The sequence below is a fragment of the Mastigoproctus giganteus genome, chromosome 14 (genome assembly GCF_048544385.1).
Source record: "Mastigoproctus giganteus isolate SK-2022 chromosome 14, ASM4854438v1, whole genome shotgun sequence".
Classification (NCBI taxonomy): domain Eukaryota; kingdom Metazoa; phylum Arthropoda; class Arachnida; order Uropygi; family Thelyphonidae; genus Mastigoproctus; species Mastigoproctus giganteus.
In genome coordinates, this window is record NC_143588.1 from 99,463,910 (window position 1) to 99,518,010 (window position 54,101).

At 37.1% G+C, this 54,101-nt stretch overlaps 1 protein-coding gene and 1 pseudogene across 1 annotated transcript; both read right to left on the bottom strand.

The window, feature by feature from the left end:
* Positions 1 to 21,988: 21,988 nt before the first annotated feature.
* LOC150075432 (splicing factor 3A subunit 2 pseudogene) lies at positions 21,989 to 22,618 on the bottom strand (annotated as a pseudogene).
* Positions 22,619 to 23,358: 740 nt separating this feature from the next.
* LOC150075433 (splicing factor 3A subunit 2-like) lies at positions 23,359 to 30,706 on the bottom strand. The gene is given in 3 exon segments (XM_090388486.1): positions 23,359 to 23,557; positions 23,559 to 24,075; positions 30,553 to 30,706. Coding segments are annotated over 3 exon segments (870 nt in total).
* Positions 30,707 to 54,101: the final 23,395 nt, after the last annotated feature.

Here is a 54,101-nt window from a genome sequence, read left to right on the forward strand (position 1 = left end):
TATCAAGAAGTTGTGCTGCCTCAGCTCCTGCTGTGCCTCCACGATGATTGTGCTCCTTCCGTGTTTTAACGATGGTGTTATCTAACCGTAGTAACTCAAGCGGCACATTTGGTTTTCCGGTAATTTTGACACTTCCAACGAATTTATGTCTTTATAAAACAAATGTCCACTAAAGCACAATTTCGGTTTTCCTTTTTATGATTTCAAAAATTCCACCGACATGATGCGTTCACAAACTGAAAAGGATGACAAATAACTCAAAATAAAGAAATGTTGTGTTTGTAAGAGAATATAAACATATAAGTAACTCCCTAACCGGCACGCCCAACCCGCACTACCCTAAAACATGCTACTTAAGTTAAAAATAAATTTATATAAATTATATGTATTGCCTGGCGATATTTGTAGGCTGTAAATTGTTTATTTGATAAACTGCTAGCGATTAATTGCTGGCGGTGAATTGCGGGCGATAAACTTTCCTACACTCGGGTTGACTGCAACCATTTCACTTTGGGGCTGTATGTTATGGTACACCCCTAATACGTAATGTGTCATTATGTATAAGGGATGTTCATTGGCACTGACTTTCATCCACATTTGTTCTCAAATGGACATCTTGTATGCTGGATGCAGTGTGTCCGTTGAGAAGTCCGAAGAGGTATACAGAGGAGAGGAGTGGTGAGGGACCTCTTATTTCGCCCTTAAATAAAATATACTGGATACATAAAAAATGAATGTGCTCAGTGTATTATTAATAGAATTTAGATAATTTTAACAGTGGCTCAATAGAGGTAAAATGCCCATTTGTAAGAACCATTCTTACACTCATCCTAGGGAAATAAAATTTATAACGCAACAAGAAAAAAATATATATATTAAATAATATTATTTAGATAGGACGATTTTCAGCTTAGACTTCGCTCGCTCTGTACCGTACAGTTAAGTAGAGGGAAGATTATCGTAACAACGGGGGTAGCTGGACAGAGCACTAAAGTACAATCGGAGCTCTGTAAGGGGTAGCTCAAGTCACCATAAACAGAATGTGGGCAACCCTTTGGAAGAAAAGAACAAGGGAACCGAGCCCCCTTGCGAAGAGGAAGAATTTTAAAGTCTAAGAGGGAATAGGAGACCCTTGATGTAGCATACACCACGTGGAAATGGCTAGCCACTGGATGAAACACAGCGACTCCTTGAGCACTAATAATTTGAAGGAGTGGTAAAAAAAACAGAGTGGACTAAAAGGGGTAAGTGCATCGGAATGATCATATAAAAATATCTAGAAATTTCTAGGCGTCGGGAAGTTCTTCGCTGTTACTAGAAATTTCGAGAAGCCGGAAGTTCCCTTAGGAAAGGAAGGGCCACGAAAATGGAGGAAGTGGGTGAGAGCGAATGAGGATGAATCGGATGATGAAGAACGAACTATGATTGAACCAGAATAGAAGGGGTGGCAAAGAACAAAAAGGAGATGCAACAGGAAAGAGAGGGAGTTTTTTTTTGAGGAGTTGTGGGAAAGTTTTGGCAGGAGATGGGAGTTCTTGAATGAGAGAGAGTTGGGCGAATCGCTGGAATGTGGTAGTGGGGGGTTTTTTCTTGGAGAGTTCTGGGAAAGTTTTCGTAGGAGATGGGATTTCTTGAATATGAGAGAGTTGGGTATTGGAAATGGAAGCAGTTGTCACAAGGACAATTCATTTAGGCAAGTCATGATAGAGGTCAGCCGCAACAAGAAAGAGGGAAGGAGATACCCAAATAAAAAGATGGAAATATATATGCTGGAGCTGAGCGAAAAGGATCGAAAAGTTTTCGCTTAGAGAAATAATGAAGAGTTATCCCTGGAGAAATAGATGTAGGGAGAGAAAGAGACGGAGGAGCACCCTGTGTAGTCTGGTGTCTTGATAAATGCTGTAAGGAGAGACTTGATAGTTCTGTTATGCACCCCAGTATCGCCGAGCTGATCAGATGCCTAAAGCGGGCCGGAGCAACTCATTAATACGCCGACTAGGAATCGCAGTGCCGTGTGGAGAGATGAGTGAGTTCCTGAAGGAAGGCGAATTCCTGTAGATGAGCAGCAGTTTCCTAGCTGATGACTAATTCCAGTAGGTGCCTGACGATGCCCTATGCTGATGATGATGGCCGCCCCCGAGCTGAGAAAAGGTTCGTGTAGAGAATGATCCCCTTAATCTGTTATGTAAGTACTAGAAAATTGCTTTAAGCTAGATTAGAAGGAAAGGACTCTAGAGAATGTTTTAATTAGTTGATAGATGGTTTGATATTGTTTTAGCATTAAGGAGAGGAGAAAGCCCGTAAGATAAATTGAACTCATTATAAAGATAAGTTTAATAAGCAAGGTAGACATAGATATATGTACAGTACTCGTGAATGGTATGTTCTATTTTGAGATTAAAGAGAGTTCTGTGCACATGTAATTTTTGGAAGGGGTAATTAAAGAAAGAATTTAGCCGGAACTTATAAACCTAGGAAATATACCTATATGTGTTATTCTCACTATTGTAATCCCACTTGGGAAGTTTAATTGTTAGAAGGCAAGAGAATGTTGTGAGATGTAAACCTGAACCAGAAGGAGTAAAGGCCAAAAGACACGAGTTTTGATTGTCTTTACATCTTAACACACATATAATGCTAGTAGTTAACATTAATCCCAATTAATAATGTTTACTGTGAATAAACAATATTGTATATGTTTAACAAGTGCAATATGAGTCATTCTGAATACCCAGCTAGTCCAGAGGAGACATACACAAGCCACTAACCCCCCCCCCCCCCAGAATCTGTAATCTTCTGTGCGGTACACCACTCAGGTGCTGATGTGGAAGGGGTGAATTGGGGAGAGATAAATTGAATAAAACAAAGTCAAGAGAAAGGGGTCAGAAAGTGAAAGAGATTTATTAATTAATCAATCACCAAAGAATATAATAAAAGTAAAATAACAGAATAAACACAGTTAACCCCCCCCCACACACACACACACATTTACTATCAAATCTACACGAACGTCCAAGCATTCGACGTAGTTCTTTCCCCCACTCTTTTCCTCTTGTATATTAATGACCTTCTTCCATTGACTGGAAATCCCATCCATAGTTTTGTCGATGATAGCACATTGCATTCCACTTTCCATTTTGAGAAACCTTGCCCTGTTCAATCAGCCTCAACTTCTCAAAAATCTGCTACCAATTTCTTAAATGCGGACCTTCAGGTAGGTAATTCTCCAGTGGGGCAAAGACAATTTAGTTGATTTCAACCTTTCTAAAACTCAGTCTTGTCTTATATCTCGCAAAAAGGATTCTTCTGCTCCTGTGCTTATCTTTGGTGACACTCCGATTTCTAGGCAAAATGATATATCTCTTTTGGGGGTTACCCTGACTTCTAATCTCTCTTGGCACAAGCACATTACAAATATTGCTTCCTCTGCATCTAAAAAACTTGGTTTTCTCTTTTACTCTCGGCGTTACTTTTCTTCCAAACCCTGTGTAAATCGCAAATCCGCCCTGCCATGGAATATTGTTCCCTCATCTGGGGGTGGTGCCCCAAAATCCTCTCTCAGGCTTCTTGATTCCATTCAGAACAGAGCAGTTAGGTTAATTAATGATTCATCTCTAACAGACTCTCTCTCCACTTGCTGTCTCATAGACGTACTGTTTCTGCTGCATGGCTCTTCTACAGATACTTCCATGGGCACTGTTCTTCTGAATTGGCTTCTATAATTCCCGCTCTCTCTTTCAAAACAGTCCGAACACGTGCCGCCACCAGCCAACATCCATTTACTGTCCAACTCCAAACTCACAGATCCAACTTTTCATCTTCCTGGTTTATTCATTCAAATGCCGTTTTCTGGAACAACCTTCCTTCATAAGTATTTCCTGAAAATTACAGTCTACAGAAGTTCGAGTCCAATGTCAACAAACATCTTCTTTCGTCTTCTCAACCTCCAACCCCAAGCACGGTACTAAGTACTATAGGTTCTAATACTTCTCGTGTTTGGGGTTTACATAAAAAAAAATATATCTTGATTACCTCAGCTTAGATTATTGATAAAACAAATGCTGCTAGGGAAAAATATAATCTAGTCGGTGTGGAAAGCTCTAGGCTCAATTTCCATCGATTCATTTTGAAAGGTTTAGCCTGACAATAAGCAGGCTCAGGTGGCCAATAGGTCAGAAACCCCAACCCTTAACACACACACGTAGTTTACTGGAATTGTTTATTGATATATCAATGAGTATATCCTTACCCCGACTCCTTGTTAGAATACATATCCGCCTAGATTGGTGGCGGAGATGACAACAGTGTGATTATCGTGCTCCGTATTTTTAATATTTTCAGTTTAATTATGAGTCATGTACTAGCTATATTTAGTATTAATCGAAAGTTCAGAAGTGCCTCAATCTAAATATACCAACTAAGGAAGAAATGCACAGTCAGGTAAATTGTGATTATTGTTTTTGGTCTCATGCATGAACTTTGCAATATGTGATACAGCCATAGATAACCTTTCTTGTCCGCAGAAAGTTCAACTACTCAGCTTTCCCCACAACTAATCCTCCCTCAAGGTCGCTCCCTACATTAAAAGCTCCAATTTAACCGTAACTTGGTGTGGAGTGTATAGCCCTCCCCACTACCGCACCTTTCATCGAGACATAAGTGAAATATCTGGCCAACGCTCCAGATTTAAGTGAAACATATACGTAACCCTTCTACGGTCCCAATCGTTACAAATATGGAAAAGAAACCATCTGATATGACGGAACAAGTATACAGGATTTGTAACGTTGTAAATAAATACGCCATTAAATGCTCGCGATGTGGCAGCGTCATTGGGAGCTGCTGTTCCCAAGTTGACATCGTGCGCTTAAATGAAAGCAGACGAAAGAAGTTCCTTTGCTCAAAATGCAGATCCCACAACGAGAACAAGAGCGCAGAAAACGGGAAGAAATAAATGCAGCAGAATGTCACGTCATAGACAGCGGCGACTCAGAAACTGAGGGACCTTCGCCACATGTTTCCGACAACTTCACAGTAACGGAGCTGAACGGGAAGCTTAGTGGCTCATTAATTGATATCTGTCGTGACGCATGCCCAGACGATTGTGAACACAAGAAAATATATGAAGATGGAAATGATACTTTTGACTACATGAGAGAAATAGGCTGTAGTGGGGCTCGGAATGATCAAGAAAGAAAATCAGATCAGGATTACTTTAAGCATGCATGAGTCACAAATTTTAAAAGAGTTACTCAAGGAACTCCTTCTTCCGATCCACAAAACTCTGCAAGGAATCCAAGAACTGCATGAACAGAATAGAACTTTGATAGCTAAACAGAAACTAATTGATGATAAATTAGACACAGTCCTAACTCAACTACGTGCAATTAACGGAGCAATCGGAAGAAATATCCCGATACTCGAAAACCCACAGGCTTGCCCAGCTGGCATTTCAAAAGTTGCAAGAGGGAAACCGATGGAGAACCCGCACATTAAATCACAACGGACGACTACCCTCAAAGAGCAGTCATCGCCTCAAATTTTTGATAATTCAAAAAACCAATCCTCCAATAAAAGGTATGCACAAATGCACAAGTCGGAAAACGATGAAGCGACCGCTATCCCCAGCTCTACTTCTGCAAACCAAGATCGCAATAAAAAGAAATCAACCCTCCATCAGAGGCAAACATGAATCAGAGAGCTCCTTTTGCTCAGGTTGTTTCTCTCCCGACAAAAACGGCCCCTCAAAATTCCGCCAAAAAGGACCACCCTCACCTAAATGCCCATCAGCAACAACATGCCATACGGACAAATGGCGATTCTACTGATCATCTGCCAACATCGCAGCCACATTATTATCAGCCTTGTCTTGCAGAAAGGTACAGCATCACCTCAGTTAAACAAGAGGAAAGCTATTTGTCTCGCGGATTGAACCGAGTATCACTCCGAGCGTCATTAAAGAAATGTGCGTAGAGGGGATGGGTATCGACGTAGAAGTACAAGTACGAACAAGACATCCAGCATATTCCTCCCTCACTATCTCATGCCCTATCAATTGCGAAGCACGATTACTTGACAAAATCATTTGGCCCAGTGGCGCCCTGGTTAAACGCTTCAGGGAACGTACTTCGAGGCCCTCAACTAGGGCAGCGCAGTAGCAATTAAGGAATTCATCATCAGACTCGAAAAAAAATATCAAGTCTCTTTTTACATTCAAAATGTGCGCAGCATAGCTAATAAACTTCACACTTTGCAGAACCCTCTATTAAGCTCGGAATATGAATTGATCTGGCTGACAGGAACCTGGCTTCAAAATAATAGACAGCTAGATGCTCTGGCTGACAATTTTGGTTTTAAATGCGTTACAAGAGGAAGAGAAAACAAAAGTGGGGGAGGTGTAATGATACTCTATAATAATAATTTCTCTGTAATTAAAAACCAAGAGTCACACTCGGATAATTTTGAAACCGCCTCAGCAACCTTCAAAGAATGTACAAATTTTGTATTCAATACCTTCCACCCAACCATGACTGCGAAGCCAGAAATGAACTCCTTACTTGGCTTGTCGCAAACTTCAACCCAAATGTAGAATCTATCGTGATGGGAGATTTGAACATGCCGCTTCCTAAGCACAAAGAGCGAATTGGATGATACTATGAAACCCTCTCGATGGTTTCAACTTGAAACGCCCCTCACAAGAGGCACACAGCGCCTTGACCTGGTATACTGTAATGCTCTAGACATCACATTAACAGACGGTATCACTCGTTTTGCTTCTGATCACATCCCTCTCTCAATCCAAGCAAACCTGAGAAGTTAAGCTTGTAGACAAAAAGAGAACTCGAGGTGGCAAAACAACGCTGTTATCTTCTCAACCAAGTATATAAAACCAGAGGTAATTTTGAAACAGCTCGTGAATTTTAACTGGCAAAATCTCTTCCAACTCTCCGTAGACGATGCCTTAGAAACACTTTCGGATACACTTGACTTTATTGCTCTTCAGGGTGCATCAAAACGCATTAAAATTTCCGATCGAGCAAATTCCTGGTTTAGTCCACAAGTAAAAGATGCTTTTAAGAGCGAGCAAAAACTCCTCAGAAAATGGAAAAAAGCTGAACGCCCAACTAATTATATTTAATATAAAGAAGCTATATTGAATGTTTTGAGTTCTGGTGTGCAGTTTTGTTTCTGTAAAAGAAAGAAAAGGAATTCATTAGGTGATGTCATGGCGTCGAAGCAGAATAGAGAAGGAAAATGCTGTCTCACATCGGGTGAAAATTGCTTGGGTTCTGTTTGTTTTGCAAATTGAAAGATAGAAGGGGAGTTTCCTTATAGAAGGGGAGAAGGTATTATGTTATTTTTACTAGTGAGAGTTAGTCGGTCTCTGCTAAGATGTAGCATGGTTTTTCTTCAAGCACAACAGGCAAACCAACCATGACACGCACATCCACATGGACGAATACAAGAAAACACGGCATTGCCATGATTTAGGGTAATGGGTGTATAAATATAGTCTGTTTTCTCAATATTCCCTGCCTGACGAAACTCTGACTATGGGAACAGGTTGCTGGTCCCGAATATTGTGCGATGTAGAAACTAACCTTTTGGAAATTTTGAGGAAGCAAATTCCTTACAGGCTGAAGATAGATAATATGCAGTGATGATATGCAGCTCGAATCACCTGTTCCAGATGATTCGAGGAAGATACATTTTACCCTTCTAAAATTTATTCATTTTACACCGGTGTGGAAAATTTAAGGAACAGTCAGATTTTCACCTGTAACTTCTCATAGGAGTGTCAATGATGAGTGAATAGCATACCAAAGGAACCTCTTGAGGTAAACAAATGACGAAGGAAACAACACCGACACAACAAAGAAAACAAAACGGTACAAAGGGACTTTATTCAAAAATGGCAACATAACCCTGGCTGCCATGATACAGATGCATCACTGCCAAAGATGGAACAAAGGGAAGAGGTGGTCCTCAGTAGAAGATATGGCCACCACTAATGTCGACGCAGGTTTTGTACCGCCTGTCCATACTTAGAACAATGTTGTTGATAAGTTCTTGCGGTAACATCGTCCATTCCTCTGTTAGCATCATCTTCAGCTGGTGAACATTTTCTGGTGGGTGTGAACATGCCGCTAGGTGTCTCCCCAGAGCGTCCCATATGTGTTCAATGGGATTTAGATCGGTCGAAGAAATGGGCAGGCCAATCCATATTAACAATGTCCTCACTTTCCAAAAGCATATCAACAGCTGCAGTGCGAAGGAGTGTGGCTTTATCATCCATAAACACGAACTCGGGGCCAATGGCACCTCGAAACAGAGGCACATGGGAAAGGACTATCTCAGTACAGTAGCATGCACCGGTTACAGTACAGCCTTGCAGTATCTAGAGTTGTGTACGTCCATCCAAGATAACGCCACCCCAGGCAAGAACACGTCGACCGCCATATCGATCCATTTCAGTGATTTTTGCGGGGTTATACCGTGTGCCAACCTCTCGCCAGATTAGTTGACGTCCAGAATCGCTGCTGAGACCGAATCTACTCTCATCAGTAAAGAGTACCTTAAATAAAGATTTTGTGGTTGTAACCTTAAGAAATCGTGGTGGTCCTTAGGTTTTGCACACCTGTGTATTAATGATTAATGGCCCTCGTGTGTAGCACAGTTGGTAGAATTGCTGTCCTCCCTACACCGGGTGGAAAAGACCCTCCCGTCATCGACAGGATTCGCGTCGATGACGGGAAGAATTCTCATGGGCCATTATCACACTGTGGCTGAGTTAGTCGGTGTCAGGCAGTGTTTTTACTCCCAGAAACTTGGGTTTTTCTTCCTACAAATAGAAAATAGACCTCAGAACACACGCCATTTACAGATAGTATAAACGGACTAACGTAGCCTTAGTCACCGATGCTCCTAAAACGCAATTAATAAAGCTCTAGGGATTTTCTCATTAAACATAGATTAATAATTTTTTTTCATAGAGTATTTAACATGTTATGTATCGGAAATTTGAAAAACAGTAGACAGAATTTTAATCTATCTTCATTCCAGTGTTTTGTGCCAGGAAACCAAAATCAAATGAATTATATGAGGATATGAAAATACACTAAATTTTCTTCATTATTGACCGGGAATTCTTTTGGGAAATTAATAATCAAAATTAAGCTTGATATTGGTTAACGGAGTGTTTGTATTAGTTTATTGCGACAAACTTACCAAGATATGGATAATCCGAATTAAACGGGTAACATTTTTGATAACTGGAATTTATTAGAATGATGTAAGAGTTTTTGTTGATTGTTTGTGCAATATTGCGAAGGAACATTTTCTTCTATTTATTATGCGTATAAATTGTTTTAAAAGGTAAAGAATATATAACATTTTGTATACTATTATTTACTTTCAAATTTCTCGATGATATTTAAATTAGGCACGTTGTGTATTTCGTGAAATTTCAATGTCAGGAACTACTGGGAACAAAATATTCCGAATGAATATTGCTTTGGTAATGATTATTCTTAATAAAAATTAAAGAAATGTATATTTTAATGAATATTTCAAAACATCTCTTGAAAGATTATTGATGTGTACACAACACATGGGACAGTTCTCTGATAGTCAATCAATTCTACTATTCTTCATCTTCACAGCAAAAAAAAGGGTTTGCCTACATTGCCAGTTGCACTGGTATTGATCTACTTTCAAACGAATCTCCATCAAATTTATGACTATTCCGGGTGGAGGATGCTTTCAAAAAAGATTTTTATTCAGCCAGAAGCAGTTGTGATAGAAATTTGAAACAGATCATCTGTATTAGACTTTTTCGAAATCAACTCGTTATCGGTAGCAAATTGTTTTCCATGAAGCGAGGACTTCAGTGCAAAAAGAGAAAGAATTCCGAAGGTTCAAGGTCAGCAGAATATCGCCAATATTTTAGTCTTTCTGGCAGATCGACATTTCAGGTGCACGTTGTGCATTTGACATGTGATGAAAAGTCTTGGTACCATCAAGCAGACACTTTCCTCATATGCAACTGTTGATGGGTGATGTTCTCCAAACCCTGCACTAAGTTAGAGCTCTGCAGCAAGTTTATTAACACCAATACGGCGATCTTCCAGAATTAATGCCTCAATTTTTGTTACACCGTCTTCTCTTGCAGCAGTTGCTGGGAATCCCGGGATTTCATCATCATTCACAAGGTATTTTTCATTCGAAAGGTTAATATCCGTGGTCCTCAAATGGGGATACATGTACTTCGGGCGTTGCATCCAGAATGAAAGATTTTCTTGTGCTTATCTAATTTTTCCTGTATTGCGTTATTAATCATTGCTTCTAAGATTTTTCTGTGATGCTGTCAGAAATCCCCATGTAGCTTTGGTTATGGTTAATTAAATTCATCGCTCTGTAACTGCATCCCATACTATCTTTTTCTGCTCTAATTGGTCCGCGCGCTCTGCATTCATCTATTCCTACATCCTCCTCCTGCTATAACTTCTTAATTGCACGTATGCGTTGATTACTTCTGTGATTTTTGCCTTTGATGGTATTCTATAATTACAGTGTATTCGCCCACATTTAATAAAAGGACATTATTATACAGAGGGCAGATAAAGGAGATACAGTGGTAATACTAGATAAACATGATTATATTAATAAGTTAGATTCAGTTGTGTCTGATACCTCCACTTATCGTGATGTGGACCCGGCACTGTTTACCAATTTGGTAAATCAATACAATAAAACGTTAACCACATATCGTAAAAACGACTACATTACTATGGTTCAGTTGAAGGAATTGAAGTCCAGAACATACAATATTCCTGCACTTTTTGGTCAGGTAAAATTACACAAGCCTGGATTTCCGATTCGACCTATTGTTTCCTACAGGAACTCGGCATTTTCAGCCTTAGCCACACATGTATATAACATTATAAAACCTTTTAGACAGGTTATACAATTTGGGATTAAGAATTACGATACATTATTTAATAATCTTAAAGACTGTAGACTCGGCGACAATGACAATTTATTCTCATTAGATGTTACCTCATTATATACGAATGTAAACGTTGAATACACATTAGATATTATTTGGGATATGTTAAATAAAAACTCGACACCGATTAATTATACGAAGCTGCCTATTAAGGAAATTTTTCACTTAATTAAACTACTAGTTGAGGCTAACTACATCACCTTTCGAGACAAGGTGTACAAACAAATTTTTGGATTACCAATGGGTTTGAGCCTGAGTGGCTTAATGTCAGAGATCTATCTCTCAACGATTGAGCAGATACATTTGACACCTTTTCGTCCCCGTATCACATACTATGGGAGGTATTTAGACGATGTTCTAGTTATTACCGATAGTAGTACTATCCAAGACATTTTACATTCGTTTAATAATATTCATTCTAGGCTCAAATTTACATTGGAAAGGGAAGATACGGATACTAAGTCATTAAACTTTCTAAATTTCACTCTTACCCGGGACTCGAACAAAATACAATTTAGCATCTATCGAAAACCCACAAACATCGGTATGCTTCTACATTATAATAGCTACCACCCGTTCACCTACAAAAGATCGATTATCTTTAATCAATTTCTAAATGCCTATAAATATTCAACGACGGATTCTGCTTTGGACTCAGCAGATTAACTAGCAGATTCTTGAACAGGGGTTATCCCATTAACACAATAAATCGAATTAGGGTACAAGCTAAGGATAGGATACAAAATACTACACCAATCAACAATAGTAATATCAAAAAATACTTTATTTCTGTCCCATATGTTGAACAGTGGCACAAACAGCTTAACAGATTCTTTAAAGATACCGAATTTAAAATTATAGCTAGGCCTATACGGAAGTTACACACTATACTGAACAATCGCTCGGTTCTTTCCGCGTTCGCAACACAAATTAATGACCTGGTATACAACATTTCTTGGGGTGATTGCGACTCGTCTTACCAAGGTTCGACGCGGTTTTCTCTTAATATTCGTGTAAATCAACACGAAGCCTCAGTTCGTGCTTCTCGTTCAGCAGCGTCAGAATTAGCCTTTCATGCCATTAACGAAAAACATACTTTTTTATTTAACGAGGCCAAAATACTTAACGTTCAACGTAATTATACGCGACTATTAATTGCAGAAACCGTTGAAATTAAATTACACGAGAATTCTGTTAATGTTCGGCGGCCATATTTGATCTCCGATGCGTGGACCTTTACGCGCATGCGCGAAGACATATAATCACTATTTAAGTTGCAGGTTTAGCCTGATTCGGTAATTTTCATTCCTGTGATCACGACAGTCGGTCGAAAAGCATTGTCAGCTTCAGAAAGGAAAATCGTTTTGAATATTTTCGTTAGATTCTTTTAATTGCGTTAATTTGAATTTTAATTGTTTTAAATTGATTTTGAATAGTGTTAAATTGATTATTTAATTATTTATATTTTACTTTAATTATTTAATTATTTATATTATACTTTAATGTACCGGTAAGTTGTCGATTTTTTTGTTTTTTCCGTTTTAATTTCTGGAGGGTATCATATGGAAGTGTTCCACGTACTATATTGAGGTAAACTCCTCTTATTAATTTACTAATTTTATTATTTATTGTAACATTAAAACTACAGTCTAACTTGGTTCTAACAAAATCTAAGGGACCCAAGAACATTGCTTGTTATTACTGTTGCTTGCATCAGTTATTGTAGCTGTATGTTACTTTTGCTGTTATTCACTACATTTATTACATGTTGTATTTATTAAAGAAGGATAAAAATGTGTAAAATGCCCACATTTTTCTTATTAATTTACAGGTATTTCCCATACATTTCTTTTTTCTTCCCCCCCTTTCCTGTACCCCTTTTTGCTAAAGAGTTATTTTGGCTATTTCAGCAGAAAATATAAATACAAATCTAACTGGACTAACCGCTATCAGTTTCTTGACAAATATAGGATGGTTAAATTCGCTAGTGATGGATTCTTATCTCATACGACAGCGTCAGTAAAGTGCCCCATCCTCGACCAAGCACCAGGGAGGCGAAAGTTTGCACGATAAGGAGGATATACTAGGACATGAGAGAGCAGAGGGTTGTTTTGGTAGAGGGCAGTCGGTTAGTCAGTCAGTGTGAGAGAAATACGGTAAGTTTTAGAAACAGGAATAACGTTACAGAATGACTGTACAGACAGAAGTTTCAAGAACAGCAAAAGAAGGTACAGAATGTGCGAACGAAAATAGCAGAATCCGAAGAAAGACTGAGAAAACACGGAATCCCCTCTGAGTTCCACCCCTGTAGAATGAGTCATCCTCATTTCGGTAAGTTATTACCTACAGCTATACATAAACCTTACTCCTCGGTAATATGATTAATTATGTTAGTATAGATAAATTGTAGAATGTCCTAATCCACACGAAGGACACATACATGAAGAGCCCCCTAATTACCAAACTATTAATACTGTTAAACTCTTAACTACTTCTATATAGTCAGTTTAAATTGTTGTAATTAAATGATTTGCCTATCAGTGTCATTAGAGCAGTTTTCACCATATATGTACCACTTATATAGTATATTGCATTAAACCATGTTTTGTTTAAACACCTATGCCTCAGATCTGTTCTCTTACTACATGATGCTCAAGAGTGAATTAGTGGGATTAAAATAAAAGAACTTATATTGCGGTACTCAAACACCTGACTATAACTGGAAAGGTTTTGTAGTATTAACACAACGCCTGGTCAAAGCTGCGATTCCTTTCCGTTGGGTAGGATTATTGAGGGCAGAGACCATTGTCCTAATATAAAAAACCACTAGACAGTCTCATGAATATACTTTGATTACAATTGGGAACGAGTGCCCAAGGAAGGAAAAGCATCCCGCAACACAGACGTGTCATCCAGAGAAGACTGAACGACAATAGTCAGTAAATCCCCGTATAACAAATGAATAACCGTAGCTCGCGATTACACAATTAACAATTTATTCAATATTTATGCACTATACAAATAATTCAAGAGAAAACAATTTCATTATTAAAAAGTCTTGAGGTAATACATTTGTTTTTATTTTTAAAGAAGTCTTCCATTTGTAGTTTCTTTCAACCTTCTTTTTAAGGTGACAACAAGGCACAAGTTTGTGCCTTGTTGTCATCTTCAAAAGCTTCTTCTCTAACAGCTTTGAGAATGTCCTAATCTTTTGGCAGTCACGAGGTTGCTGTCCACGGTCTTGTAATCATCCACACATGCCAACCTGGTATCCATGTTATGATTCTTGAACTACATTGTTAATGGAATATTGTCGTTTTCTTCATAAACCTCTGTGGTCTTTAGTGTTGCTTTACTAAAACATTTCTGATGGTCTGTGATGTGATCTTAACCCATGTGTTGCTTATGAATTGGATGGCATCAAGAACTGAAATTTGAATTTTTTTTTTTTTTTTTTCCTTCAAATTCTGTTATTGCAACAAAATCTGCATGACCAAGTTGATGAGCCAATTTTTCACATTGTAGTTTCAGTAGAGGACCACTAATTTTTATTAGTGGCCCTCTACCGAATTTCTTTTCAATGTAATCTACTCAAGAGTCTTATCCAGATCACGTTTACCACACTTACGCAACTTTTTTGCAATGCTTTTTCTAAAGCACTAGAAATGCTTTCCAAATGGTTGACCATTTGAGTTCAGTCTTAACTTTTTGCAAATGAATGCATTGCTTGTTCCATTCTCTAAGTAGGCGCCTCCGTAGCCAGGTGGGAAGGAGCAGCAATGCGTAGCACACGCTTCTTGATTAGACCGGGGTTCGAGCCCGTCACCACCAAATACGGAGGATGCAGAAAGGTCAGGGAATGACCACCGCATATTCCCGGAGCAATATGGCCTTAGTTGCTAATGCTCCTGAAAACCAAATAACAAATAACCATTCTCTAAGTCACAAATAATTTCACATTCTCACTGATTATCAGAATTTGCCATCTCAAGGTAAAAAAAAGAACTGAATTTAATGCACCGCAACAAAATCTAAACTACAGCAAAATTGTTTTTAAAAATTCAGAGTGATTCTCCCAAGTTTTGAAAAGACATGTTCACACACAAAGATTTGAATTCTTCATTTCAACTGAATTTGAAAGTTTCATATGAATACAGAAATATTTCATTGGTAAGTTTGCTGGATAATTTCTCTTCTTTGGTCTTCTGAGAATCCATAACAATAGGGAAGAGATACAAAAGAGGATTAAGGGATTGGGAAAGAAAGAAAACGAAGTGCAATGCGGAAATGCACCTGCAGTTTGGAACATGCTCTATTCACGATTATTCCACTGTATATAGTGGATTTATCCTCCTCCCTGTGCTGTAGGAAACTCTAGAGCCCCCTTAGGCCTTCAATAATCCCATTACACTGCATCTTTAGGATTTATGCCATGAACAAGGACTATTCTCTTTGTAGTAATGTACTGCACGAAAGGAGATTCTGAGAATCGTTAAAAGGGTTATGAATTCCTATCAGCAGGGATGTGAAAGAGATGAGGGTAATTTCAATAAGTGATCTTAGTTTGCATACAGCAGTTTGGCCTCTACTCATAATGTGGGATATGCTTTCATAAATTTCAGTTAAGTTTAGTCAGATTAAAGCTGATATATACATGTAGTGGCCACTTTATTGGAAACACCTACATAAGACAGCATGCAGGCCTCTCTTTAATCCTCATAATGGCTTGAAGATTTGCTCATTATACCTTTGAAGCTCTTAACTACAGTGACTGCTTTTACTGTGAAATTTTACTCATAAAATACATCATTTCCAGTCAGCTCTTCTCTATTTGCTCGCAATAGCTGAAATCTTGTTCTAGCCATGCTCATTATAAAAGAGTTCAACTGTACTTTTATTTATACACTGTTCTAATACATTTGTAATTAATCCTATGTTTCTTATATGTAGTCAAACCATAGTATTACTGAAAAAGAGTTGATTAATATAGGAAAATAATTTTGTGAAGTTATTTAGATTTATTTTTTCAAATTAATTACAATTATTTGATACTATCCCATTGTAATGGTAATTTTTTTTCAAATTACAATTATTTGGTGGTGCTAAAATCACTTATGACCTCTCGGACATTATCGACTGGTCATAATCGATTTAAAGCAAATTATTCAAAAAATTATATATTTCATTTGAATTACATCATTTTACTATATAATTTCAATGACTGGTGATTATTCCCATCATCGATGGAGAATAGGAAAAAGAAAAAGTTATCAAACAGTTTTCTTTTCAATATAATAAAAACCTGCACACAATGTAAGACAGTATGATATGAGCTTTTATAAGAAGTTATTATAACATGAAATTAATATAAGAAAAGCTTTTTTTTTTTTTTTTCATAAAGCTAATGTCTACTGTAAAACTGATTACTATTTATTCTTGCTCTCTGTCATACCCAATTGATCCATTATGCTTGCAAACATTTTAACAATTAAGCTCTGTTTTTTTTTTTTTTTTTTCTTTACAGTGGTTGTAATTTATGACTACGCTGCTGATAAAGAAGTCGAATTGTCATTTTCAGAAAACTCCGTTATATATGTAGTCAAGAAAAATGATGAGGGTGTAATGGACGGTGTGACAGGACTTTTTCCTGGAAATTATGTGGAGACTTATTTATAAATATATTGTATTGCCAAATGTAGTACTGTAGGAGACTCTTCTTTATTAGAAAGGGAAAAAAATAATTTGTAAAATAGCTGGCAATTTAAAGTATAGCTCACTTAGAACTGTGGCTAGTTCATTTAGTATATATATATTTTTTGTTTCCCTCTTGGCTACAACTTTGTATTTGAAATTATTGTATTATACTTGATAAAATAAAAATCTTTGTTACATGATAAAAATTCTAGTTACATAATTTTACATATTCACATTTTAATTTCTTTAAACTTTTTTATTTCTTTAACAGAAACAAATTCTAGCATTATAGTTATCACTTGCAAGCAATTATTTTCAGTTTTATTTTAAGCATGGTGGGATATGCTTTCATAAATTTCAGTTAAGTTTAGTCAGATTAAAGCTGATATATACATGTAGTGGCCACTTTATTGGAAACACCTACATAAGACAGCATGCAAGGCCTCTCTTTAATCCTCAAAGCAACCTAATTTTTCATGGCATGGCATGTTCTCAACAAGGTGTTAAAAGTATGCCACAGGGATGCTAGTCCATGTTGCCTCAGTTGTTTCTCATCTGTGCAAATTGTATGATTGCAGGTCTATATTCCAAAGAGTATGTATTCCACATCATCAGTCAGGTGCTCAATTGGATTGATATGAATGGAAAGCACACTACAATAGGCTGAATTCATTCTGATATTCCTTAAAATTCTGGTCTTGTGACATAGTTCATTATCCTGTTCGAAGATCCCATTTTAGGAAAACTTTGCATATGGCAAAAAATGAAGATCTTCACCGTGCGCTGAAAGAGTGATTTCACAACAAAAAAGTGAACACATGCCACTAACTGGTTCGTTGTTCATGAATGTGAATATTTAGAAGCTTGGCTGCAGAAACATTAATGTTTGCTTACAGGTTGCTGCCACAGACCCTGCTTGAGCGTTACAGTAATGTATGGTGTATGTACTGTACTGTACTACCATTCCGAAATTCTAAATTACAAACCACATCTAGCCCCAAAGATTTCAACTAAGGGATTATGGACCTGTATAAAGTTTTCTACTTGATTACAGTATGTTGCATTTGACTGGACAAACGATTACATTGATGAATAAGCACGTCATAATTGTATAAAATTTGGTTAAGTCCCACATGGATATGCCTCCTCCAAAGTTGCAATTCTCTTTATAAATGCTACCACAATAAATTTGGTGCATCTTTACACTGGTGTAGCAATGACCTGAAAAAAATAAAATTAGTGAAAGATATTTATATATTACTATGACATTTGCGATCACAGTTTCCACGAGACTTGATATTATAATGTCCAGCTCATTTACATACTAATGGAAAAAAAAAAAAAATGAAATTATACAGACCATAAGGAAGTGTAAGATATGGTTTCAATTTGGACTCCAGTGACAAAAAGTGAAAGTCAGTTCTATTATTTAAACTTCTGTGAACATTTTAAAGAAAGGTACAAAAAAATGAATAAAATTTATTTCTGAGTGATCGCAGTTTTAATCCTTAAGTGGATATGCTAGTGCACAGTGCTAAAATCAACTTAGGAGTCACCATTTAATTGGCAAAACTATCAATTAAGTCTTTTAGTAAGCCTTTGCTATTGTATTATTAAGTTTATGCTTATTTGATATTCATACCTTGCAATTATTACTTTAATAGAAAAACTGAAATCAGTAAGTGCTTTTATTCTATACTATTGCACGTACACAAGTAGTTATGTACGTACACAGTATAGAATAAAATCTGCAGTGGATAGTAGATAGAGTGCAGACACCACAGCAGTAAACTGTTGTTTACTGGTGTGTTTATCTATGCACAAAACTGAAACTCTGTTAAAAACATACACCACAGCAGATGTTATTCAACAATGGATGTGATATCTCAACAAAAGTTTTAGGATGGCTCACAAACTCATGGAATCTGTTCAATGAGCCACAAAAAAGAATAGCTTGTATCCTGCAATTCATCTTCAGAAAATACCATTGAGCAAATTACTGACAGATGTTCATTTGGCCTCTTAGAGTCCACAGAACCATCCATCAGTAATCACCAACCCATAAAGAGTTGCATAGTTTGTGGTTACAATGGCAAGACAGCTGTCCAAAGCCTGACATTCATTTGGACTTGAAACCAGTGGCAAAAGTTGCAATGGACTTACATATCTTGCCACACAATGATTGGTTCCAATGGATTCCTTTAGGAGTGGAGATTGCCCAGAGAATGCTTAGTGTCAGAGTGCATCGTCTCAACCATAAAGTTTGAGGGAGGTCATCTGAGAGTACAGTACTGTTTTGGACTCTCTTCATTGGTGGTGGTAGTGGCACCTTGAAAGCATGAAGTCCATGACTTTTGACATTATGGGCACTTTGGAAACAAGCCCCATCAGTAATGACAATGGATGCTCCATGTTATGTAGGACTAATTTGTGGATAATGATCCTTAAGCTGAATTGGTTGACTCAGAGATTGAAGTTCAACTACATTGAAGCTCTGCAGGAAGAACTGGGTCACCAGATAGGCAAAATGAAAGTTAGTAGAAAGTATTGTCGGGAATACTGAAGCTGTCTTACAGGCCAAAGGTGGCCCTACTACAATGCTCAACAAAATTAACAGAACAAAATGTTTTTCGTGAATATTTTATTGTGAACAATGTCACCAAAAGAGAATACTTGATAAAATAGGCATCCCAGCATGCAAATTCGAAGTATCCAATAGAAATCGATCTACCACCTTACAGAGTTGCAAATTATGCATACCTATAAAAACAGATTGCAACCGCTCCACTTCATTCCTGTTTTTTTGGCTTGCTCAGTGGGATGATGGCAAGTTGTCATTTATATTCTTTGAGATGACAGGCTGTTGGCTTAATGTATCACGCAGTATTGTCTCTGTACTATGGAAGCAGTTTCAAGAGATGGGAACCATTACATGAAGTTGGTTGAGGTTGCCTGAGGACTACATCAACCAGAACAGACTGCTATCTGGCTCTAACAGCAGGATGGAACCCCATGATGTTCTTTCAGTCTCTTGAGGTTGCTGAGCTATCAGGCAAAAACATTCCCAAGTGGATTTGGCTAAGAAGGCTCAATTCAAGTGGACTCTATGCAAGGAAGCCAGTGATTTGTATCTCATTAGCTCCAAACCACCAGAGAACTTGTCGAAATTGGCGCTGTGAACATGTGATATGGATTCCCTGACAAATGAAGTACAGTTCTGTTCTCTGATGAATTCCACTTACAGATTCTAGATGCTATCTCATCTGGAGTTGAGGAATGGGGTGCATCCCTCTAGCATCAGAGATAGGGGCACTTACAGTGAAGGCAGTGTTCTGGTGTGGGAAAGAATAATGAGCAATGGCCTCACCCCTCCATGTTTTTAATTGGGGTACCGCAACTGTGCAGAGGTACCAAGAACAGCAACTTTTTAGGGGTACGGTTGGTCCAGATTTTCTTTTCATGCACAGCACCCCCTGCACATAGGGCTCTAGAGGTGGAGAAATATCCTGAAACTGAAGATATCCAATGACTGCCACAGCTAAGGCTATCACAAGATTGAATCTGATGGAACATGTAAGGGATACCTTCTGGGCATCACATTACATGCCAACCTCTCACTCACTTGGTAAGCTAAGATCTCCACTGGTGGAAAAATGGGATTCACTGCCAACAGAATATAGACACCCTTATATTGAGAATAGTTCACTGCTGTTGAGCCCATTTAGGTGTTGGAGCAATCACATGCTATTTTGAGCATCTTGTTTCAACCTCTGTAATGTGACCTTTTTAATAACTCCTATACAATCCATATACAGGGTGTCTCAAAAATATTGGCACAAACATTTAGGAGAAGTAGGTAACGTCTAAAGGAATGTGAATCTCATAGGAACCCATAACCGGAAACGTCACGGGAAAGTAGCAGCAGAGGCACAAATGACACAAGACTAGTGGCAAACATTTATTTGACATGATATTAACAATGGAGTAAGAGATGGATGCATTTTATGTTTCAACAGATGTTCGAAGGTTTCACCATGAGACCTGATGCGTGCATGACACCAACGCAGCACAGATTGGCAGACATGGTCGAACTCACCTGGAGTTTCTTTGACAGTAGCAGCAGTGCAGACGAGTCTCGAAACGAGATCCATTTCCGTCTCCACAGGCGATTCATATACAATAGATTTGAGGGCCCCCCACCACAGAAAGATATCAAGGCTCAATAAATTAGGTGAGCGTGGGGAGCCAGTCAACAGGTCCACCACAATTTTATTATGCTCATGGTAGAACAGTTCACATAAACACCACATTCTCCACAGCATGTGGAAAGGGCAGAGGTTCACATTCCATCAATTATAAGAAATTATGGAATTTTCTCCTAATGTGGCTATGTTAGTCAGTCTCAGGGAAAGGCTGCATGGCTTTTTTTTTTTATCTCAGCAAACAAATAAATCAATTATAAACACAATTTACTAACACAATACACACAGCACAATGATTGAAGTCATTGATGCACCTCAAACCCTACAACTTATTTTCATGCTAAATGGAATGCTTAAATCAATCATATAGCATCTCTTGTGCTTATCATGTACTGTAATTTCAGTCAAAATAAAATCCTTGCCATTTTCTGACAAGATGGCAGAATGTAACTTCTTCCTTGAAAGGCATTATACTACACTGGTGTAAATGGGAAGGGCAGAAGAGAGATCTTTCAGATCTCTCAGCTGTCCACTTATAAAAATGCACAGTTCTATCAATTGGGTGGGGGGGGGGAAAGAATATGCATCAATTATCCTTTTAGCTTCTTTTATTTGTAAAGAACATGAAACAGAACTGCTGTAAGCACAGCTGAATGCTTACAAGGATAATCCATACACAGATCATTGGTAATTTGTATTGGCAGATTCAATACAATACAGATTACCGGAGAACTTAAAACCTTGCCTAAACCTCTCAGTTTTGTTAGTTTTACAAAACTTGAAATACACCATATTATTGAATGTAATTTTTAAATCAGTAAGGCCAATAAATTTGACCTTACTGATTTTAGAATTCTCTATTCTAATAAACAGCAAATCTGACATGTTTGATGAAAGAATTAAGCGATACCAATATTTTTACATTTTATTACTTCGGTGATAATATGTACAATAAAAAAAAAACACAACTAATACCACTCTAAGGTAATTGAGGTGGCAATAATGGAGGAACAGGTGGAGGTGGTGGTTGGTCCCTGTGGACATGGAGGTAAACTATAGCTGGGGGTGTTTGGCACCAATGGCCTTATTTTAGATTTGCTTTAAAGCTAAACTGGAGAAAAAACGGTTTTGTTTCTCTATTCCACATAGACCAAAATTTATTATCACTCTTATCAAGTTCTCTTCTAGGCACTTTAAATGCTATTGTTTGATATGGCTCAGCACCAAATAAAACATATTGCCACATTCTCCCTGGAAGTTCCACCTTTTATTTGTAAGCAGACATGAGGCGGTATCTTGGAGTTATGTCATTAATTTGAGGATAGTCAATTTGAAATAAAAGAGACCGTTGTCCATTTATCTCTTGTCTCTGCTTGGTCACTCTGTAACCAGGTCTTCCAATTTTTACAAATTTTTTTATGTCCACTCATGGTTTTGTTGGAGCTGGCTGGGCAGCAGACTCTTTTCCTTCCTTTGCAGCTCTTCTTTTTAAATTTGCCTGGTGCTTTTTACCCTGTGTATGAGCCAGATAACTTCCTTCATTATTGTGACCAGTCAGACTGAGCTTGCATTCATAAGATCCTAAAATTAAAATGAACAAGTCAAAATGATGCCAATAAAAAATTTTCAGTACTGAATGCTTACATGTTGCAACTATAATTCCTTTGGAATTATAGTTGCAACATGTAATCATTCCGCATGCTATGGCACACATTTTCACATAACAGTAAAGGTTAGGTCTCACAATGGCTATAAATTGTCGATACTTATCCTATTTTCAGCCTATCCTATGAATGGCAAACATTAAAATTCAAAGGTTATTAAATAAAAATAAAAATTTATTGAAATAAAAAGTATGAGTAATGGCTGGTATTATCTGGAATTAGAGTTACAGTATTACAAGGAAAACCCCGAGAAAAGCCCACCCGCTCGTATCCGGCATAGAAGCCATGCAGATTTACATACCACATTAGCCTAGAGTGGCATGCACAAGTACAGCGGCAGACTTCTGTTGTAAGGTCAGAAAAGGGTCAAGAGAAACTATTATCCTGTATCATGTAAAGAACATGAAACAGACTTCTGTAAGCACAGCTGAATGCTTATTTGTTTGCAGAGAACATGCTGTTTTAAAACCTTCCATCAATTTTTTCTTTGCTTGGAAAAAAAACATACAAGAATAATCCATACACAGATCATTGGCAGATTACTGTTGTTTATTTACAGTGGATTCAACTTAGAACCTTGCCTAAACCTCTGTTTTAATTTTTACAAAACTTGAAATACACCATATTTTTGAATGTAACCAATAAATTTGACCTTACTGACTTTAGAATTCTTTATTCTAATAAACAGCAAATATGACATGTTTGATGAAAGAATTAAGTCGTACCAATAATTTTACATTTTATTACTTTAGTAATAAATACACAATTAAAAAACACAACTAATACCACTTTAAGGTAATGGAGGTGGCCGAGGAAGAAAACTGGGAGGTGGATGGGCAGGTGGTGGCTGTGGAGGAAGGGGTGGTCCTATAGGACGAGGTAATTGAGGTGGCAATAATGGAGGAACAGGTGGAGGGAGAGAAGGAGGTGGAGGCAGTGGTGGTCCCTGTGGATGTGGAGACAGTGGTGGCGGAGGTAAACTAGCAGGGTGGTGGTACCAATGGCTTTATTTTAGGATCTGCTTTAAAGCTGAACTGGAGAAAAAACTCCTTTGTTTCTCCATTCCACATTGACCAAAATTTACCATCACACTTATCAAGTTCTCTGCTAGGCACTTTAAATGCAATGGTTTCATAAGGCTCAGCAGCAAATAAAAGATATTGCCACCTTCTGTCTCGAGGTTCCACCTTCTGTTCATAAGCTGACATGAAGCGGTGTCTTGGAGTTATTATGTTATTAATTTCAGGATAGTCAATCTGAAATAAAAGAGACTGTTGTCCATTTTCCTGGTCTCTCTGTTTGATCACCCTGTAACCAGGTCTTCCAATTTTTACAAATTTTTTGATATCAACTCGTGGTTTTGCTGGAGCTGGCTGGGCAGGAGATTCTTTTGCTTCCTTTGAAGCTCTTCTTGCCAAATTTGCCTGGTGCTTTTTTCCTTGTGTATGGCACAGATAACTTCCTTCATTATTGTGCAGAGTCAGACACAGCTTGCATTCATAAGATCCTAAAATTAAAATGGTAAAAATGAACAAGTCAAAATGATACTAATAAAAAAGAAAAAATTCTTTCAGCACAGTAAAAATGTGCATGCTATTATGACACATATTTTCACATAACAGTAAAGGTTAGGTCTCACAATGGCTATAAATTGTCAATACTTATCCTATCTTCAGCCTATCCTATGAATGGCAAACAACATATTAAAATTCAAAGGTTATTAAATAAAAATTTATTGAAATAAAATGTATGAGTAATAGTGTCTCATTTTTGATGGCTAATTTTTCAGTCAAAGGAAGTGATCTTCTCATACGGGACCAGTTTTTCTAGAGAATGCATAGTATTTTTTTCCCAAATATTTAATATATAACTGCTCAACAGATCAAGAAATTTTCTTTTGAATGCACAGCTTCTTTTGATGTCCACATCCATACCAGAATTTTTACCAAACCTTCAAATATCAATATTTCTTGCTTTGTTTTATTGAAACATTACTGTATTTTTGCACTCTCTTTATAGTAAGGGTTATCAAAATTTTTTGTGAGAACTGTATTTAAATTTGTACACAAAATATCTAACAAATAAAAATATACGAGCATTCATAAAACCATAAACTGAAGTAACACTGAAAATGTAACAGATGACTTGTAGGTTTCGTGAACATAACTTTGAATTTTGATGTACATAATGGCAGATAAAGCATCAAATATATATGAATAACTTTAAACACTTTGTAAAACAGCATGTTATAGCAGGATGAGCTGTATTTGCATACATTCAGATCTTTGAACTTCCTTTTCAAGGCTAAATCTTGTCTTTGTGAGCAATTCTATATGGTTTCATCAAACTAATATTAGCATTTATAGAGGCATATGATGCAAGAAAGCAAGCTTATTCACCATCAGCCTAAACTCCCATTTCACCCCTCCGTTTGTTTGAAATAACTGTCCAGCTGAGCCTTAAATTTGTTTAGGCTATCAACTTCAACAACAAGTGATGGAAGTCTGTTCCACCAACTAACTACCTGCTGGCTAAAGGCAAATTTCCTCACATCTATCCGACATCTGCCTTTCCTCAATTTCAATTTATGCCCTCTCAGGTGATTATTCTGAGCAAGAGGAAGAATACCATCAGCATTGAGCATGCTCAAACCATTCAAAGCCTTATACACCTCTATCAGATCACCTCGCTGGTGCCTAGTCTCCAGACTGTAATTTGCAAAATTACAGCCTTTCCTCATAAGAGCAACCCTTTGTTCCATTCACTAATCTTGTTGCACTTCTCTGTACTCGTTCCAGCAGCTCTACATCTTTCTTGAAATGAGGCCTCCAGACCTGTATACAGTACTCAAGGTGTGGCCTGACCATTGCCTTATACAAGGGAATAATCACCTCCCTATCCCTGCTAGAAAAATTTCTGTATATCATTGACAAGACACCATGAGCTACTCTTGCAGCTCGTCTGCACTGCTCAGAGAACTTCATATCTGCCTGCACAATTACCCACAGGTCCTTTTCATTCTCTACCTCTGTCAGTGTAGTGCCGCAGAGTTGGTACATTGCTCTGGGGTTACTGTTTCCCATATGTAGTACTTTACATTTGTCAATGTTAAACTTCATTTGCCACCTCTCAGTCCATCTGCTCAACCTTTCCAGATCCTGTTGCAGCAGCATAGCATCAGTAGTGTCCTTAACAACCCTGCCAACCTTTGTATTGTCTGCAAACTTGGACATTAAGCTTGATATACCATCATCAATATCATTTATAAATACAGAAAACAACGGATCCAGCACTGAACCCTGAGGAACTCCACTAATAACATTAGTCCATGTTGAGCAGTGTCCATTGATTACCACACTCTGTCTTCTGCCACTCAACCATCCCTTTATCCATAGCAGCAGTTTGCCTCCAATGCCACACTGTTCCAATTTGTGCAGCAGTCTTCCCTGTGCAACAGTATCAAAAGCCTTTCTAAGATCCAAATATATAATATCAAAGTTATTCCATGCATCCAGTTCTTTTGTGACTACATCACAGTATCCAATCAAATTGGTCAGGCAAGACCTGCCCTTAACAAAACCATGCTGTGTCTGAGCTAGAACTGAATTCTTATCTAGATGATCTTGCAGTGCTTCTTTAACCAGTGCCTCCATTAATTTTCCTGGAACAGAAGTTAAACTAACAGGTCTATAATTACTTGTGTCAGCCTTTGATCCTCCTTTGTGAATTGGGGTTACATTTGCACATCTCCAGTCTATGGGCACCTCCTGTGAGTCCAAAGAACTTCTCATTATTATGGCTAGGGGTTTGCTTACTTCCTTTGCTGCTTCCTTTAATATAACTGGATAGATCCCATCCACCCCAGGTGCCTTTTTTATGTTTATTCTCAACAATTTCTCCTCCACTTTCCTCTCAATTATTATAAAATCATCTAGCTCACTGCCAATGTTTACTTCACCAACCACATTCCCCTTCCTGAATAACTGCTCACGTGTAAATGTAGATGCAAAATACTCGTTTAGATTGTTAGCCACCTGAGCAGGATCCTCAACTGTTGAACCATCAATATCCAGTGGACCAATCTGATTCATCCCTTTTGTTCTTGAGTTTAAGTAGGTAAAGAGCTCATTTCTGTTTTTCTTTGCATCCTTTGCCAAAGATTTCTCATAATCTGCCTTTGACTGCCTGAACTCCTTTGGACTTGGTTACAGACCAACTTATATCTATCATAGGCTTCCATGTCACCCATTAATTTGTATGTATTCCATGCATTTTTCTTGTCTGCCATATGTCTCATTAGTTCATCTGACAACCATTTAGGCCTCAACCTTGAACAATATTTCTTGGTTGGTATGTAGAGCCTGGTAGCTTCCAAGATTAGTTCCTTGAATGCTTCCCATTTTGAATTTGTTGTTGGTAACATCATATTAGGCATAACATTTACATGAGTGCATTTTGTGTATTGTTTTACACAAAGTTCTGCAACCCGTAGAATTACTCTCACATGTCTTCATTCAGTGTATAGTCTAGCTCAGTTACAGACACCTGGGAGAACAAATGAAACTCTACGTAATATCAAAATTATGTCATTTAAAAAATTTATGTGAACTGTGCCAATTTACCTTGATCACAACATCATTATTAATATTACAAAACTACATCCCTCTGCTGTGATATCAGATTTCTGTCGAACTTACCAAAAATGTATACATCTTAGAATGCGTAAAATATCTATTCAGTATCTCCTTGTGAATATTAATCTGCTATATAGCACATCTGAGAATTGACTGCATTTATTTTTTATTATAATCCCAAACCTGATAACTGTCAGTATACCCTACAAAACCAAGGTTACTTTGTAGCCTTGGCTTTTGTACAGAATATATCAGCAAATGATACGCAGGTAACTCATAGTCGTCAGCAAGTTATTTATGAAACGATACTTATTATGAAAAAAAAAGCAGAAATACTTGTTTTTGAATCATGGCTCCTACTAAATGTCCACCCATGATAAACCAAGATTTGTAAAATATAGAAATAGTAGTCCAAGTAAACTGAAAATCCAAAGTCTAACAGATCATGCAATGTCAAACAGCTGTACAGGAATTATACTGAAAGAGACATCCTTACCCCATGTCAGATATCTTGCATAAATTTGTATTTCCTAAAGGTTTGCATTTTTTTGACCAATGTGTGTGTTTATATATATATATATATATATATTCAGTGGAACTTCTCTATAATACGAATTTTTATGCAAAACATTGCACCTTGAAATGAAATTACATGTAAAATTAACCCCATATAGCAAAGTGTTAATCTCTCTCTATAATGAATTTTTAAAAATATACAATCTCCTTCCCTCCAAAATTATGCATTAGCATCTGGAATTAATCATTCTTTTAGTGAATACTTGTGGCCATTGACGCCCGTAGGAATGTCTGTTTCATTTTTGTTACAGTTATAAAACCAAATGGGTTTTCTTAAAAGTGGTCATAAACTTTACAATAAATAGGATAGATTTGTAAGTAGCCGAGTGGTCAGGGGCGGCAGTGCAGTAGCACACGCTCTTTGAGTAGACCAGGATTCAAGCCCCTGAATACGGTTGATCTGCCAACCCGCACTGGACCAGCTTGGCAGATTATGGTCCATTTCCCTCGGCATGAATTGTTGAGGAGGCTTCCATCTTGCAATGGGTTGATAATGGCTGCACTTTACAGGGGAAAACTAAATTTGCTGCGGTAAACCTTTAGCGTGCTGGGGTGGCAACACATAGAATGCTGCTATAATCGATTTTTAGTAATGAACGCCTACCGAGTGACATTTGCTTCTCACCTCAACCGTACCATATGACCTTCCTGTCAATCATTATATGATATGTCCATTCTCATCTAACTGGAATCCTAGTAGTTGGTTTTTGTGAAAATTTTTTTAAATTTAGTTCTTTTAGAACAATTTGTCATCAATCACATAGGCTATATGCTCTTGTATTTTTTTTTTCTGAAAAGTAACATACAGCTTACATTAACATACTGTAAATTTTCTTTCGTGTATATATGAATGAAAGTCGTATATTTCTTCAAAGTGATTGATAGGAAAAGTCATGTGATACTGTTGAATTGGCAAGCAAACGTCATTGAGTAGGCAGTACCTGTACTAACAATTCACTATATGGCCAGCGCAGCGAAGTTTGCGGTGTATTTATCAGCAAGAGCCACAGTCCAGTAATTTTTACATTTGTGGAAACAATGTCGAAGAGAAAATGTTTAAGTATTAATGATAAAGTAAAGATTCTTCACGATATTGACCAGGGTTTTAAGAAAAAAGATATTGCGGAGAAATTTGGCATACCTACAAGCAGCTTATCTATGATTTTAAAAAAATCAAGAATCAATTTTAAATGCAATTGAAGGAGGAGCAGACAAGAAGCGATTTAAGTTGTGTATATACGAAGATGTTGATAAAGCTGTTCTAAAATGGGTGCAAATGATACGTGAAAAGAATATACCAATATCGGGTCCAATAATTAAGCAACAAGCTCTGAAATTTGCACAGTCCCTGGGACATACATAATTTAATGTGAGCACTGGGTGGCTAGATAAATTTAAGTGCCACAGAATTGTGGAAAAGGTTATTTGTGGAGAAAGTGTTAAAGTGAAGAAGTTTGCAACAGTTGGAGGAACAATACCTTAAAGAAGATTTTGGAAGAGTATGAACCTAAGGATGTTTTTAATGCTGATGAAATGGGTTTATTCTTTAAATGTTTACCGAATAGAACACTTGCTTTTAAAGATGATAAATATTTTGGCGGAAAACAAAGCAAAGAAAGAATCACTGTGCTAGTTGGAGCAAATATGACAGGAAGTGAAAAATTAAGACTTTTAGTCATCAGAAAATCAAAAAACCCAAGATGTTTAGAGGCACAAAATCTTTGGAAGTTGACTACACCTTTAATAAAAAAGCATGGATGACCAGTGATATCTTTGAAGACTGGATATTAAAACTAGACAATCGTATAACAAAAGAAAAAAGGAAAATTGTGTTGGTAACTGACAACTGTCCAGCACATCCTGCCAAACTTAAGTGTGAAGTTATTGTTTTTACCACCAAAACGTGACGTCAAAACTCCAGCCAATGGATCAAGGCATAATTAAAAATTTTAAATTTCATTACCAAAAGAGAATAATAATGAAGATTGTCAATGCATTATCAGAAAATAGAAACTTGGAAGTTACAATTAACCTTAGAGATTGTATCTCTGAACTGGCAAAAGTTTGGACAAACTATGTCACTGAATACACTATTCAAAATTGTTTTTCGAAAGCGGGATTTGCATTGAATGCAGAAGTTGAACATCAACTGGATGAACAAGAGGAACTGCCCCTTTCACAACTGAAAAACTTTTGGACATTAGAATTGTCCGGAAACACCGAAAATGAAATAACACTGGATGATGTAGATGAAGATCTGACTACAACAGAACATCCAAATGAAGACTAAATACTGCTGAACAGTGTTAGACACGACCATGATCACGAATAAATTAACGATGACGCTGAAGACACATTAGAACAACCCATAGAAAAGCCAACTCGTGAAGAAATGATTAACACTTCGTATGGGTCTACAGTTTTGTAAAAATGTTCCTAATGCCCTGAACAAATGTGAGGTTTTCTTTGAGAATCAGACATTTTTTAATTGTACTTCGCAAACGAAAATTACGGATTTTTTTAATTTGTGATACTTACCGGCGAAAATTGTGTAAGCATAATTTAAATAAGTGTTTTTGAAATAAAATACATTAAAAATAAATGTAGATTCATTTTCATTTTCTAATTAAATTAAAAATTTCTAATAAAAAAGTATTCTCTGTATAACAAATTTTTTTGCTGGATTTATTGAATTCGTTATAGGGAAGCTCGACTGTATATCTATCTTTAATGCAAGACAGATAAGCATCTTAAGATTAAAAAAATAAAATTACCTAAATGATTTTTCATAAAGTATGGATCCTTATTTAAATCAATTGTTTCAAGAGCAAGCTGTCGAAGTCTTTCTCTGCGATCTCTGTTTGTCTCTGACCACGATGCCACACCACCAGTACCAGTTTTTCCTCCAGGGCGGTGTTGAAAGTCCATGACGTATATTTATATAACTTGTATTTTGCTGGAGAGAAAAAAAAAGAAAGATATAAGATTACTTAAAATGAAATGTTAACACCATTTTGTGTGTCTAAAGATGTAAGAATTTGTTTAAAATGATTAAGGTAGAAGGATCAATTTCTTAATGTGATTTTGAGCTCACATTGTTGAAATCATTCATTATTGTTTATTACACAACTAACTAAACAATGATATAGGCTCCAGTATAAGTTAATGAGCATTATGTTGGCAGACAAGCCAAGAATGAAGTATGACCAAAGTAGTTCTGGCTATGAGCACAACAATCTAGAGCAGTGATGGCGAACCTCTTTGAAGAGTGGGTCAATTATTTTTATTTCTTTTTTTTAAATACTAGCCCATGAGTCATAAGTTAGTGGCCTCAATTAGAAGGGGGGGGGGTAAAAAGGGTGCCAATTATTTGGAAACATCAAACATTTTGTTAAGAGATAAAGTTGACACTTTTTGGTTCTCACTTTTGAAATAATCCAAAAAAGGTTTTTGTTTCCTTTTTGATTTATAACTTTAACTTTTGCAAGTGAAGAGCTAAAAAAAAAGTAAATATTGAAGCTTGATTTGATACCTTGTACCGCACCAGGTGACATCATGACCAGGTGGCACCAGTATTGCCTCTGCACAAAGTATTTGAATGAGCAAGGAATAAAAGAAAACGCTTTTATTTTGAAATATTCTTTATTAATAATTAACATAATTACAGATACAGTATGTGTAATAAAGTTGATAAAAGTATATTTAATGCGAAATTTGTTGTTGCTTACTTTCAGACAGTTTCTTAATATTAGGTACATACTTCGTGTTCATTACTTTAATACATTTTGCAGTCAATTCATTTCCAAGTTTATTCCTGTTGGAAGATTTAACAAAATTCATTGAGGAAAACAATTTTTCACATGAATATGTGGACCCGAACATTGTGAGAAGAGTGTTAGCCAGTTTCCTCATACATGTAAAATTGTTCGGCAAAGAATAGCATGCGCTTAATATAATATTTAACTTTTAGTGTGGGTTCTTCATGAGGTCTATCTGCATTACTTTCTGAAATTTTTCCTTCTACTTCGAAAATCAAGTTTTCAAATTTATTTTTCCACACTATGCTGCTTTGCAATTCAATTAATTCCATTTCTAAGTTAGTGATACCTAGCCACATAAAATCGTTTAGCTGTATTGTATCGTACTCCGCTTTATGTGGGCATAAAATAAAGCGAAATGTATTTTCCAAACTTTTAAATTGATTATATCTCTCATGGAAAGCTTGTTTTATTTCTTGCAAAATGGTTAAATATTTTTTAATTGCATTTTCTCGAATGTCAAGAATATTTTCAAAATCTTTAGTGTTTTGAAAATGTTTTTGTAATTGAGGAAAATATTTCATGGTGCTCATTTCCAAATCTTTAGTAAAGATGTCAAGTTTTTTCATAAATATTTTGATATTTTCAAACATCATTAATGCAATTTGTCCATGTCCCTGAAGGTTTTTATTCAGTTCATTGAAATGCTGAGTGATATCACATAAGAACATTAAATCATTTAGCCAATCTATATTTGAAAATTCGTCATAACTATTGTTTTTTTCATTCAGAAAGAGCTTTATTTCGTCTAATAAAATGACAAACTGATTAAGAACTTGGCCACAACTGAGCCATCGAACATTGTTGTATGTCAAAATCCCAGAATATTGGCACTCAATTTCCTCTAATAATTGTGCAAATTCTCGCTTATTAAGACCTCTTGCGTTTATAAAGTTAATAACTTTAATTACAACTGGCATTACATTAGAAAATGTTTTTAAACCTTGCTTCGCACATAGAACTTGCTGGTGTATTATACAATGAAATTCTATCAGAGAATGTCTAATATTTTTCTTAAGCTGCTGAATAAAACCAATGTTTTTTCCCACCATATTGGGAGCACCATCTGTTGTTACAGAAACAATTTTTTGTAGGTCAATTTCCATTTTTTTAAATGTATTATCAAAATATTTAAAAATATCAAGACCGGTACACCTTCCTTTCAATGTTATTAGTTTTATTAACTCTTCTTTCATTATATTGCCTGCATTATATCGAGCAAAAACTGCTAGTTGTGCATAACCATTTACATCAGTACTCTCATCTAAAGCAATGGAAAACATTTCTACAGACTAAGTCGTTATGTATTTGAGAAGAAATATTTCTTTCTAATTCTATTACTCGATCTTTAATAGTATTGCGACTTATTGGTAACTCATTTATACGCTTTATAATCAAGTCTTTTTCTTTAAAATCTGAAAACAGAGTAGCACTACATTCTAAAAATGCTTGTTTTACAAACTCTCCTTCTAAAAGAGGTTTCCCATGGCGAGCAATGCAATGGGCTACTTGAAAACTAGCAGCTGTAATATTATTTTTCGGAGTCAAAAGTTTTTAAAACATTTGTTTGTGAATCATTCTGTTTTTTCTTTTGTAAAAAATATTCTCTCCTTTCTTCGTCTGTTGAGAAGCTGAGATTTGAAAAAAAGTAGGCCAATATTACAATAAACGCGTGCGTGTGGGTTACTTACAAAGCCTTCGTGGGTCAGTATCTGACCCACGTGTCATAGGTTCGCCACCACGGATCTAGAGGATACTTAATCATCTGTGTGTTACAATTCAGTTACTTTCAGATTTATTTTTCCCTTTTAATAATTCCCCCCCCCCCATTTATAAAGGATATATTTTTGACATTTGGCCAAGAGCATAGAAACATGAAGTACTAGCTCAATTCACAGCCCATTGATTTACATACATCACATTATTTGTGCTTCAGACACAATGCTCGTTTTAGGGACCAAATGAGAATTCAACTTCCCAGTCAATATCCAATATGCATTATTATTATTCAAAATTATCAGTTATTGATATATTAATTATAACATTTTAATTAATATCTAATGACATTTGCAATAACCTGCACAAAAGAACTCTGATATCTTAAAATATTCACTTTCATAATTTTAGTTTAACTTATTATAAAAAAAAATTCTATTTAAATTATATTAAAAAGTAATTGAAGTAAACATTCTAAAAAAAACCAAATTGATGGATTGTGACCCCGCCCACTCACTGCGTTCCCGCTATTCTACCCCGGCAAACGGTACTAAGTGACACGCGGGTGGCACAGTAACAAATACGACGGCTGAAACAGGATAAATCCAATAATTTTAAATGTTCAAGTTACAAAAATACATGTTTTCAAGCTATATTTTACGAGCATTAACAATGACATTGGCTGAAAGGGAAAAAAAAAGACAAAACAGTAATTTTTAGGGATATTTAAATAGGGGATTATTATTTTTAGGCAATAGGGGATTTTTTACTTTTTCTGGGGGCAAGCCCACAGATATACGTATTATTCAGCCTTTTTCAAAACCAAACAACTTTTCTTTTTTTTTTTGTTTTTTTTTAAAAAATTCGCACCACGTGCAACCCCTGATTCTTCTCGCCCGTACATTACTAGACGGGGTTAGGGGATCCCGATCCCCTGCCTTTCTGCCCGAACATGAAAAAACAAGTAATTAGCATATTAATTCACACCACGTGCAACACTAAAAATTGCTGATGCCCGTCAACAGAAATGCTAAAAGGACAGAAATCACGCACCTTATCATTCGAATTATGTTTTCTAAACGATCCAACATTTTCGAACTAATATTTCGCAGGAAAAAAAATCACCCAATACAACAGTCACCTGTCTCAACCAAGGGAAACCAAAAAGTAAGTCACAAACAATCGAATACGTAAATAGGGGATTATTTATTAAAAAAAAAAGTCCCACAACCCCCACTTTTGTGATCGAAGGAAACTGGACGATTCCACGTGCATTAAAAAAGAAATTGCTCTTTGTTACTGCACAAAATATCGACAAAATTGCTAATTTTTCAACTTTTCGGTGGGGGCTTCCGCGCCGTAATCCCCGCTTTTGGAATATAACAAAACTGGGCAATTTCACGTGCATTAACAAAGAAATGGCTCTTGGTTAGTGCACAAAATTGATTAGTTTTTAAATTTGAGAAAAAAAACGACAAAATTTGAATTTCATGTTATTTCTGGCTATACAATTTTTAATTAATAGAAAATTAATGTGATTTATTTTATCCGTTTTAAGGACTGGGGAGTGTAGAAAATTCACTTTCGGTGAACAAAACGTAATAAAAAAATTGAGAATTAGTCTAATTTTATAAGTTAATTCAGAAAAAAACGGATAAAATAAATTAAATCGCATTAATTTTCTATCAATTAAAAATCATTGGGGTTGCCGGAAAAAAAAAAAGAAACAATATACAATTATATGAAGATAACTCACAGAAGACGATTCCTAAGCAGCACGAGGCGATCCCCAGCAGTAACAACGCAAAACCAAACAGCACAGAACCAAAGAAATAATGAACAGAATTACATAAAACCGGAATTAAGCGCGAAATTACGCAATTCTAATTAGCCAATCAGATAATTGAGGACTGGAGAGGGTACAAACATCATTTTCGGAGAACAAAACCTTATAAAAAAATAATTGAGAATTAAAGTCTTTAATTTTATAAGTTAATTCAGAAAAAAAAAACGGATAAAATAAATCACATTAATTTTCTATTAATTAAAAATTGTATAGCCAGAAATAACATGAAATTCGAAATTTGGTTAGGGAGTCCTAATAAGCCAATCAGATAATTGAGGAGTGGGGGAGGGTACAAACATAATTTTCGGAGTACAAAACCTAATAAAAAAAATTGAGAATAAGTCTTTAATTTTACAAGTTAATTCAGAAAAAGAATGGATAAAAAAATCATATAGCCAGAAATGATTTTAAATTAATAGAAAATTTTAAATGAATTCAATCGAATGGAAATGGTTTCTTGTGTTACTGTTGTGTAGACAATAGAAGAAACCATTTCCCTGACCACACAAGAAACTGAGACCCCGTTTCTAGAGGGGGGGGGGTCTCTTGACTCCGCCCCGATCGGCTCAAGTGACATTTCTAACAGCGAAGTTCATAACTTGGGCATACGGAAACACTGACACGCTTCCAGATGTTTCCATATGTACATGAGATCACGTGACACTGGGCAGAGTCAGCACATTGGTCAAAAATATGCGAACTTTAAGAAATACAAATTGATGCAAGAAAACTATGAAATGGGGTAATGATGTGTTGTCTCTTTGAGTATAAAGCCTGTACAGGCTGTTTGACTGCCGTAATTTCAAGCCAGAATGAAAAAAAATGCATGATCTATTAGACTTTGGATTTTCAGTTTATATGGACTACTATTTCTATATTTTATAAATCTTGGCCTTATCATGGGTGCACATTTTGCAGGAGCCACGATTCAAGAAACAAAAGACATGGCTGGTTTTTCAAAAGCATTAATCTCAAAGGTTTTTAATGACTGAGAAGTAAGTGGTTCGTCAACATCTTGAAGGTATAAATGTGTCAGAAAAACGATTCTTCAAGAGCAAAGCTATCATGCTCTGAGGATATTAGCTTTGCTCTTGAAGAATATCTTCTAGAAAAATAGGACATCCAGTGTGCAGCAAATAATATCTGAATTCAACCAAGCCCAAAACCTGCCACATTTCAACCTGTATCATGTGCAGGGAATTGAATAAATTGGTGTTGGCAGTTGCTTGCCTATTCACAAGCCCCTTTTTTTCAAAGAAAAACCTGCTTGCAATGGTGCCGAGAATGTTGTGATTGAAAAGTATAACAACAGAAGAAAGTCATGTAGTCGAATTGAATCGCAATACACTTTGTTTTGCACTGATGATAATCATAGAATGTGGTGAGAACCTCACAAAACGAGATCCTGTTTGCCTTGTTAAGAGAACCCAAGCATCTGGAGGTGGTATCATGGTATGAGGAATGTTTGTTGCCATGGGCTGGGTCTGTTGATATTGGTGGAAGTCGAATGTCATCTAATGAGTAAATGAATTTTGTATCAGATCTGCTGCACCCTGCAATGTTATACTATTTTGTGAAAACGAATTTATCCGATGGCCACTTTATGGATGAAAATGCAACAATGCATTGTGCTAGAATCTTCCGAGAATGTGTTCCGCGGGGGGGGGGGTCTCTCCGTTATAGTGCGTGCATGCTGGGAAACTTTAACTGCTAACCATATGACTTTCGGGCATGCTCCATCGCTACAATAATTTTCCACAGAGTCCGGGTTTCTTATGATCGTCTACTAGCTTAGATTAGGACATAACTCTCATGTTCTTCAATTTTACTCTGAATAAAACTGGCAACATCGGGAGGTGCTGTGTTTTCCACTCCGGCCCTCTATTTAAATAACAGTGGCCCGTAGCGGCCGCAATGAAGATCCTTTATTAATTCTTATTCAGTGTTTCGTGTGTAGCCAGAGAATGTCATGAGGCAAATTAGCAAACAAACATGGTTTATTACACATAACATTTTCACATATGAAGACATTACATATAAAGGTAAAATAAATCCACCATAGTATAATTAATGCGACTGCTATATTTTTCTAAACTGTTATGATATGTTATGAGGGATTTTAGGTAAATTAATCTGTGTCTCTTCGTGTAGTCCAGACCGACAGCAGTTCCTTTCACTTGGACAATGGCATGGACATTCGTCTGTCTTAGTGTTTAATAAACAACGCAAAAGTAGTTGTTGGGTTAGATTATAGCAAACAACATGGTATTATTTATAGAGTCGCGTTGGTAATAGATCTTAAAGATAAAACACATTAAACATACATCTTTTAAAGTTACTTCTAGGAGAAGAAAGGTGGGTACATCATGAATAATAATTAAAGAGGGAATATGATTCGCTTGTGGCTCATTTTAGTCAGTTCTATCTGCTAAAACATGGAAGAACTTACCAAAAACTTCCATGGCGCGTCTGGGCATAGCCTCCTCCATCTCTGGAATCATCAAGGGTTCAAAAGTTGTTCTTCTGATCTTGTCAACGAAAAGCTCTCTCCTCTCCTACTCCTCTTCTTTGTCTGTATATATATATATATATGTGTGTGTTTGCTCCTTTTTACTTTTCCCTCTCATATGCAGGTGTTAATTTTGTCGGGTAGAAAAAAGGTTTGGGAACTGACATCTTTAGGGCCTGGCTCAACCAAAGACATATTTATGAAGGAGTAAGGAGAGCTTCGAATATTTGTCTAGGGTTGCTTCGGGGGGAAGGGTCATATGATATAAAATTCTCCCCTTCTAGATGGTAAGTCTCCACAATACCAAACATTCAGCAGATACGTGATTCAGCCTGCACAAGAAGTATGACTCTTACGGAGGTGACCTCTCTCTCTCTCTCCAAAAGTGTCACATCTTTTCTTCCCGTTTTTTGTAAACAGTGCGTCATGATGCTTGTATGCTCTGGCCGAATAAATGACCACTCTCCGCTAGCCAGCGGCACTTGACGGGGAAGATACTGTTTCACGGGTGCAGCCTCGCCTGCACGTACCAAAAGCGGGAAATTTTTTTTACGTATATAGGCCGTGGAAAAAGTATTGGGCGTTTTAAAGCAAAGATTGCTTATTAAAGACAAGTCTAAGGGGTAAAAATGAAGGCATTGTTACAAATGGTTTAGAGAACACGAGGTGGATTTCTACCATCTTCCTTGGCCCCCACATTCACCTAATCTCAATCCTATTGAGAGTGTGCGGGATATGCTGGAGAAAGTAAACTGACAATGAAGTCCTCTTCCTTCAACAGTTATGTGATATTTTTCTGGAATAATAGTTACAATTAGAATAACACTCGCTAAAATATGTTGTAGAATCCATGCCATGCTGCACACTTGCTGTTATTTGAAACAAAGGTAGCTGGATTTGATACCGAATGAAGACCAGCATGTGCCTTATAAGCCTCTTATCCCACTAGCAGACCAGTTGCAGTTTGTTTCATAACATTGGGAAGAGTAGGACATTTTGAGATGAATGAAGTAGTGCCCTTTTTAAATGCTAATTATGATACGGTAGTATCATAATTAAGATAAATTTGTTCTCCCAGGTGTCTGTAACTGAGCTAGACTATGTACTGCGTGAAGACATATTGAAAGTAATTTTAGAGGTTGCAGAACTTTGTGTAAAACATTACACAAAATGCGCTTGTGTAAATGTTATGGTTAATAGTGGGATGAAACCATATAGAATTGCTCACAAAGACAAGATTTAGTCTTGAAAAGGATGTTCAACGATCTGCATGTATGCAAATACAGCTCATCCTGCTATAACATGCTGTTTAAAGTTACATTCATATTTATTTGATGCTTTATCCGCCATTCTGTGCATGAAAATTCAATGTTATGTTCACAAAACCCACGAACCATCTGATACATTCTCACAAGTATTACTTCAGTTTATGGTTTTGTGAATGCTTGTATATTTTATTTGTTACGTATTTTGTGTACAAGTTTGCATATAGTTCTCACATACATTTTTCTTACCCTTACTGTAAACAGCGAGTGCAAAAATACAGTAATTATTATTATTATTATTATTATTATTAATAGCCATATGGTGCAAGGAAGCCTGAGGCTTATGCTGCACCAGGAAAAAAAAAAAAGTTCCCGAGTTACCCTGAGAGAGAGAGAGTCAAAAGAAGAAGGGAATCACCAAGAAAGAGAAGAATGATGATATCCAGCTCAGGACCCTGGGTGTGCCAAGCCCATACTCACCAGATGTGAGCCCCCGGGGTTAAATGTTTTGTAAGGGGGGGTACTTAATTTCCCTCTTTTATTAGTGCAGGTTTGGCCTTATCTGTCTGCCTTGTGGTTTTTGATTAGGACAAGGTCTCGTATACCCTGAACACGAGAGAGGAGTAGCTCGCCTCCCTCCCATACCGTAGTTTGGACTTTTTGCATTGTGTAATTAAGGAGGAACTTAATGGAGTTTAAGGTTAAGTCAGTCCCTATGCAATAACCATTATCGTTATGAACTTGATCAGTTCTGGCGATTACTGGTGTGGTTTGAAGCTTAGCTATAAGGCAAAATCAACATAACCATCATTTATTGCATATACTGTGTATATATATATATATATATATATATACAAAAAGACATTATTAAGGAAAGTACACATATATCACTCGTTACCATGTTATTCTTCTTCTTAGATTACAGTTGTTAAGATATCACTTATACCAATTTAGCATTACAATGATTGCTTGGGGTTTCACCCCTTTTTACAGAGGGGCCACAGCATTATCATAGTAGAGAATAATTCTTACATCAATATCATTATCTGTCTATATAGGTGGCCTTCGCCATTGCTAAATATCAACATCCTTCTCATTTTCCCTTTTTAGCATGTTAGGCACATAGATTTATCAAAATTCTGTGTTACTCAGTTTGGTTTTCCCATACCAAAATGCATATCATAAAAAAATATAGCTAGGTCATTCTGCTACTTCATTTGAACAATCTATCCCTCTCATACACATATCATAAAACATTTCGGCCTACCCTTTTCTCTATCTTCTCCCTTGCTTCCCTTGAGTTGGCTCCTCTATCTGGGAGTCTCCCTCTTTTACTTCTCCGAGCTTGAACTTCTTGCCTCTCTCAATGATAACTGGCACTGGCACACCTTTTTACTAGTACTCGCACAACTACCAAGGACCACGATTCTCTCTTACCTCTACCACCCTCTCCTTTTATACCAGGAACAGTTCCCCGTTTTGTTCTTTCCACTACTCTCTCTCATTGGATACTCAAAATCCAGAGTCTAATCCCAGATGGTCCGAATATCATGTCATGGATAAGGAATCCATTGCCTCATCTTTCGAACTTTTTCACGACCATCGAACCATAGGTACGTCATGACTTTTTTTTTTTATGGCCACCAAGGAGGCCTTGTAGTCACATATGCTACTTTTGACCATTTTTGGGCAAGCGAGATTGTTACTCAATATCAAAACCACTCAGAGAGGGCTCAAAGTATTTGCTGCTGATATGGGAATGACTTTTCTCTTCCCTCCCCATTCTGGTGTCTTCCCATACTCATGGAGCTGGTGTAGCTCTTGCATGTTTATGAGGGATAATAGTTTCTCTTGACCCTTATCTGACCTTACAACAGAAGTCTGCCGCTGTACTTATGCATGCCAGCCTAGGCTTATGTGGTATGTACATCTATATGGCTTCTTCTATGCCGGTTACGAGTGGGTGGGCTTTTCTCAGGGTTTTCCTTGTAATACTGTAACTCTAATTCCAAATAATACCTGCTCAATTCTGCTAGTTTCCGGCCTTGTTGATGGAATTAAGTTTTACAAATTACAACACAATTAAATAGATATCAGCAATTAGGGAAACCAGGCTAATACTGATTTTATCAATTACTAAAGGTTGATTTTTTTTTTTTTTATATAAAAGGGAAATGTGGGATCTTTACCACTCGTAACACTTTCAATAAAACAGAAGGCATGAACTATTGAAATTTGGAGGTTTTGGTAAAAATTGTCTGGTATGGATGTGGACATGAAAAGAAGCTGTGCATTCAAAAGAAAATTGCTTGATCTGTTGAGCAGTTATATATATTTTAAAAAATTTGGGTGGGGAAAAATACTATACCTTCTCTAGAAAAACTGGTCCAGTATGAGAATATCCACTTCCTTTGACTGAAAAATTAGCCATCAAAAATGAGACACTTTACGCGTGTTTTATTTCAATAACTTTTTTATTTAATAATCTTTAAATTTTAATGTTGTGTGCCATTAAGAGGATAGGCTGAAAATAGGATAAGTATTGACAATTTATAGCCATTGTGAGACCTAACCTTTACTGTCAGGTGAAAATGTGCATTATGGCATGCACATTTTTACTGTGCTGAATGATTACATGTTGCAACTAGAATCCCTTTGGAATTCTAGTTGCAACATGTAATCATTCAGTACTGAAAGATTTTTTTTATTTTTTATTAGCATCATTTTGACTTGTTCATTTTTACTATTTTAATTTTAGGATCTTATGAATGCAAGCTCTGTCTGACTGTTCACAATAATGAAGGAAGTTATCTGGCCCATACACAGGGAAAAAAGCACCAGGCAAATTTGGCAAGAAGAGGTGCAAAGGATTGTTGTTGTTGTTTTTTGGTTTTTAGGAGCATTAGCAACTAAGGCCATATTGCTGCGGGGATATGCGGTGGTCATTCCCTGACCTTTCCGCATCTTCCGTATTTGGTGGTCTCGGGTTCGAACCCCGGTCTAATCAAGAAGCGTGTGCTACGCACTGCTGCTCCTGCCCACCTGGCTACAGAGGCGCCAGGTGCAAAGGAAGCAAAAGGATCTCCTGCCCAGCCAGCTCCAGCAAAACCACGAGTTGATATCAAAATTTGTAAAAATTGGAACAGATGGTTACAGAGTGACCAAGTGGAGAGAACAGGAAAATGGACAGTCTCTTTTATTTCAGATTGACTATATTGAAATTAGTGACATAACTCCAAGACACCACTTCATGTCAGCTTATGAACAAAAGGTGGAACCTCCAGACGGAAGATGGCAATATCTTTTATTTGCTGCTGAGCCTTATGAAACCATTGCATTTAAAGTGCCTAGAAGAGAAGTTGATAAGAGCGATGGTAAATTTTGGTCAATGTGGAATTGGGAAACAAAGCATTTTTTTCTCCAGTTTAGCTTTAAAGCAGATCCTAAAATAAAGCCATTGGTACCACCACCCCCAGCTAGTTTACCTCCAACCACAACCTCCTTCTCTCCCTCCACTTGTTCCTCCATTATTGTCACCTCAATTACCTGATCCTATGGACCTCCACAGCTACCACCTGCCCATCCACCTCCACTTCCCAGTTTTCTTCCTCGGCCACCTCTATTATCTATTAGTGGTATTAGTTGTGTAGCAAGGACAAATTTATTGGTACATTCAAAAATATGGTGTATTTCAAGTTTTGTAAAAATGAAAACAGAGTTTTAGGCAAGTTTCTAAGTTATCTAGTAAGCTGCCAATGATCTGTGTATGGATTATCCTTGTATTTTTTTTCCAAGTAAAGAAAAAAATTAATGTTAGGTTTTAAAACAGCATGTTCTCTGTAAACAAATAAGCATTGAGCTATGCTTACAACAGTCTGTTTCATGTTCTTTACAAATAAAAGAAGGTAAAAGGATAATCGTTGTATATTCCCGCCCCCCCCTTCCCAAATTGATAGAACTGTGCATTTTTATAAGTGGGCAGCTGAGATATCTGAAAGATCTCTCTTCTGCCTTTCCCATTTACACCAGTGTAGTTTAATGCCTTCCAAGGAAGAAGTTACATTCTGCAATCTTGTCGGAAAACAGCAACGATTTTACTTTGACTGAAATTATAGTATATGATAAGCACAAGAATGCTATATAATTGATTTAAGCATTCCATTTAGCATGGAAATTGGTTGTAGGGTTTGAGGTGCATCAGTGACTTATATTGTGCTTTGTGTATTATGTTAGTAAATTGTGTATATAATTGGTTGGTTTTTCTGTTTGCTGAGATAAAAAAACCATGCAGCCTTTGCCTGAGATTGACTGACTTAGCCACATTAGGAGAAAATTCCATAAATTTTCATAATTGATGGTATCTGAACCTCTGCCTTTTCCACATGCTGTGGAGAAGGTGGCGATTAAATGCACTGCGCTACCATGAGAGCATGATAAAATGTGAAAAATGTCAAAGAAACATTTTATTTTTGTCCCTTTCTTTTATCAAATGGAAAGGGATGAAGGTTTCAGGCACTGCCACTGATAGATGGAGTCCTAAACAGACCCATACTTATTAGATGACCTTCACCAAACCTTAGTTGTGACAATATACTCTGTTAGGAAGCATTGTCTTTGAAATCTCCATACCTAAACACATCCACTATATAAACAAAAGTTAAGACAGCAAAAGGAACACATGAAAAACTAATAAATAGACTGCTCAACAAAATTAACAGTACATCTAAAAATCATGGTGTAACTTGTGCAGCTTGTGATGAAGCGGGACAAAATTTGGTATGGTGGTTTACCACAGAATAAAGATGAAATTGGGAAGAAGCTAGAAACTTTGGGCAGCTATAATGGGCGTAAATATGGATTGTATAAGAATTACTAAAAAGGTCACATTACAGAAGTTGATACAAGATGTTCAAAAATAGGTCACATGATATCAGTATAGCATATGATCCCTCCAACACCTAAATGGGCCTGACAGCAGTGAACTATTCTCAATATAAGGGTGTCTATAAGGTTCTGTTTGCCGCAAATCCCATTCTTCCACCAGTGCAGAACTTAGCTTACCAAGTGACTGAGAGGTTGGCTGTTGGCATGTAATGTGATGCCCAAAGGCGTCCCATACATGTTCCACCAGATTTAAGTCTGGTAATAGTCTTGGCCATGGCAGTCATTGGATATCTTCAGTTTCAGGATATTTATCCACCACCACTTGAGCTCTATGTGCAGTGGCGCTGTGCATGAAAAGAAAATCTGGGCCAACCATACCCCTAAAAAGTTACACATAGGGTTTGGAGATATCTGTTCTTGGTACCTCTGCACAGTTATGGTATCCCAATTAAAAACATGGAGGGGTCAGGCTATTGATCATTATTCTTTCCCACACCAGAACACTGTAAGTGCCCCTATCTCTGATGCTGGAGGGATGCACCCCATTCTTCATCTCCAGATGAGATAAGGTCTAGAATCTGTTTGTAAGCCAAAATGGAATTCATCAGAGAACAGAATTGTGCTCCATTTGTCAGGGAATCCAAGTCAAACGTTCGCTGCACCAGTTTCAACAAGCTCTCTGGTGGTTTGGAGCTAATGAGATACAAATCACTGGCTTCCTTGCATACAGTCCACTTGAATTGAGCCTTCTTAACACAATCCACTTAGGAATGTTTTTGCCTGTTAACTCAGCAACCTCAAGAAACAGTTGGTGAAAGAACATCATGGGGTTCTGCAGATGAATTGCAGGATACAAGCTATTCTTTTTTGTGGCTCATTAAGACAATTCCATGAGTTTGTAAGCCATCCTGAAACTTTTGTTGAGATATCACATCCATTGTTGAATAACATCTGCTGTGGTGTATTTTTTAGCAGAGGTTCAGAGTTGCAGTTTGTGCATAGAAGCCACACCAGTACACAAAAGTTTACTGGTGTGGTGTCTATGCACTCTATCCACTCCAGATTTTATTCTATACTGTGTACGTACATAACTACTTATGTAAGTGCACACTATAGAATAAAAGCACTGGCCGATTTCAGTTTTCCAATTAAAAAAATGATTGCAAGGTATGAATATCAAATAAGCATAAATTTAATAAAACAATAGCAAAGGCCTAATAATAGACTTAATTGATAGTACCTTTCTTTAAAAAGCTCACAGAAGTTTAAATAATAGAACTGACTTTCACTCTTTGTCACTGGAGTCCGAATTGAAACCATATCTTACAATTCCTTATGGTCTACTCTATAATTTAATTTTTTTTTTTCGTTAGTCTGTAAATGAGCTGGACTTTATATAATATCAAGTTTTGTGCAGACTGTGGTCCCTAAGATCAGAAATATCATTGTAGTATATAAATATCTTTCACTAATTTTATTATTTTTTTCAGGTCATTGCTACACCTGTATAAAGATGCACCAAATTTATTGTGGTAGCATTTATAAAGAGAATCGCAACTTTGGATGAGGCATATACATGTGGGACTTAACCAATTTTTATACAATTATGAAATTCTTATTTTTAGCTTGCATGTTAAATTTCAACATATGAATATTCATCAATGAGATCATTTGTCCAGTCAAATGCAACATACTATAATCAAGTAGAAAAACCTTATACAGATCCACAATCCCTTAGTTGAAACCCTTGGGGCCAGATGTGTTTTGTAATTTAGAATTTCAGAATGGTAGTACAGTACATATACCATTCATTACTGTAAGACCCTAGCAGGGTCTGTGGCAGCACCCTGTAAGCAAACATTAATGTTACTGCAGCCAAGCTTCTAAATATTCACATTCATGACCAATGACCAGTTAGTGGCATATGTTCACTTTTTTGTTGTCAAATGACTCTTTCAGCGCACAATCAAGATCTTCATTTTTTGCCATATGCAAAGTTTTCCTATTTTTTATTAGGTTATGGTCATCACTGCCAGTGCAAAACTTCAACAACTTGTCTGTTTCTTTAAGTCACATATGAGGGTAGGTTCCACATATTCAGTAAGATTGCACAAACACAAAAATGATCAAGCTTCTGCAATAATTCCATTTTCTAAGTTACTGATAATGAGAAGTGTTTCCTTTTATTCTTCTCACTGTTACCCATAGGGATATCTGCAGCGCTTTTTGACATTTCCACAGTGAAATTCAACTCAAGTTCACAAAAAAAAAAAAAAAATCAGAGCAGTAGCCATGCATGCATGTGGCTGATAGTAGCCCTGAGAAAACTCATAATGCTATTCATGTATCAACTTGTTTAATGTATTATGCATGCTATGGCATGATAGTATAAGCACATGGACAGGAAACAGACATATCCAGATTTTATTCATTTGTGATACTTGATAAGATATTGTTAATGTATATTTCTTAATTATGTATATTAGTATGATTCAAGAATTTAAATTCCTTTTTATATTAAAATTAATCTTTATTACTGTCTAATGTTGAAAATGTAAAAGTTTTATAATTGTTAAATATTTTTAACACAAATTTTTAAATTTTAGAAGTCACAAATATACAATTCTCTAAAATTGTTACTTAAGTATTTGAAAATTTCACCAATTAATTGTTGTCTTAATGTGGCAACACAGTAAAATGCAACTATGTATATGGTATTGTCTGAGTTATTGTATTACTGCAGCTCATTTATAATAGAATACAAATATCTTGTCTAAGATACTAATGCATCTCTCCTGCTTGGGTCATGTCGTGCACACACGAGTGATGTTCCATGAAAAAAACTCAGTTTTCAGAGCTTTTTGAAATTTAGGTAAGGGATTGTGGACCTGTATTAAAAAAAGTAAGCAATTTTGTGGTGTTTTACAATGTGAGATTTATCAGAGATACTCTGATTTAGAAAAAAAATTTTAATAGTTTGTTTATAGAAATTGAAAAATAAGTCCAAAAACATTAACAAACCTTTTAAGTTTTGAGAATAGTAAAAAATTGTGTGTGTGCCTAACATGCATAGCAGAAGTTAAGTGAAACTTCTTTTTATTTCAGTGGATTTACAATTGTTTTGCAAGTTTATTACAAAGATTTTATAGATTTAATATGGTAATGTCGATATAGTTACCTTATGATAGCTAAAATATAATGGATTAATTTCAAATTTTGTGTCACTGAATCAATGGTTGTACCAGATTTAGTTGTTAAATCATTGTTCATGGATAGACCAAACTTTTGTTGCAGGAATTCAGAAACAAACAGCTACAGTTGTCATTTTGAAAATTTACATTGAAATCTCTGCTCATAATCATCGGTAGCTTATGATACTTTTCCTCGAGAAGTGCTGCATCGGCAATAGTATGAGGCAGCAGAATGAGGTGTATGAATTTTATAATTTAATGTCTTTTATGACATGTTGAATTATAAATTTTTTTCCATTGAAATTTTTTATGAAATACAGTAGAGAATGACGAATGATTTTGGCTTTTAAATTTTTGGACTGCTAGCTGAGATATAGTGATTTAAAACTTAAATGTGACATGCGTGTGAGTTATGCTGTGGCCACGCCGTAGGGATACTGATTGTGTCATGCGTTGCTTGTGCCTGGTACGGAGTGGAACAATGGTGGGGCATCAAAGAATTTGTGATTTTTTTCAATCCATGAATGCAAGTTACTCCCATGTGAAAACTTTCTGGGGCACACTTAAAGAAGTTTCACTTCAAAAGTGACTCTCACTTAAGTCATCCAAGTGTAAATGAAATAGATAACAGCATTATAGCATTAGCATTAGTAGAGGCATATGATGCAAGAAAGCAAGCTTATTCAGCATCAGAAAAAAAAAAAAAAAACCACCACTCCCATTTCACCCCTCCGTTCATTCGAAATACCAGTCCAACTGAGCCTTAAATTTGTTTAGGCTATTAACTTCAACAACAGGTGATGGAAGTCTGTTCCACCAACCAACTACCCGCTGGCTAAAGGCAAATTTCCACACATCTATCCGACATCTGTCTTTCCTCAATTTGAATTTATGCCCTCTCAAGTGATTATTTTGAGCAAGAGGAAGAATCGCATCGGCATTGAGCATGCTCAAACCATTCAAGGCCTTATACACCTCGCTGGTGCCTAGTCTCCAGACTCTGTAATTTGCAAAACTTAAGCCTTCCTTCATAAGAGCAACCCATTGTTCCATTCACTAATCTTGTTGCCCTTCTCTGTACTCGTTCCAGCAGCTCTACATCCTTCTTGAAATGAGGCCTCCAGACCTGTATACAGCACTCAAGGTGTGGCCAGACCATAGCCTTATACAAGGGAATAATCACCTCCCTATCCCTGCTAGAAAAATTCTTGTATATCATTGACAAGACACCATGATCTACTCTTGCAGCTCGTCTGCACTGCCAATCTTTGTATCGTCTGCAAACTTGGACATTAAGCTCGATATACCATCATCAATATCATTTATAAATACAGAAAACAACAACGGACCCAACATTGAACCCTGAGGAACTCCACTAATAACATTAGCCCACGTTGAACAGTGTCCATTGAATACCACTCTCTGTCTTCTGCCACTCAACCACCCCTTTATCTATAGCAGCAATTTGCCTCCAATGCCACACTGCTCCAATTTATGCAGCAGTCTTCCATGTGCTACAGTATCAAAAGCCTTTCTAAGATCCAAATATATAATATCAAAGTTATTCCCTGCATCCAGTTCTTTTGTGACTACATCATAGTATCCAATCAAATTGGTCAGGCAAGACCTGCCCTTAACAAAACCATGCTGTGTCTGAGCTATAACTGAATTCTTGTCTAGATGATCCTGCAGTGCTTCTTTAACCAGTGCCTCCATTAATTTTCGTGGAACAGAAGTTAAATTAACAGGTCTATATTTACTTGTGTCAGCCTTTGATCCTCCTTTGTGAATTGGGGTTACATTTGCACATCTCCAGTCTATGGGTACCTCCCCCGAGTCCAAAGAACTTCTCATGATTATGGCTAGGGGTTTGCTTACTTCCTTTGCTGCCTCCTTTAATATAACTGGATAGATCCCATCCACCCCAGGTGCCTTTTTTATGTTTATCCTCAACAATTTCTCCTCCACTTTCCTCTCAGTTATTACAAAATCATCTAGCTCATTGCCAATGTTTACTTCACCTACGACATTCCCCTTCCTGAATAACTCCTCATGTGTGAATGTAGATGTAAAATACTCATTTAGATTGTTAACAAACTGACAGGATCCTCAACTGTTGAACCATCAATATCCAGTGGATCAATCTGATTCATCCCTTCCTTCTTGAGTTTAAATAGGTAAAGAACTCTTTTCTGTTTTTCTTTGCATCCTTTGCCAAGGATTTCTCATAATCTGCCTTTGCCTGCCTAATCTCCTTTGTGACTTGGTTATAGACCAACTTATATCTATCATAGGCTTCCATGTCACCCATTAATTTGTATGTATCCCATGCATTTTTCTTCTCTGCCATATGTCTCATTAGTTCATCTGACAACCATTTAGGCCTGAACCTTGAACAATATTTCTTGGTTGGTATGTAAAGCCTGGTAGCTTCCAAGATTAGTTCCTTGAATGCTTCCCATTTTGAATTTGCTGTTGGTAACATCATCAGTTGGTCCCACTGTATAGAATTTAAATACAGTCTCAGACCATCATAATCGCCTTTTCGAAAGCAAAAAACCTTCCCTTTACCTCTGATGGTAGTTACCTCCTTGAGTAAATCCCATTTCAGCACACTGTGATCACTGCCACCTAGTGGTTCCTTTATCTGCAGATTCTTAATGCATGAAGAATCACTACAGATAATCAGACAAGGGTATTGCTCCCTCTAATTGCCTCCTGAACATGCTGATGTAGAAAACAATCATCCAATAAATCCACAAAAGCCCTGCTGGTATGTGAGTGACCAACCCACAAATTCCAGTCAATATCTGGGAAATTAAAATCCCCCATTATAAGACTCTCAGATTTATTGGCCCACTCTATTTCCCTATACAGTATCTTATTATACTCATCAGAGTCATTAGGCCTATAGCACACTCCTACTCTCAATTTTGATTTCCCTATGCTTATGTCACACCAAACTGACTCGACACTGCCCTGTCCATCGATGTCGACTGGCTTCACTTCCTTTTATGTGTTTTTTAACTAATAGCATAACCGCTCCACTCCTCCTGTCCTGTCTATCCTTTCTATACATATTGTATTCCCCAAATTCCAGTTCTGCATTCCTTATATCTGTGTGACACCACGTCTCTGATATCCCAACAATATCTGCCTTTGATGTTTTGAGCAATACCTCAAATTCATCAAATTTATTTACCAAGCTCCTAGCATTAGTGTACATGCAAGTATACATGCACCTGTTCTTATTCTTAGCTGCCCTAACACAACCCATGTGTTTACTTGTTCCGCGATGACTCCCAGCTGTCTCTGAAATATCCCGCATCTTGTTTTCCAGGCTGCTGCTTATTTCAATTGTGCAAGAATCACTTCCACCTCTGCCAGTGGCTACTGTTAATCTATTAGTCCTTGTATCCCCCCAAACTAGCAGTTTTCCGACCCACCTAACACTGCCTCGACAGCATCAGCAAATATTCTTGCACCCTTTCTATTTAAGTGTATCCCATCCCTGTAGAAGCAGTCTCTCCTGTTAACAAGTACAGACCTGGCTGAAAAAAATTCTAACCCTTGAGCCTAGCACAATCTTTCCAGGGCCGAATTGATCGACAAGGCTCTCATCATATACTCCCTCCTATCGTGTCTGGGCAGAATTGCAGACACTTTCAAATTCAACCCTACTTCACAGCTTTTTTTCAACAGTGACCTGTACTTATTAAGTAATTCCACCATTATCCTACTCTTAATATCATTAGTGCCAATGTGTACAACTATATCACCTTTTGTGCCCTTAAAAGATATCCGCTCTGCGTCATCAACCTTTGCCCCCTGGCAGACATACCCTGGTCTTGTTCCACCTATCCTTTTTACAAAGCATGTTCCCCATTTCCCTCACAATAGAGTCACCAACAACTACTAGTTCCTGTGGGACCAGCGCATTCTGCCTAGGGGCTGGCTCTGTGTTGCATGATGACCAAGTGTAAGCTCTGGCGTTGATGTGGGCAGCTGAGAGCTTGATGGGCCCCTTAATTCATTTCCTTCGAGGGCATCCACCCTGTCCTTCAAGGTCTCATATAGACCCATAACATAATACACATTGCAGCAGAAAGCCAAGAACTTGGAGAAATTGCTTAATGGAAAGTCATACATGTATATTATTACTATATAGTAGGGCCACTTTGCACGAGCTAGGAATACTTGTGCTGGCATTAATGCCAGCAAATCAGTTCTACAGTAGACAGTTTTTTTATTAAAAAAAATGCATACTTTTCTTATTAATTTTGTTATAACCTCTTATAAAAACTCATACCATAGTGTCTTACACTGTGTGCAGTTTTGTTTTATATATATATACAAGATTGTTTGATAACGCTTATTCTCCTACCTTTGCTGGGAAGATGGGTTACCAAAGGAAGGTAAGGCATGTTATCCTTCCTTGGAGATCCCATTGTGCAGATTTTCTATCGGCATCTAAACCGAAAGGAAAGAATTCATGGGATATCTGGTTCCTGGGCAACATGGGCTGTCACCCCTCTTGCTAGTGAATGAACCCACCGCTTGGCAGGTATATAGGTGCACTGCATTCACATAGACGGTAATTCAATGTCAGTATGGATCCTAATTCATTTCACAAATATACGTGGTCTCAATTCTAATCTCAACGATGTCCATTTCCACTTGCAGTCTGCCAAACCCCTTGTACTTTTTCTGACAGAATCTCAGTTATTGTTTGATTCAACTACTGCTCATCTCAGATGCCCAAATTATTCACTGTATGATTCCTTTCGTCTCAAAGGTGGTACTTGTGCATATGTCCGTTCTGATATTCCCTGTCAGAGACTTGGCAATTTGGAATCTCCTCTCTTTGATCTTCTCTGCTTAAAATCTCTCTACATCATTGTGTCAAATTCATCTGTTGTCTCTACCATTCTCCCAACTCCACTAATCACTTGGAGCTCTTTGACTTTCTCCAGTCCAACTTTCCTAACAGTGAGGTAATATGAAGTTTTCTGAGCAATGCAGACAGTCTGCAAGAGTAGCTCATAGTGTCTTGTCAATGATATACGGGACTTTTTCTAGCAGGGATAAGGAGGTGATTATCCCCTTATATAAGGCAATGGTCAGGCCACACCTTGAGTACTGTATACAGGTCTGGAGGCCTCATTTTAAGAAGGATGTAAAGCTGTTGGAATGAGTACACAGAAGAGTAACAAGATTAGTGAATGGAACAAAGAAAGGCTTAAATTTTGCAAATTAGTGTCTGGAGAATAGGCACCTGCGAGATGATCTGATTGAGGTGTATAAAGCCTTGAATGGTTTGAGCATGTTCAATGCTGATTGAATTCTTCCTCTTGCTCAGAATAATCATTTGAGAGGGCATAAATTCAAATCGAGGAAAGACAGATGTAGGATAGACGTGCAGAAGTTTGCCTTTAGCCAGCGGGTGGTTGGTTGGTGGAACAGACTTCCATCCTTTGTTGTGGAAGTTGTTAGCCTCTATAAATTTAAGGCTGAGCTGGACAGGTACTTGGAACGAACAGAGGGATGAAACAGGAGCTTGTTTTTTTTTTTTTTTTTTTTTCATTTGGTTGATGATGCATAAGCTTGCTTTCTTGCATCATATGCCTCTACTAATGTGACTGCCCTTATCCATGCAAAAGGTGGGCCTACCCGTTACTAGGTATGTATCCCATGATTTCTGTCCACTCAGCGTACCAATCTTCAATATTTTTTAAAGGTAAGGAAAAGTTGCCATAAATTTAGACCCATTCCACATCACAGGATTTATAATCTTAATGTTTCATAAATTCACTAGGTGAACCCACCCTATGAATTTCATCCATGTTAAACTGTTTTTTTCTGTCAGATGAATCGAAAACCATAAGAGCAATTTTAAATAAAGAGCACTGCCCCTGCTTAGTGAATTTGTATTAAGAATAGGCAATGCTTTTTTTCTCATTTAAAACCAGAAAAAACTAGTGTAATCCTGGGGAAGACCAGTTAATCAACTACATACCCATTGTATTTATACCAAGTGACCACTTTATTAGGTGAACCTACCCTTTTCACAACATGGAACACTCCAATAACAGTATCAGTGTTTGTACCATGTGAGAGAAAGCTGATATAGACATGTGCAAGCATGGGCCAGAAAAATTATTTAAATGACCTTTAAGTGGAATGGTAGTTGGAACCAGATACACTAGTATGAGTATCATGATAACTGTAACCCCATTGGGATTTTCATGTAAAATTGTCTTGGCTGTATCAAGATTTGGTCTATAACCAAATAACATCCAGTGAATGGCAATCATTTGTGCAAGATGGAGGTTGACAAGACTTGTTCAGGGTAACAGAAAGGTTATAGTTAGTCAAATAACAACCCAGTAACAACAGTGGTAACCAAAGAGGCACTTCAAAATGTACAAATTGTTATGAATGGGGTATTGCAGTCAATAGAACTGGGTTCCACTGCTGTCAGCAAAAAACAAAAGGGTGCAGTTACAGTGGGCTCAGAACACCAACACTATACATAGTGACAGTATTCTGTGGAATGTGCCACCAATGGTTCTCCACATCTGTGCCATACTGCTCTTGTGGAGATATACAGAACCTCTGTAGAAGCCAGGAAAAGTGTGATGTCTTGTTTATGTCACAGTAGTATTGTGTTCTGTTGTCTCTGGCTACTTGGCAGGGACCCTATGTTGCCCGCCACCACCGTTGGGAGGTTAGCCGGGCTGCCCATTGTACACCGGATGATCTCTACCAGGGGTTGCCTGGCCTAACTAGATGGAAACAAAAAAAAAAAAAAAAATTGAAGAAAGATGAGAGCAGGGGGAATAAAAAGAGTGTGAGAATTAGGTAGGGAGGGAATCAAAGAGTTAGACAATGAAGGATCAGAAAATGTTTCCTAGTTTGACAAATCCTGGTTCCTGCTGTTTCACGTTGACGTGAAGACCATATTTTTGGTGAAACTAAGTAAGTGCACCTGTGGGCCCATCCTCTCTGGCATAAACATTTTAGGCTGTGTGGTGGTGGTGGTGCTGTAATAGTATGGGGAGTATTTTGGTGATGAATACTGTGTTTCTTAATAG